The following is a 70,994-nucleotide window of genomic DNA, read 5'->3' on the forward strand; positions in this document are numbered from 1 at the left end:
ATACCTTGACATTTTAATTGCACATTATTTGGAATGTGTTAATTTAGTCAGTTAACCCATTCGAGCTTTTTTGGTTTATTTTTGTTTTTCAGAATAGCAAAGACTTGTATTAACCCTTGGGTTTTAGCAAGCAGTGGTTTGAACTAATTTAAACTAATTCACTGGTTAAAAAATTAACATGCAGGAAAAGTGACTTTATTCCTCAATATGCATTGAACAAAGACCTCAGTGACATTGCACATAGAATGTGTTTGAGGGCAAAGTGATGTCTTCTTTTGGTTTTTGATCGGGAATCATGCACCTATCTCAACTTCTTGGTTAAGAAATAATAAAATAGGGTTTCATGTTTGTGAATCTATGTGAATTTTAGAAATGTGAGCTGATTTTAAGGCTTACAGAGTTTAATTTGGGAGAAAACATTGGAGACTTGGATTTCATAAAGTAATTTAAAGAAAAGTATTCTCCATATTTTAAGTACCATGGAATTGGAGTCATGTGGCAAACAGTTAATGTTTAAGTTATGCACATTTTTTCATTTTTTGCTATTAACCTAAATTTCATTTTTAAATTCTTTTCATTTTAGCACAAAACATGAGATGAACCTTTGCTGTCATTTTGAATTGATTTTTGTTTCCACAGGCTCATCTTTAAATGAGCAGAACCCTGGGAAACAGAAAAGAAATCATATAAGAAATCTGTAAATTATGGAGAATGTATTCTGGCAACACCCTGCTGGGTACCAAAAATTACATATTTTTTAAACAAGCAGCATTCTAGATATAAGTAGATTCTATGCGTCATACATTTCAAGGGAAAGTCTTTTAAAGGTTTATAGTCACAATAATGGAAAAAGCAACACACAAGAAAATTTCTACGCATCATCTATTGCTACTACCTATTTTGTGTAAGTAAAATAAGTCGCAAATTATTTCAAAGGTAAATAACCATTTTCAATGCTTAAATTAAGTTATTTGGTAAAGTGAACAAGTTTAAGCGCTAACTAGTATTTTGCATACATACCATAAGATACAAAATAGCACGTGCTTTCTATTTATGTTGGTTACCAATCTTGATATTCAAGGGAAGAGTGTATAAAGTTAACAAGCAATTATTATTTGGCAAATTAGTACTCAACAACCCCGAGTAAATAGGAAGTTTGAAACCTATCTGTTATACAGCTACTTTAATTTGCATAGCACACTGGTGTGTTTGCTTTGCAAATACTTTGCAATGAATCATCATTTGTACTATACAGTCCAAAGAAAAGCAATCAAAATTCACAGCAAGACAATGAAATTAATTATAACTGTTGAATTCTGTGGTGGTAATTCCTCCTCATGCAGGAAGATTAATTGCATTGCACTTTCCTTGCACTCCACTAAATGATCTGATGAATGTATAATCATTTACAGATTTCTCAAATGCTGAAAATTGATTACCTTTGATTAGCTCTGATCTGCACAAAGAGCTCTGACAGAGTACCAGTGAAACATTACAACATTACAGACAAAGTAACAAATGATTTAATTACCAGTGTGCTTATTAATGTTAGATTCCCTGCAGTGATCCTGGCAAATCAGGGGCCTGTAATAGACCTGTGGGTTTCACTGAATTCCATTAGGGTTTAAATAATATTTCTCACTATTTCTCAAATCCTTCTTTTCATGGCTCCGTAATAACTCTAATTAATTTTAATTTGCACAAAAAAATCCATGGCATCTTTAGAAACTTTTAATTAGCCATAAAATAAAACTCTTCTCCTCCCAAGAAGACATATATGATCGGCTTTGGGGGGAGATTCACAAATAAGTTTTCATTAATGGTAGTTAGCTCTCCATAATATTATTAAATGAAAATCTAAAACAAATGTTGAATTGTGTATGTGGCCCAACTCTCCTCTTCTAGTGGCAAACAAAATGAGATTTTTAAAACACGAACCAAGTGAAAAAACAGTCTGGTAAAATGTTTAGATAGTAGTGTGGTAAGTAAGCATCATCATAATACCCTTTCTTTTTTGTTGCAAATGCATACTTTCAACCATTTTGTTAACTAAAGTATAGAAAACACACTGATTAAGAAGCTTCAGTGTATGTTGAAAGAGGATTTGAAAATGCAAGAGCAAGAGAACACTGGCCCAGTTAGACACAGAATGTGATGAATAATGTTGGCACAAACAAATCAAGCTTATCTAGGCTTGTACGCGGGAACATTCTGAGATCACTTTGGATTGGCAGCTTTTAGGGCTTTCCTCAATTTGATGCCATTATATATGACATTAAATTATTGTGAAGCAATGACAATGAAAACCCAGATGATCAGAGGAGTCAAACAGAGCAGCTTAAATTAAAATATGTGGCTGCAAGTGTTTCCAGGCAAAGAAAAATTAGAGGGTAGGCAATTAAAAGGTTGTTTAGCACAGAAATGCTGATATACAGACAACTTTATAATAATATTTTTTCACAGTGGCTTTGCAGTTCTGCAGAGGCAAGGCACTGCTGCAGGTGTTTCTGGGTGGCATTTCAAAGCCACTAGCTGGAAAACTCAAGACATGGGGATATGCAGCCCCCAATGCTAATGAAAACATTTATTATGTTCCATGCTGTCAGCAGCTGAAAAGCTATCCATCACAGGGAAACAGCACAGAGTCAGGAGTCTCTTTTTGTGGAGAAATATTGAAGTCAGATTGTTGATGTCAAAAGTCAAAGTCTAGTTCAGCTATCTGTTTTATGAATCTGACTGAGACACATTGTGCCTGTGCGCAAACTGATATCTAGCAGAGCTCATTTTAGCAAATGTGTGATTTAGAAGTCAAAAAAACATTCGTACAACCAAACTCATAGCAGGCAGAGGCTGTGGCACGCATGCATAGTTTTTACATTTTAATATGACACCGTTTGGTAGTGTTTATCATCTGAAATCCAAACCATATCAACTCTCTAGCTACGATATTTAAGATCTGTGTACTTTCAAAAAAAATATTCACACAGAATAAGAGAATACATTAAAACACCGCCACAATAGCAGAGTGATTGGCCTTGTTGGGCTTGGTTTTGTTTTCATTTTCTTCTGCAAATCAAACCACAAATAAATAGTGAATTCACTGTATTCCCAATTAAAAATAGACATGCAAGGTCAAAATGAGATGAGTATTTAATGACCATTAAATTACAGACACTACTCAAAGTCCTTTTTGGACATATGCACATCATTACACTCCTGGAACATCTATTATAATATTATTTCTAATGTCTGAGTATATATGTTATACAATACATGGCCTTATGTACCAAACATCTCCGATATCCAAATGTCACGGCATTTGTAGGAAACAGAAGTAAAATTAAAAAAAAAAAAAAAAAGGAGCAGACTCACTATGCTCAGGACTTCTTTCTGGCTTCCTCTGATCCTCAGCTCACCTTGTTTGAAAAGATATCCACCTTCTTTCTTTTTTTCACTGGAAAAAAAAAATCAGTTTGATTTACAATAAAAGTAAATGAAGTGAAATTGGTTTGGGTACTTCATATTCAATCCTGTTTAATCAAAATTTTAAACTGACTTCAAAATAGCTTGAAAACTACAGTTTTCTTTTAACAAATCCTGGGGATCAAAGTGTACATTTCGTGTGTATTTCTTTAAGCAAGGGCTTTGTGCCTCCGAGGGAGCATATGCTCAGAATGCTATTACACTTGCCAGCCTTCCCGCAAATTTGTGGTGTTTAACAAAAAACAAGCACATTTTTCAATTCAAGTCAGGAAGACTCTTTTATTTTTGCTGATTTCGCCTTCTTTTCTCTTTTCTAGCACAACCCTCAGGGCGCATGATGTAATGGTCAACGCTTGTACATGGGAGCAAGAAAGCCTTTCATGAACTGCAAACTTTATTCAATAAAAATGATTGTGTTCCAGCCCTTTTTCCTCCTAAAGAGGAGAAAACATACAAATATCATGTAGAAAGCTCTAGGAATCCTCAAGACTTCAGTAGGTCTCAAAAACATCAACTGTTTTTTCGTGGGGGGTTTTTTGTTTGTTTGCATTTTTGTTTTGTTTTGTTTTTAAGCAAGGAAAAGAAGCAACACACATACAAAAACAATAGCGAAGATTATTCTTACCCTAACTTAGTTCAATGACACCAGATGTAGAATAGGGAGCTCTGGTTTGAAGGGTCACGAGTTTGAGTCAAAACTCAACTTCAAGTTAATTGGTTGGCATTGGGGGCCGCACAAAGTGAAGAGAGACATATTTGTTTCTAATGGGAGATGAGTAGGTCACTGTTCCAGAGCCTCTGTACCTCTTGGCTATCTGGCCAAGAACTCGCTCTCATAAGTAAAATATCTTAAAAGCAGGCACCTTTCATCTTGACTAATAATAAATAAATAAATAGAGCGATCATGATATCTCCTGTTAGAAAGTGAAAGAAAGAAAAAAACAAAGCAAGACAAAACCAAAATAAAGGTGGGACTTTATTCCTTCCAGATGCGTATTTGAAAGCAATGTTTGTTTGCTAACTCTGGGGTTTGCCTGGATTATCCAGCAAATCTGCTGACACCCATATGCATTTAAGTAAAACCTAACATCATATCCTAATTTTAATACTTTGTAATGTTTAAAGGCAAACCCTATATTTAAGTGGTCAGATTTTCTTATGTGTTGTTGTTGTTTTGTTTTCTTCTATCAATTTTTTAAATCAACTGAAAACTTCTTTGGAATACTGGGCAGGATTATTTTCTTTTAAAACTCCTTCCAGGTAAATGTCAGCAACTATTTGGAATACTGCTATTGGAAAACCACTATATGTCTGTCAGAGAAAAAAAAGAAATCCACAAAAAAGAAAAAAAAAAAGCCACCATATGGAATTCACTAGACACTAAATCTCTTGTCCACCCAAATTACACCAGTCCTCACATAATAAGAAGACATTGCAGAGGCTGTGCTGTATGCCTTCCAGGCAGAGCTCCATAGCCAGCAATTAGTCTATATAGTCAGAGGCCAAAAAACCTTATTGTCTTACTTGCTGTATAATTATCTGTTATGATGAACTGTGATTCTAAGGACCATTGTCTTTATGCTTGGATCTGTGTGTGGAGTGGTTGTCTGGCTGAGACCCAAGAATGGACCTTCCTTTTAGTATCTCTGCCTGAGTGATTTCTCTGGTCTCTTCCTGGCTGGGTAAAACAGAGACTGTTTCTGCATGATTTCTTGGGTTGATGAGAAGCAATTATGCCTTAAATGAAGTCATTCATGTCTGCCATTTTGTTTGCATATTTTCCAGTGTTCACCTGTTATTAAACCTGTCTTTAAACTGTAAGCTAGTTTCAAGTAGACTTTTGTGTCTAACACAGTTTGGTAATCAGAGGAAAACAAAATAGATAAAATGTTTTCTGCACAAATCACTCAAGCAAGAAATCTAATAAAGTGATTAAAATCTAAAATAGCTTTTAAGAATTTCCTGGGCATTTTTATTTCTTTGAATATTCCCTCCATTCACTGAGAGATGGCAATTGTCTTAGAGTCTTACTTTGAAACTTACAGCAACTTTGTCATCTGTTGGGAGAGAAAGACAGGGCAGGAGAAAGAGAGTGTTAATACATCGTCTTCTCATTATCAAAATAGTGATGTAATTCATCATAATATAAAAGTGGTATGTCGGCATATATAATAAAAGGATATTGTAAGGATACTTATTTAAAATTGGTTACATCTTATAGATAAGGAGTCCATCAGAAAATATGGATTAAATATTGAAAGATTCTATATTATAGCTAGACATAGCTATAACCTAATAAACTTTAGAAACTAAAAGAATATTTTACATGGATTCTTATAAGACAAACATTCCATTTTACACCTTCTGGTCTAAGAATATCTGAAAAATAAACGCCCACGGTAGCCTATACTGCAACATTAGATAAGCTATAAGAAGTTAGAATAGTTACAAAACAAAAATTAAAATTATTGTCCATTTATCTAAACTAATGCATCTTTCATTAAATGGAGCCTTATTGAATAACTTTTTCCCCCTCTTTGGAAGTTTTTACATCTAGTCAGTTATTTATTAGCTCTTCTTTGTTAGTGAATATACTTTATAAATACAATTAGTTTTAAAATAAGGCTCAGTGGCTGAGCCAGAACAATTTACTGGATATTTTTCTAATAGTAAATACAACATGGAATTCTGTTAAGCATGTTGCAACTATAATTGATGCTATGATTATTTAAATTATTTCATATCCTCATTCATTTTAGAAAATAATCTTTTTTAAAAAAAGGATCTAGGTTTGAAAGCAATTTAATTTTACAATAATTCCATTTTGTCTAACTTTTAAAAAATCCAACTAAGCATGTGTGTTTGATTTTTAAGCTTCAATGAAATAAGAGAAGACTTGCTGATGGTTTAAAAGTACTTAATTTATCACCACTGAACAGAAAGCATTTCCCCCCTAAAGAGGTTTGTACTAAGGTGACCTCTGCTGTTTAAAAAAAAGGCTTGCAAAAACCAGTTCCTTTCCTAAAATACTCAGTAATCCTAAATTACAAGGATAGAAGTAGATACTGCTGTGCCTCAAAGTATTTACTAAATTCATTACTGTTTCGATTATATATGTGATTTTCAAGCCTTTTTCCTTGAGAGCTGGGAAATTTCCTCTGTCGTTTACTTCCTTGCATTTTGCGTATAAATTCTGACTGACTGGGATCCCTGCCATTGGATTTTCTTCTCACTGAAGGGTTTTCTCTACTCCTGGTGGGGCAAAGTCATGACCCAGAAAAAAATTGATTCATGAATTCTCAGGGTATAAGTAAAGAAGAGAGGAAATATGCCTTGGCTGAGCTCCGACTAGTGACAATTTAAAACCTATAATTAGTCTGAATTCAAGCTGCAAAAGGAATCTGAATTTAAAATTCATTAATTCGAACTGCTATATTAACTTTAACAAACTAGATCCCTTATTTAAAGAATCATTTTCACAAGCTGTTGAGTTCACTGCTGGAACCCAAATTTTGCTAATTTTAAAATTATTTAAAGATTGTGGAAAGACCACCACCAGATCGTATTGCATTGTGAGTTTGTTCTCCCTTGGTAAACCTAATTTTTACTGGATCTGCTGAGTATTAACACCCTCGTCCTGGGTTTTAATTCCACCTTAGTCCTCAGTTTCATGTTTGTAAATCCCCATTGTCCTGGGGAGCACGTGTTCTTTAGCTATTGCCCCCTGATGTTTCCAAGACCCCAAGTCCCCTCTAGCTAACTCCCTGACATTTCCATGAACCACACTGCTGAAATGTTATACAGTAATTAATGTTGATCCTAGTACACACTCAGCCTCCAGTACAAATTAGGATGGAAAAGGTTATCATAATATTTTGCTAGTCTATTTGGTAGATTTGAATTGCTCCCAGTCGGGGACAAACAAAAAAGAAAGGTGTTTTAAAGTTAGGCTCCAGAAGGAAAAGCCTTCCAGGTAGTAACGAGTCCTTGGCAATCACACACATTTTAAACTTTTCATCCAAAAACAATTAATCACCATGTGTCAGCGTATTGATGATGAAGTTATAACCCCCTCAGGATCAATGTGCAAGACTAGCGAGTGGACTGGTAGGTACTGTCAATGGATGGGCTCTGGAATTCAGAGTGAAACTGTTATCATTGGGTGGAGTTCAAATCCAGGTACAGCCGGCAGCTGGAGCCTCTCCAACTGTCAGTCGTGTCTGAAAAACACTAAGAGACTAAATAATTTAGATTACACTATATTGACCTGTATAATTGTTTAAATGAGTAATGCAGCCACCAACTGAAAGAGGTCAACCATCTGTAGAGGAAACACAGAATTCAGTTTCATTTCCAAACAAACTTTTGAAGAGCAAATTGTTTTTTCTGTGGGAGGTAGGGGAAAGTCTGAAGACAGATTAATGGCTTCTCCCACTAAATAAAGGTTAAAGCTTCTGTCACTTATAGAATGCAACTTCAATAGAAAAGAAGTCATAAGGCAGCTGGCCCAACCGCCACGTAACCAGTGTAAATGGCTATTGTTTCGAGTAGATTAAAAAGTAAGTGGCTTTGAGAACACCATATTATTTTATGATATGCCATCATCATTCATTACATATATGTGTGAGTACATGTGTATATAAAGGGGAAAGACTTTGGAAAGACTAGATCCTTAAGTTAGAATAACCACGTTTTTACAGATAATGGCAAAGTGTTTGTTTTAAATACAACTCTACCTAAATTCTTATCTCTGAAGTTTGCTATAAATCAGGATTTGAGATGCATACATTATGCATCCGGTTTATTTTGAGAAAAAAAAAAGTGCCTATTTTAACTAGATTAACACATACTGATCAAACTCCTGGCGTTCAGGCAGCTCACATCAAATGAAAGGCTGCAACAACCAAGTGCCCCTACCAACTCATTGTCCAGAGCCACTACTTTCCAATGGGTCCCTTGCCAGGCAGAGTGGTTTAATTACTGGATTTCTTCCCTGATCTTCTGTACTCCTGCCATTGTACTTTAACAGGCTTCTCCAACCTCTTCATGGTATACAAATTACAAAAGAAGAGAATGACAGAGAAGAAAGAGATTAAGTTCTGTGTGCCTATGAGCTAACTGAATTTTATGCCATAAATTTAAAAATAACAAAAATTTTTGCCATTGGCCTTGACTTCCTACACATGTGCGCACACACACGTACACATTAGTTTCCTCTTAAATTTCTTGAGCTGTACCTAGGTAAACATTTAGTAAATTCTTTCCTCAAACGCCTTTGGGCACTTTGCCCATCCATTTAACAAGAATATCTTCAGTATTCACCTTTGCATCGTTAGTCATCTGTTCCAAGGTGATAAAACTTTTTATCACAATAATTCAGTACATCAAGAAGATACTTGCATTGCATATGTGAAATGTTGGGCTTTTAAATCACTATTCATAGTAACAAATCTTTGCAAATTTGGGCAATATCCACATATTGTTACCGAAATGTAATTTTGGTAGCCACTGTTTGGTAACAAATGCTAATTGGGAATCTATCATTTTTAAATATCATTTACTGGGAGCTTGGTGCTATGAAGAATACCGAAATAAATGAAATACAGATACTATTCATAATTTGCTTTTAATGTAATAAAATTGAAAAAATCACCCACTTATAACAGGCCCAGTCTGAGAACGATGCCCAGAACCCATTGCCATAATGATACCAGTCCCTGTACCATATTCTCATGCTCTAACTTTCGTGAGTAAGCACTTTTTCCTCTTTCTCTGTCTCTCACTCTTTCTCCCCTCGTCCCTTTCTCTCCCTCTCTTTCACCCCTCCTCCCCTACTCTCTCTCCACCTTCTCTCTTTCTTTCCCTCTCATGTACATACTTACAGAGCTTTACGTACTTCTCACCTGAGCCAAGTTAAATAAAAAAGAGGCGAAGAAACAGGACTTCACACGGTTTTTGTATTTGTTTGTGAGTCCTGCATGCCACCAATATTTCCTATTCCTTCCTCATTCATATCCCAAAAGTGAAACCTACAAAGGGTAGTGATTAGTAAAATATGTCCCAACTGATGGATATATTTCAACTAGAAACCAACATATTGGATATTTCTATTGCATCAAAGTAATATTAAGGAAAATGAAAAACTCAGTAGTGGCTAAGAAAAAAAATTCAAATACATTTTTTACTTTTCTGACATGGTATACCAGTTACATTGGCATAATCTTGATACTTTGATGTCAACTTATTTCTCTTTTGGTCCAAATATTTCTATATTATCTATTACAATATTCACCAGAGAAATAGGAAATAGAAAAAATATATAGTTCCAGAACACAATTCCTGAAATGCTGTGCTATACTTCTAAACATTTTCTGGTGTTAAAACAAATTCATATTTTGTTTGAAAACTGCTACTATAGTCATTCTTTATTTTGGCAAATCTGAGGTCCTTACCTCATGCCAGCCACTGGACTGAATGCTGGGGATATAGAAGTAAATAAAAATACAGTCCCTGCTCTAAGGGAACTTACATGCTAGCTATAAATTATGGAAATTATTAAGCCTCTTTAAGTAAAGAAAAGCCCAATTTTTAAAGAAAAATAGTTCAGAGATATATATCATCAGCATAGTCCAGGGTGGTAGCAATTAGCTACATGTGGAAATACGAGCCTACTGCAGGTTCTCAGTGAACACGATCTGACAATTTTCAAAGACCACTGTAGCTTTTTTGATGAGAACAGAACAATCTTGGTTTATGCCAATTGTGTTATGATGTTATTAATAATGCTCTCTCTCATTCTCAAAGATCATTGTTTGGTTAACAATTAGGTCATCCTATAGAATGAGGCTATGGAGGTAACCCAGAAGGACATTGATCCAGGTCGTTTTGGTAAAGATGATAGCAGTGAAATAATGCATATTATGCATAGGAAATTGATTTATTACATAATCCTATGTTTCTTTCTATTCCTTCTTTTTATTTTTAATCAGGGCAAGATGTACATAACAAAATTTGCCATTTGGACCATTTTTAGGTTGTGCAGTTTCAGTGGCATTAAGTACATTCACAGTGTTGTATAACCATCATTACCAGTCATCTCCTGGTCTTTTTTCATTTCATAAAACTGAAACGATGTACCCGTTAAATAATAGCTCCCCCTTTTGCTCACCCCAGACCTTGGCACCCACCATTCTATTTCCTGTCTCTATTAATTTGACGACCTTAGTTGCCTCATATAAATAGAATCCTTTGGTAATTATCTTTTTGTGACTAGCTTATTTCACTTAGATACTGTCCTCAAGGTTTGTCCATGTTGTAGAATGTGTCAGAGTTTTCTTCCTTTTTAAGTTTGAATAATATTCCATTGTATGCATATACCACATTTTGTTTATCTAATCATCCACTGACTGACAAACACTTGGGTTGTTTCGACCTTTCAGCTGTTGTAAATAGCACTGCCATGAACACTAGTGCATGAACATCTCTTCAAGACTTTACTTTAAATTTTTTTGGGTAGGGGCGCCTGGGTGGCTCAGGCAGTTAAGTATCTGCCTTCAGCTCAGGTCATGATCCCAAGGTCCTGGGATTGAGCCCCATATCGGGCTCCCTGCTCAGAAGGAGAGCCTGTTTTTCCCTCTCCCTCTGGCCCTCCCCTCCCTGCTCGTCCTCTCTCTCACTCTGTTTTCTCTCTCAAAAATAAATAAATTAATTAATTAATTAAATGTTTAAAAATAAATAAATAAAATTCTTTTGAGTATGTACTCAGGAGTGGAATTGCTGGATCATATGGTAATTCTATTTTTAATATTTTGAGGAACGACCATACTGTTTTCCACACAGTTTGTACCATTTTACATTCCCACCAACAGCGCACAAGAGTTCCAAGTTCTTCACACCATTGCCAATACTTGTTATTTTGTTTGTTTTTGGTATTTTTTTGTAGCCATCTTAATGGATGTGAGGTAAAATCCTGTGTTTCTTAAACTCAATTAGCATATCCAGATTCAACATGGTACATCTTCCTAGAATGTCAAGTTATTGCCAAGTGTTGGGTAAAGCCTATTTTTGTGCTAAAACAGATTTTTTGTGAAATTGAATATATTTTGCATAAGAATTTCTCATATATATTTGTAAGATAAAAGTTTCAGCAAGATACTTCAGTCCAAGCATGGTCCTTCCCTATGTCTCCATGAGATGCCAATTCACTCCTCTCTTGTTTGAGGTATTTGGGTGGAAGAGTTTGTAAAGCTGTAGAAAATCTGTTTCGACTAATACTCATACTAGTTAATATTAACCAATATTTGAGTCTATGGTTGACCAAATATCTGAGATACCTGATGCAACTTTTAAATATTTGACTTTTTTTTTTTTTTTACTGGAGATAAGAAATGGCTGTCATACTAATTGCTAATAACCATAAAGGTCCACAAATAATCTCAGAACTACACTTTGGCAAATTTTTCCAACCTAATCCCTCCCCTATTTTTTCATAAAAGTAACTAATTACTATTAATGTGTCCTAGTTTCCTTATTTTTATGAAGAAGCAGCATTGAAAAGTAGTTAAAAGAATGGCCTCTGAAACCACATCACTTAATTTCAGCTCAACTACTTGCTAGTTGGGTGGTCTGGGTGACCTCAGGCTACTTATTTATCCTTTCTGTTACTTTAGTCACTTCACCTTTAAGATGTCAATACATGTGAAGTATTTTGGGTAGGACTTCAACTATTGTTCATTATGTTTATGATTATTTTAATTCAAATTGTATTTAAATATATATTTCAACCGAAAGACTAAATGTATATTTTCTGATTAGTCAAAATTAATACTCACTATGGTCATGAAAATCTATTATTTCCTCTAATGCATCACTGTATAGATAAACAAAGATAAACATAAAAGACATCCACATTGAAAAATCTCCAGATTTGTCAATCAAAAGCTTTGACTCCATGGAAGCATAGATGAGAAAATGATTTCAATCGGTTTGGGTTGGCTTTACTAGAAATCATTCAGATTGAGAGAACATTTCATTTGACTCATCATCTCTAAGACAACTTACCACTGACACAAATCAACTAAGTGCTTATTTCATCCAGAAATGTGGTATTGTATAGATGTTTTATATGGCTGTATTACACATAAATCTACAACTACAGTGTATAAATGCCTATGCCAATACACTAATATCTGACTTAGAAAAGGGTATGGCAACTCCAAGACATCATAATACATTCTCATGCATACAACCAGGAAAGCCACTGACATTGAGTAAATAAATGGCCACAGTCATTAAGTGACTTATCACAAAAATTTACAATAACTAAATTATTCGGCTCCCTCTTGATATAACATATTCACAGCTACCCACCCATTGCTACAAAAGGACAGCATGTCACTATGAATCAAAATATGAACTTAACCCATCATAATGACTACATCTGAATTTGACTAAGAGTTTATTAATAAGATGAATATTGTTTTATATGAAGATATTCTTTTTTTTTTTTTTTTTTTGGTCATTCAACCTGGGAATAATTTGGCTAGTAAAAATGGTAGTTCAAAAAAGAAATCATTCTCCCCAAATTTAAAGATAAAAATACAAGTTTTAAAGCTTGTTTAAAAACCAACAAAATATTAATGTCAATACAGTTTTCTCAAAATTTTATCATACCAATTTCTAATGAAACTGATAAAGCTTGTTTAAAAACCGACAAAACATTAAGGTCAATACAGTTTTCTCAAAATTTTATCATATCAATTTCTAATGAAACTAGGTACAGTAATATATTTAGTCCAGCACATAATAGCCAGAGGTAGTATACAATGGCATGTGTAAGTAACTATGATTCAAGGAATGGTATATATCATTGATGTCTAGCTGTCAGAAAACAGATTTAATATGGAAGGGAAGATCCAGTCATAGGCTAGGGGAAGACTTTCAGTTGATTCAATTCATTAATCCACTCATTCACTCATTAAATTAACATATAATTCACATATCATAAAATTCACTTTTTAAAACTGTACAATTCAATAGTTATCAGTATATCTATAAAGTTGTACAGCAATCATCATTATCTATTTTCAGAACAATTTTTTGTCATTTAAAAAGGATTTCTTTGGGACATCTGAGTGGCTCAGTGATCATCTGCCTTCAGCTCAGGGCATGATACCAGGATCCTGGAATCGAGTCCCATATCAGGCTCCCTGTGGGGAGCCTGCTTCTCCCTCTGCCTGTCTCTGCCTCTCTCTGTGTCTCTCATGAATAAAGAAAATCTTTTTTAAAAAAACTTTTTAAAAAAAAGAAATTATTTACCTATTAGTAGTCACTTCCCACTCTCCCATCTCCCTACCTCTTGCAATAGGATTTGCCAGTTTTCAACAATTTTTATAAACGAAATTATATAATATGTGTGACCTTTTATGTCAGCCTTCTTTCACTAGCATAATATCTTCAAGGTTCATCCATGTTATACCATGTATTCTAATTTTATTCTTTTTTATGATTGAATAATGTCACATTGAATGAATTTTAGGATCAGCTTTCAATTCCTGCAAAAGGCAGCTGTGATTTTGACAGGGATTGAAATTAATCTGTAGAACAATTAAGGAAGAATTGCCATCAAAATAATGTTGACTTTAAATCCATGAACACAGGATGTCTTCCCACTTATTAAATTCTTTATTTCTTTCAACAGTGGTTTCCATTTTTCAGTGCACTTCTCTCTTTAAATTATTCCTAAGCCTTTTTTCTTTTGATACTATGTAATTGAAATTGTTTTCTTAATTTCATTTTGGAATATTTATTGTAAGTGTATAAAAATACAATTATTTTTTATATATTGTCTTTGCATCTGGTAACTTTGCTGAACTTTAATAATTTTGTGTGTGACTTCCTTAGGATTTTTTTTTTTAGATTTTATTTCTTTATTTGTGAGAGACACAGAGAGAGGCAGAGACACAGGCAGAGGGAGGAGCAGGCTCCCCACAGGGAGCCTGATGTGGGACTCGATCCCAGGACCCTGAAATCACACCCTGAGCCAAAGACAGATGCCCCACCACTGAGCCACCAAAGCATCCCTCCTAGGATTTTCTGTATACCAGATCGTGTCATCTGCAAATAGAGATAGTTTTATTTTATGATTTTCAATCTGCATGTAATGAGTGGATTTTAATCTTGTTCCTGATCCTAGGGACAAAAGATTCAGTCTTTGAACATTAAGTATTATGTTAGCTGTAGCTTTTGACAAACATCCTTTCTATTAGTGCTTTTTTTTTTTTGTAGTTGAGAAATTTTCTTTCTGCTCCTAGTTTATTAAATGTTTTTATCATGAAAGGATGCTTGATTTTTGCCAAATGCTTTTTCTACATCTATTAAAGTGGTCACGTGGTTTTTGTCTTTTATTCTATTAATATGGAATATTACATTAATTGATTATTGAATGTTGAACCAACTTTGCATCCCTGACGTAAATCCCACTTGGTCATGATGTAAAATCCTTTTTATATGTTGCCAAGTTAGGTTTGCTAGTGTTTTGTTAAGAATTTTTGTATCTATGTTCATAAAGAATATTGGTCTGTAGTTCTTTCCTGTGATTGCTTTTGGTATCATGTTAATCCTGGACTCAGAATGAAGTAGAAACTTCTTTCCTCTTCTATTTTTTGAAAGGCTTTGTAAAGAATTGGCATTAATTCATCTTTAAATATTTGACTGAATTCATGGTAAGCCATTTGGGCCTGGACTTTCCTTTGCAGGAAGTTAAGTAGTAGTAGTAGTAGCAACAGTAGTTGTAGTAGTAGTAGTGGTGGTAATTCAATATGCTTATTATAGACCTATTCAAATTTTCTTTCTCTCTTACTTAGAGTAATATCTTCTCTCTTATTCTTTATTTTAGTAATTTGAACCTTCTCTCTTTTTTTTTAAAGATTATTTATTCATGAGAGACACAGAGTGAGGCAGAGACAGGCAGAGGAAGAAGCAGGCTCCATGCAGGGACCCCGATGCAGAACTCGATCCAGGATTTATTGAAAATTTAGTCAATCCTGGAGAAGATTTCATGTACACTAGAATTAATGTGTGCTCTGCCATTACTGGGTGAAGTGTTATATAAATGTCTGTTAAGTCTATTTGTCTTTTTTGTTTTTTTGTTTTTTTTAAGATTTCATTCATTTATTCATGAGAGACAGAGAAAGAGGCAGAGACACAGGCAGAGGGAGAAGAAGACTCCTCACAGGGATCAGTCCCCCGATGCGGGACTCAATCCCCCAGACCCTGGGATCATGTCCTGAGTTAAAGGCAGACAGTCAACTGCTAAGCCACCCAGGTGTCCCAAGTCTATTTGTTTTATAGTATTTTAAAAGTCTTCTAATCCTTTGTTGATTTTCTGTCTAGATATTCTATGCATTATTGATTTGGGGGTATTGAAGTCTCCAACTATTATTGATGAATTGCCTATTTATCCCTTCAATTCTGTCAGTTTTTGCTTTAGGTATTTTGGGCTTCTGTCATCGGGTGAATATATGTTTATAATTCTTGTGTTTTCTTGATGCATGGATCCTTTCATTATTATAAAATGTCCTTCAATGTCTCTGGCAACAAAATATTTTCTAAATGTCTATTTTGTCTGATATTAGTATAGTCACTCCCGCTCTAATTCAGTTAATGTTTCATAGTATATTCTAAACTTTTAATCTATTGCATCTTTGGTTCTGAAATATGTCTCCTATAGACAGCATATAGCTGGATTGTGTTTTTTAATTCATTCTGCCAATCTCTGTCTTTGGATTAGAGTATTTAATCCATTTATATTTAATGTAATTATTGATAAGACATGATTACATATGACAATTTATTATTGTTTTCTATATGTCTTATGCCTCTTTTCATTCTTTTATTCATCCCTAATAGGCTTCTTGTATGTTAAACAAATATTTTCTAGTTTTTTAATTTAATATCACTTCTTTTAGTATATATTTTTGAGTTATTTTCCTTAGTGGCTGTTCTGGTCTTTTCAATTAATATTTTAATTTATAATATTCTAGTTCAGATTAATACCAAATTAACTTCAATAGTATAGAAAAACTCTGCTTCTATACAGTTCCATTTACCCCATTCTAATACATTTTTAAGTTCTTTAGTTATAATTTCCTTTGTTCTTTGAACATATTTGAAATTGCTCATCTAAAGTCCCTGTATAGTAAGTGCAACATCTGGACTTCCTTAAAGGCAGTTCCTATTGGTTGCTTTTGGGTCATATTTTCTTGTTTTTTTAAGTGTCTCAAAATTTTTGTTAAAAACTAGACATTTTAAATTAACAGAACGTGACAACTCTGGAAATCAGATTGTCTACTCCAGGGTTCATTGTTGCTGCTGTTGCTGCTGCTGCTACCATTTGTTCACTTGCTGAACTAATTGTTATTCTGAGACAGCTGTATTCTGTGAAGGCTACATTCTTATTGTGTGTGGTTACTGAAGTCACTACTCAGCTCAATAGTTAGCTTATGATTGGGCAGTTATTTCCTTAAATCTCTTGAAAGCAATACATTTTTCAGCCTTTGCTGAGGTTCTATCTGTACATTTGGGGCATCCTTTCAATGCTAAATCTCTGCATTAGCATTTATTGCCTCCCCTCACAGATACTCAAGGTCAACCAGAAGTGAGAACTTACACCTTCTCAGACCTTTCCTAGGCATTCACACAGTACTGGGCATGTGCACAGCTTTGTTCATGCATGGCCTTCTACCTTCCCTAAAATATGTAGGAGCTTTTCAAAGTCCCCTGTGGACATTTCATTCCCTAGTATGTCTTAGTTCAGCTTCTTGTTTGCTCCAACTGTCACTGCTGCCTTAGAAGTGATGTTAAACAATTTCAACTGATAGTTTTCTCCCAGGAAAAAAAGTTGTTTTCTCCACTGAGAGATCTGAGTTGAGTCAAGTAAATCCAAACCCTAAGAACTACCAGGCAGGTCAACTGATGACAATTTTCTGAGAATAGAGCTTTAAAAAGCTTCAACTCATCATGACCTTTCCAGTGGCTGCTAAGTTGATTATTTTGATTGTGGTTGTGGGGCCACTGGTTTGCAAGACTACTGCAGAGTTAGGGAGTAGGGGGTAGAATTAGAACAAATTTAAAAAGCCATAAACCTTGTTGTTCCTATGAAGATTCAATGATTTTTTTCTTAAATAAATGTTCCTTGAATTGCTGCAGGCCTTTGAGTAATTTCTTGAGTTCTGAAAAAGCTATTTTGACCATTTTGCAAATATTCTCATTCCTTTATGTAGGAGTGGATTTTTGAAGTTCCTTACTCTGCCATTCCTGTTGACATCCAGCCAAAGCCCTTGATATTTAAACACCAAGCTATTTATCACTTTTAAAGAAGATTTAAATAGATGATTTGGAATGTTTACTTCTTTAATTCCTCTCAATCCAATTCAACTAATAGTTATTGAAAGCCCTTTGGGTCCTAGCACCTGAAAATAACTTTCCAATATGCTCCAGGTCTAGTGCATGAACTCAGATTAAAGATACATAAAACACTGCAATTACTAATAGCTCAGGCTTAATAAAGAGGCATCTTTGATCCAGAGAAGTAATGGTTTTTTTTCTTATTAATAACTCAGCATAGGTCACCATAGGTGTCACAGCTGATGACTGTAGAAAGATTACATCAGTAAATTAAAAATATACCAGAGACAGCTCTTCTTAATTAACGTGCCCCAGAGTTTGGGGGTCAATTCAGTCCAGTCAAATCAGTCCAATTCAGTCCAATAAGGAAGAGAAAGACTTGTTGAGTCACTGGAGTTCCCCCAGGGGACATGCTAGAAAATTTGCAGAATATGCTATTTTCAACAGTATTTCATATATTCTCTCCTAAGCCATGTCTACAATAAGACTCATTCTTATATTATGAAATGTTTTAAGTAGCCCTACTGAGATGTCATAGTATAGGCTAAATTACCCTTTGCCTGTCTTTTCAAATCTTCACATTTTACAGGTTTTTGCCCTGTTATTATTAACTTGTATTATTTCTGATATCAATTCTAGTGAACCAAAATTGATGTTGGCAATATTCAACAATCTAGTCTGGTACAACAATTATTTAATTTTATACAAATGGACTTAACCACTAACTTTTGCTAGTTTAGCTGGTGATTTTGGTAGACTCAAAGTCAAACATTTCAAAGGTATAAAACCATATCTGAGGTGAAGGCCTATTTTTAAAGTTTCAGGGCAAGATTATTTTTGCCATATACTTCTCAAATACATCTTCAGATGTGGAATATGCATACAATGGAATATTACTCAGCCATTAGAAATGACAAATACCCACCATTTGCTTCGACATGGATGGAACTGGAGGGTATTATGCTGAGTCAAATAAGTCAATCGGAAAAGGACAAACATTATATGGTCTCATTCATTTGGGGAATATAAAAATTAGTGAAAGGAAATAAAGGGAAAGGAGAGAAAATGAGTGAAAATATCAGTGAGGGTGACAAAACATGAGAGACACCTAACTCTGGGAAATGAACAAGGGGTAGTGGTAGGGGAGGTGGGTAGGGGGGGTGGGGTGACTGGGTGATGGGCACTGAGGGGGGCACTTGGCGGGATGAACACTGGGTGTTATGCTAAATGTTGGCATATTGAACTCCAATAAAAAATATTTTTAAAAAATACATCTTCAGGAATTTCAGTAGCTCTAAAGCTGCTCTTTAGAGGAAAAGATTAGCCCTGAAGGTCAGCATCTTTCAACTCACCTCTGTGCAGGAGGGCACTCTTCTCTATAAACAGAATCCAATCTGACTTCCTGAGGTTCATAACAACATGTGAAACAGTCACTTGTCTGAGACAATAAGAGTGTTCAATTAGATGTCACATATGTATTTAATCCTTGCCTAATCCCTCTCTATTATTAATCCCATTTTATAGAAGATACTAAAGCCCTGAGGTCCTGTCACTAAGAGAGAGTAAATTTTGCATTTAAACCTTAGCATTTTGTTTCTACAATCGGACTTTATATTACTACTCTAAACCCCTGAGAGCTAAACATACTTATTCCTGATATAGAACCTGTATTCGAAATGTATTTTATTAGTGATATAATTCTCAGTAATTTTTATAATTTCCCCAATCTAGTTTCCAGTCAAAAACTCAAAGTACTACATATCCAAAGAGAATAGTTAGAGGAGCATGTATGGATCATTTGTCTAGTAGATTGAAAATTCCTCATAGCAAGGTAAATCAGAAAGCAGTAAACTTGGACCATATTATCTAAGTTTTCTCACCACAGTCATAAATTTGCTAAATAATTTATAACTTATTTACCAAAAAATGATTATAAGTAATTTGCAAATTGTTAAAATTTTGATGTGATGCCCTAGATTTTTATCAAGAATCTATATAGGAAAAAATCATATAAAACTATATTTGTAAATACCCTCTATATATTTTGTTCAATGTCTCTTATATATTTTGAAAATAAATGGTAACAAAAAAGGTTTCCTTTGAAGAAGGAAGCTAAATGTTTTCCAAGATAACAAGAGATATGACATCCATCCTTGTTATCAGCTGCCAGGAATCTCTAAGAAGTATAGGATTTGGTCACAGTTAATGTATTTGCTCCTGTAAAAAAAAAAAAAAAGTATTTGCTCCTGTGAGAGTATTTTCTACCTATTTTTAAAAACCTGTCTTTCTTTATTCTAATAGCATTTTTGTATACACATATTTTAATAAGCTACTCTAAAACCATTCTAGAAGCAAGCAGGTGATTTTTTACATTTTCTTTCTCAAAATCAAAGTTAAAAAAAAAAAAACCCTGTTGTAGTCGTTTCCCTGTGACCTAATACTGAAGCTCTGTAAAAACCACAAACACTAATCCAAAGAATATCTTTAGTGATAATTTTTACATCTCATGTACTCTCATCACATTAACTAAACAGAGAAAAAGGGACTAATGAACTCTACCTCCACAAACTACCTCCTTCAACCACACAATAGAAGAAGTAGTATGATCTACTCTTCATATTAATATCTTACACTGGACCTCCAGTAATAGTCTACCACACAGTTTGAGAGTTGAGTGGTCCACAGGCTGGAGAGACCTGATGACAGAACTGTACTAGAAATGCCTCACCACTCTACTTCCTGGTATAGAGATTGTTCCTATCCTGTGAATTAAGTTAAAAAAATTTTAGGCCATGGCTTATCTCAAAAAATGGTGATTTATATTTCCCTTTGTGTATTTATGTGGGTGTATTAAAGGACAGGGATCAACATGTAGACAAACCAGCTTGTCTCTTGTCTTTTGGAAAATAAATGAGAATTAACTTATTTTCTTGTACTTTGTGTCATACTTCTTGTTTTAAGAAAATAGCTGTGTCAAATAGGCATGTTATCTCAATTTCTACACCAGATCCTCAATATTTATTTCTTTATTTCTCTCCTCACTCCTTTTACCCACTTTATATTGGAATTTTCATGATTATCTCTATTCTATCATGATATTTTACTTGTGTCTCTATTTGGGAACACATCTACCTTCTCATGTAGGTTTCTAGATTTGAAGACAAAGATCATGTATTTTTGTATGCTTCTAGAATATGGCTTTAATCCTTATACACAGCAGTTCTTAACAAATACAGATAGATTTCACTGTGTTAGGACTACTACAGAAGGATTTTGTTGAGTGCATTATTCAATATAATTTTCCCTACTTGATATAAATGATGAGGCTGGCCTAATTTTTAAATTAGGAAATAAAGTACTTGCAGTAGTGTGCTATAGCAGTTAACAGCATCAACTCTAGAGCTAGACTGTCTGGGTCTATAATCCTGGTAAATTATTTCCTTCTTCTCAATATCTTAATCTGTAAAAGGGAATAATAATTGGACATACCTCATAGGGTGTCAAGACTATCAGTTAATACATTACAGAGTACTTAGTGCTTGCACAAATTAAATTTTAGCAATGAGAATAGATAGGAGACAGAAATTCTGACTAGGGAATCGAAAAAGTCATGATTTAAAAGGTAACTTGTAGAGGTAGAATCTCATTAATAATTTATAGATCTGTAGCTATAAATCTATAGGCATTGGGATACATCAACATGGATATGACTTTTCAGAACAATTTTGTTATACATTATACAGACATTACAAATATTGAAAAAAATCTTGCCTAATAGTTTCACCAGAAGAAATTCTTATTTTACTAATTACACATTTTTGGAAAGCATTGTATTATAACTAATTTAGAAAAAAATAACTTTGCATGAGTTTTGTCTTTTTAGTGAGATTTACCCTAGAACACTTACTTTGAGGAAAACTTCATTCTCATAATCTGGGCAGCAACTTGGATTCTGGGGTAATCAACTATCTTAACAGATCACTTAGCCTCTAGAGTCTAGGATTGGATAACAGATTTTTTAAAAGATTTCATTTATTTAGGGACGCCTGCGTGGCTCAGCAGCTGGGCGCCTGCCTTTGGTCCAGGGCGTGATCCTGGAGTCCCTGGATCGAGTCCCACATCAGGCTCCCTGCATGGAGCCTGCTTCTCCCTCTGCCTATGTCTCTGCCTCTCTCTGTGTGTCTCTCATGAATAAATAAAGAAAATATTTAAAGAAAAAAAAAGATTTCATTTATTTATTCATGAGAGACACACAGAGACACAGGCAGAAGGAGAAGCAGGCTCTGAACGAGGAGCATGCGGTGGGACTTGATCCCAGGACCCCAGGATCATGACCTGAGCTGAAGGCAGATGCTCAACCACTGAGCCACCCAGGCACCCTGGGTTAAATAACAGATTAATCTCTCTTTTGTAAACCAAGTGAAATATGCATTTACAAAATGATCCTAATAATAAGTCTTTGTACACACAACAATCATCCATTTACATATCTACTACATGTTGCGATAATGCCCCAAAAGGAAAAAGCAACATATGTTAGAAACTGTAATCAATAGTTTTACTCTACCTCAAGATCAGTCAGTTATAACTTATAAATTCAAGCAGTTAACTCTTTATCTTCATGCCTGTATTTGGATCCCTGTTTTTTCAAACTTAAAGTAACTCTAGTTTCTGTTATAGATATTCTCATAGGAATTGCCCAAGGTAAATAAAGAAAATCTAAGAAATTTAAAAACTTAATCTAAATCAATGTTTTAAAAATGTATAATGAATAAGCATTTATTTCCAAAATTCCTTCTAAATATCCCTTTGATTCTTTTTTATAAACTCTGCACTTTATCAAAATAACCCAAGATTGTCTTGTTTTTAATTTTTAAAAATATTTTATTTATTTATTTGAGAGAGAGACAGAGAGAGAGAGATCGAGAGAGGGGAGGAGAGCATAGGGGAAGAGAGGGGACAAGCAGACTCCTAGTTGAGCATGGAGCCTGATGCAGAACTTGATCCCATAATCAGAGATCATGACCTGAGTCAAAACTGAGTAGCTCACTCAACCAATTGAGGCATCCAAGGCGCTCTGCACTCAAACTTTTCCAGTTACCTAAATATTAGTCATGTTTGTGTTTTAGATGTTTTTAATATAGCCTTTGTAAAGTAAAAATAATTGTCATTAACATTCCAAAAGAATTTCTAAATTTACTTTTTACCATTCCTACACATTCTGAGAATTAAATATGTCAATATAGATCTTGGTAGGGGAAACACAAGTTATTTCTTTATAATTACTTATACTTTTGTGTTTCTTAAAAACATTCATAATTTAAAAGTTTTTTTAACTTTTGAGGGGAAAAGAATTTGGTACTATAAGAAATTTTTTAAACTGTAGTAAGCCTATTGTATACATTAATTCCCACACAAAGATTATGATTTTTTCTTTAGCATATATCATTATCATTTGCTTTAGTTTATGTTTGTTAACTGAACATGAAAATGATCGGAAAAGGAAATAACTTGATAACAATTTAAAACTCATATCCATGAGAGTTTTTTTTAATGTTTTACTTCATGCCAAGGAATTTAAGCCTTGGCATTCACAATGTTCTACCTTATGTGCCTTTGACAGAGGAATCTTCAGTTTGATTTTATAATATTTAATATAGGAGTTTGAGTCATTGTCCCAACAGCCAAAAATGCATCTGAAATTTAGGCTGTACATTACACATCGGCAGTAGATGTTCCCATATTTTAAAAGAATAATAATATTGTGATTTATTTTCTTTTAGTGACTGAGGAGCAAACTTGTGAGTTGGTATGAAATTAATGTCATAATGATATCTTAATGTGCATTTTTTATAAAAAGATTGCAAAGGACTAAAGATTGTCAGATATCAAGGGAAATTAAGGGACTGATTTTGAAAGTCATTTAAATTAACAACAAACAAAGTTTTCTTTTAAAATCTTTTTAATAGCTGAGTGCTGCTGGATAAAAAATATCAAATACAAAAGGAAGTTTATTTTTCATATTAATAGTATTCGAGATTGAAAAACATGATATAGAGTTCTAAAATAGCATGCTAATTTATCTCTATAAAATGTGAAGTGGACAGGCTTGATTAGCGAATTGATTAGTTAATTTCTTTAAATCTTTAGTTCTTTCTCACAAATATGTTAAAATCTAGAAGAAGGCTGGAGACAATAAGCTAGACATATTTGAAGAGATTGACAATTTAAATGTGAATAGGGCCCTATCACTTAATAACAAGGCAAATGACAGTAATAAATACAACCAAAAATGCCATGATTTGAGATAATATCTTAAAAATATACCATAAAGATATGTTTGTTTATGAACATAGACACTTGTGAAAATATGTTTCATACATGTTTTTGTTCAAAACATTTTTAGGGTATATAAAATACCTACATGTCAAATTGTGAAAGTTTAAAAGAAAATATTAAACATTTAAATATTTCATCAATAATGAAAAAAGTAAGACCATATATTCTACTTTTTCTAGCACACTTGCACATTAAAATAGAGCTTTCATTTCCACAGGTAAATTTAAAAATCATGAAACAGAATGTGTTGAGATATGTGTGCTTATATATACAGTCACTCAATATTCTATATATAGTATATAATATGTATAATAAATTAGTCAATATACCTAATGTGGTAACAGTCTATAAAAAAATAATTCTTGTACAATAAGAAATGCTACCTATTTCCCCAAATTGTGGGTAAATAGCAACAGCCTGTGGTCATTTCTGATGTTGCAGTTTTCATAACTACTCAGTTACTCTAAGTATAAACACAATATTTACTTTAAGCAATTTCTTCAAGTATTACTAACAGTATTACAGTATTCATTTACAGAAAGTTCCTTTAGTACTCATCCTAACAGGCGTGAAATGTTCTCTCTCCTTCTTCCGGCTTTCAGGAAATAAAGTCTGGAAAACTATAAGATTTGATTAGCTAGTCCTTGGCTATGGTGAAGAGGGGTTGCTACCTTCCACCTAAAAACCTTGCAAACATTGACATACTCTGTGGCTCAGTTTACATCCTGAGTTGATACTAAGGATGATTCAAATCTCATAGGTCTTGGAAAGGAGTTAGATTGTAAAGTCAGGGCAATGAGAAGTCATTAGAAAGCATTAAGCAAAAAAAACTAAAATGAAAGAAAGAAAGAAAGCATTAAGCAGGAGAATGAGATGGCATTTTTAAAACCCTCTGTCAGATTTCTATGTGGATTACTGCAGAGGGATAAGGGTGAGAGTGGTCAGTGAGGAATCCGTTGTAGTAGTTCAGATGGGAGATGAGAGTGGCTTCACCAAGTGGGTAGCAGCAAAAATGGAGCAAAATTAACAGATTCAGGATATGTTGGAAATAGTGCCAAAGGGACTTTCTGATGGATTAAAAACTTGGCTAGGGAATCAAGGACAAATACTAAGTTTTTCACTTTAGTAACCATGCCATGAGATGAGGAAGGTGGAAGGACAAAGAGGTTGGAATCATCAAGAACTGTGCTTCAGACATAATAAATTGGAGATCCCTTTAACCCTGCCTGTGGATACATGGGAGGTGATCAGAATCACGTTATCTGGAGTTTCAAGCTGGAAAAATCCAGCAGGAGGTTTTCCTTTGAAAGTTATCAACATGTAGATGATACTTTAGCCTAGAGTCATTCATTCATTTATGAAACAAATATTTATTAAGAACCTAATATGAACCAGGTACTGTTCTAAGTGTTAGGAATACAACATTGAAAAAAATTCAGGTGGAATTCCTTGCTGTTATGGGGCTCACATTGTGTGAAGAGATACCCTAGAAAGAAAATCTAGATGGCAAGAAGAGAACCCAGGATGAATCTCCAGGACATTCCCACCCTGATTGAATGACAGGACAAAGAATCCACAAAGAGTAAAAAAGCTGCCAAGGAGTTAAGACACAGACCAGAAAATTACAGTGTCACAGAAGCCAAGAGTAGAAGGGATACACCCCTTCAAATCTTTTTTCAACAACTGTTCAACTGTGCAAATACCTGCTGAGGTATATAGAAAGATTGGAAATATTAAATGATATTTTAATTAGGTGATAAGAAGATAGTGTCCTTCAAACTCAGTGAAATGGAGACAGAATCTGTATTCGAATGGTTTGAGCCAAAAGTTGGGAAAGGGTAATAAAATGGAGGCCATAAGAATGGACTCTTGGTAAGCATTAGTGTCAAGGGACGCTGAGAAGTAGACAAGTAGCTGGAAAACAGAAGGGTAGATTTATGTCCGACATCTGAAGGCCCTTACCAGAGCATGTGGTACAAACTCAACATTCAATAAATATTATACATTATCATTGATGATAAGTGACTTTTAAATGTAATGATTTGGATTGAAAAAATAATGTACTGACAATAGGTTGTCACTGAGCCTGAGAGTTATGATTTTTTCTACTGGAAATCTTAAATTTAGTTTATTAGATTATATAAATATTGAATTCACAAATGAATAAATACAAGTTAACAATAAAGATACGTGTGTGGCTTTTCCATCTGAACTGGCAATTTTTATTTTTTTAATAATAAATTTATTTTTTATTGGTGTTCAATTTGCCAACATACAGAATAACACCCAGTGCTCATCCCGTCAAGTGCCCACCTCAGTGCCCGGCACCCAGTCACCGTCACCCCCCACCCACCTCCCCTTCCACCACCCCTAGTTCATTTCCCAGAGTTAGGAGTCTTTCGTGTTCTGTCTCCCTTTCTGATATTTCCCACTTATTTTTAAAGGTAAAATACTCAATATTGGTGACAGTGCAAGGAAATAAATCTTAAACTGAGTTTGTAGAAATATAACCTTTCTGAAAAGTAAATTCATATGTATTAAAAGCCTTAAAAGTGTGCTTACTTTTAGTTTTGTTTGTTAATTTTTTTCTGTGAATGTCATTATAGTATATTTAATGGAAGAGAAATTCTAAAGTTAGAAAAACACAAACCTCTGACATTTTAAAAAAGAAACTAGAAATATATACATTCTGTAAGAAGCATCTGATGTGGAACTGTTCATATAAAATTGGTGACATACCCATCCATTCAGACTTCTGTTACCCCCGGACTAACTATTGTAAAGCTGTATAGTTAATGCTAATCTTCAAGACCATCCAGAGTTTTCTGCAGATGGAAATGCAGCCATTCACCTTCTTAGTGGGATGAGCTTCTAGGAGCACAAACACCAAAGTGCAAGCCTCTGGATTGATTTTGGTTGTTTTCCTTATTTCCTGAAACTGCTAGGCTGGCCATATTCCTCTAAGTATTTAATGGTTAGGAACTTATTTCCCCCAACAGCTCCTTGCTCTCTTTTAGCTTCTTTGTTTCAGAGCATTCTGGTTTGAATCTGGTCTGCTTATGTGGAGTTCAAAGAACCATGCCACCACCACACCAAATCATTTTGATTTATTTAAATTTGGTGACCCAAGGATATAGCCCCCAAGCTGGCGTATTAAGTGAAAGGAGGAAGTCCTTGAACAACCACAAAACCAGTTCAGTGTCTTTGAATAAGATGCTCTGACATGAAGGATATTGCTGCTGATTCCATAAAACTGGAATGTGCAGACTTTTACTGGCTAAAGACAGGACTCGTTTCACAAAGCAGTGCTATAATATCTTTTATATTTAGCACTTTACAAGATTTGAAGTGTTTTATTGTTTCATCTGAGCTTTAGAGTAATCTCCCCATTTAATATATTGAGACACTCAAATTCAGGGCACTGTCCCCTATGTAATGAGACTTTGCTTCATAAGATTCCCTTAACCTCTCTGAGCCTAATCCTAAAATGAGGCATAATACATGGCAGAGAGGCTACAGAGTGTGAGCGGGTACAAGGGTGTTGCATCAATTTACCTCTGCCCTTTAAAGGCCGTAGGGAATACACCGACAAGGCTATCTTTGCACTAGCTGCTTCTTACATATGGCCCAGAGCATGCTTCCGGCACCAGTGTCTTTGGAAGAGGTGTGAAAAAACTTCTCTCTGAGTCCAGGAGAGTGGGCTGTTCAAATCCTCCTGGAGACAAAAGAAAGAATTGGTTCCAGTGCCTTTTTCAATCCTAACAGCTTTCAGATGACACATTGGGAGTCATTTATACAGACTTGAATATACCCAAAAGCATTTCTCGCCAAGCCTTCCCACAGTCTACACGAGCCAATGCAGATCACTTTATTTAAAAAGGTTATATGTTATGTAAAACCCACACAACTAGCTGTCTTAGATTTTTCTCTTCCCCTACTTGGACTTCTGTGGGGTTTCCTCCATATTTTCCATCTCTAACTATAGACTAACTGATTTATTGTCACCCATAAAGCAATGCTCATTTTAGTAAGCCACCTTCCCAAGGTACCGGCCATCAGATGTTCTGCTCTGTTCATCAGTAAATCCTTACTGCTTAGGAGTCACTACTCCTGTCAGTTGAGAAGCAAATTAAATTCAAAAGGCTACACTCCTGGCAATTTTTTTATTGACTAGTAAATCAATCCAATATACTATGCAGCTTATGCCCAAAACGTTACTTTTTTCTAATAGGAAATTCTTGGGGTCATTTTTTAAATCTTTTCCTTGACCTATGGGTTAACTGTACTTAACCTCCTGCTTCAGGTGGACGCTTCAGTAGAATGTGTTTTCCTAGAAGTTCATACCAGCAGCTGGAAAGTCTACCTAATAAATTTCAAAAGTAAAATTCTATTCAGTGTGGTGTAGAAACAAAAGATACAATAAACTTCTCTGGTGACACTGAAGTAGAGTGCTGGCCTTGTCTAGACCAAATGTCCTATCCCCATGCAAAACCCCTGAAAGGTACTCTTGCCTCCTCTCTACACATTGGAGAATAAGGGTTTATTCTCAATTATCTGTTACTATATCTACTATTTTAATTTTGCATGATTTTAATTTTTCATTCTGTCGTGGTAACAAATCGCTTATTTTATATCTTTTGTTCATATTTACAACTAGCCAATTAGGTGCATAGTTTTAAATGAGATTTACATGGATAATATTTTTTAAGTTTTTATTCAAATACTAGTTAACATATAGTGCAATATTGCCTTCAGGTGTGTAATTTAGTGATTCAACACTTAACACACAACACCTGGTGCTCATTACAAGCATATTCCTTAATCTCCCTCACCTATTTTACCCATTCCCCCACCTACCTCCCCTCTGGTTACCATCAGTTTGTTCTCTATACAATTTGTTTGCTCTTGGTTTTCCTCTTCCTTTCCCCCACCCCATGATCATTTGTTTTGTTTCTTAAAATCCACCTATGAATGAAATCATATGGTATTTCTCTTCCTCTGACTTATTTTGCTTAGCATAATACTCTCTAGCTCAATCCAATCATTACAAATGGCAAGAGTTCATTCTTTTTCATGGCTGGCTGAGTAACACCCATTGTGTGTATATATATATATATTGTATACATACATACATACATACATATATATATTGTATATCCAATTGTATATATACATATATATATCCAATTGTATATATATATATCACATTTTTAAAAATTTAACTTTATTTAGTTACATTCAATTAATACAATATATCGTATTATTAATTACACCAAAAACCATAAGATATCTAGGAATAAACCTAACCAAAGAAGCAAAGGATCTGTACTTGGAAAACTATAGAACACTCACGAAAGAAAGTGAGGAAGACACAAAGAAATGGAAAAATGTTCCATTGCTCATGGATTGGAAGAATAAATATTGTTAAAATATCTATCTATGCTTCCCAGAACTACCTATACATTTGATATAATCCCTATCAAAATACCACCACCATTTTTCACAGAGCTGGAACAAATAATCCCAAAATTTGTATGGCACCAGAAAAGACCCTGAATAGCCAAAGGAAAAGTTGAAAAAGAAAACTGAATCTGGTGGCATTACAATTCCGGACTTAAAGCTATATTACAAAGCTGTAATAATCATCAAGACAGTATGGTACTGGCACAAAAACAGACACATAGATCAATGGAACAGAATGGAGAACCCAGAAATAGAACCTCAACTCTATGGTCAACTGATCTTCAACAAAGCAGGAAAGAGTATCCAGAAGATAAAAGTCTCTTCAACAAATGGTGTTGGGAAAAGTAGTCATACGCACAAGAATGAAACTAGACCATTTCCTTACACCATACACAAATATATATGCCACATCTTCTTTATCCATTCATCAGTCAGTGAACATTTGGGCTCTTTTCATAATCGGGCTATTGTTGACAATGCTGCTATGAACATCCGGGTGCATATGTTCCTTCAAAATTATATTTTGTATCCTTTAGGTAAACACCTGGTAGTGCAATTGCTGGGTCCTAGGGTATTTCTATTTTTAACTTTTTCAGGAAACTTCACACTTTTCCAGAGTGGCTATACTACTTTGCCTTCCCATCAATAGTGCAAGAGGGTTCCCCTTTCTCTACATCCTCACCAACACCTGTTGTTTCTTGTGTTGTTAATGTTAGCCATTGTGACAGGTGTGAGGTGATATCTTATTGTAATTTTGATTTGTATTTCCCTGATGATGAGTGATGTTGAGCATCTTTTCATGTATTCCTTGGCCATCTGTATTCTTCTTTGGAGAAATGTCTATTCATGTCTTCTGCCCATTTTTTTAACTAGATTATTTGTTTTTTGGGTGATGAGCTTTATAAATTCTTTATATATGTAGGGATATTAAACCTTTATTAGATGCCATTTGAAAATATCTTTTCCCATTCCATTCCATATATCATCTTTTAGGTTTGGTGATTGTTTCCTTCATTGTATGGAAGCTTTTTATTTTGATGAAATCCCAATAGTTTATTTTTGCTTTTGTTTCCCTTGCCTAGGGAGACATATCTAGAGAGAAGTTGCTATAGTGGATGTCAACGAAGTTATTGCCTGTGTTCTTCTCCAGGATTTTTATGGTTTCAGGTCTCACACTTCAGCCTTTCATCCATTTTGAATTTAGTTTTGTTTGTGCTATAAGAAAGTGGCCCTGTTTCATTCTTCTGCGTCTTGCTGTCCAGTTTTCTCAATACCATTTGTTGAAGAGACTTTTTTCCATTGGATATTTTTATCTGCTTTGTCAAAGATTAATTGACCATTTCTGGGTTTTCAACTCTGTTCGATTGATCTACATGTCTATTTTTGTGCCAGTGCCATACTGTCTTGATCACTACAGCCTTGTAATTTAACTTGACGTCCAGAATTGTGATGCCTCCAGCTTTTTTTTTTCAAGGCTCTTTTGGCTATTCAGGATTACATGGATAATATTTTAGAGATGAGAGATAATTCACTACCAGGCTATATAGCCCTGACCCATTTTATGAACATATCTCAGTGAAATAGCAACAAGGGAAATTGTGAACAAAACATTTGCTGATGGACATTGGTCACTCATTATCTTTAGCTTCTTTTATTTTCTCTGCTTTATAATATCATTTTTCTTCTTCCTTGATTGAGCCTATATGATTTTTGTTAACATAAATTATTTGGTTCAAAAAATTCCAAGTACAATTACTGCCATCTAATTTAGGCTCAGCTTTCTGGTTGACCTGCAACTCCATGTTTCAAATATGCAAATATACTTAAAATGCAATTCATCCATCTTGAGAACATATAGCAGAGCTAGGTCTTTATAAATATACGTATTTTAAACCATTAAAGAGAAATATACACATATGTTTATAATTTTTAATTATAACAGGAGTATAAATTTCTATTTTAAAGAGTATGATTTAAGTTTTATAAGTGTAAATAAAATTTAATTTATAAATTGAGAGTAAAAGTTCATGTATATTGTGTATGTATATTTTTTCTAGATTTTTTCCAATGGACACTTAATAAAATATGTATATATACTCAACTTCTAGATTTCATGAATGAGTCTGCTATTAAGTGCAATGAGTAATTTTTTCAAATCAGTTTTTTATTATTTATTTGCTAGAAATGAAAACAACATGAAATTATACTTTAATAGTGGATTGCCAATGCAATTATAAGTATTTTCTCCAACCATCTCTATTTTTGGTAGATGATTAGTGCCCCATGGGATCCAGAGACTTCTCTGATCGAGAGCTGTTTGTTTTCTGCATGCTGCAATTATATATTACACATACACCAATGATGAGTAGCCTCATGTGTTGGGATAAATATGTTATTATAAGTTCAAATGCTTAGATACTTTCTCGATGTTTATTTGAGCTGAGCAAAACATAGTGGTTTGAGTTCACAGGGGGCTTACATAAACCTTTTGGGGAAGAATTTCAGCTCACAGGGGTTTGTAAGCAGATGGCATATGCAAGCAATCGCACTTTTCTTTGGTGGGAGGAATGGCATTCTCGGGGTAACAAAATAAGAGAGGGAGGTGCCATGACAAGTCTGTTCTCAGAGTCTCCACCTGGGCTTTCCCCACAAGGCAGAGATACTAAGCATAAGTTAGAAAGATAACATGGAATCAGAACACAGTGAAGTGATTCTCTCAATACTCCCATTCTCCCACTGGAAGCCTTGGAAACAAGTTGAATCATCCCACTGAACTGAGTTGAAACTTTGTAGAAATTTGATAAGATTATGTTCAGGAATGTTAGAACCTAGCACTAAAAAAAAAAAAAAAGAACCTAGCACTATCCATTACTTGCCCTCACAGTGTGCCACAGGTAGAACTACAAGCAAGAAACAATTTCAAAATAAGAATCAGCTTTTATAATAGTAGTAGGATCAACACCCAGTTCTCAAATGTACAGAACTCTGGAAAATCTGGGTTGGGATACATGTAAGAAAAGCCTTCTATCTCCAACCAGTTCCACCTATTCTCCATCTAAATCCTGGAAGGATCATTCAGCCCAATGTGATATGAGCACAAAACAGAGATTCATAAACTAAAGTGAAAAGAAAGAGGTATAATCTGGCCCTAAGGAAAGCCTTAAACCAGTACAGCAAATGCACATAGTTGGGGTGAGTAGGGAGTAGAACAGAAAGAAGAGAAAGGAAAAAAGAAAGAAAGGGAAAGAAAGAGTAGTTGTGTCTTAATCCTTGTGACACTACTTGCTAGCAAATATGTGTCAATCAAAATCCTACAATCTGGCAGAAACCATAGCAATGCTTTCCCCTCTGAAAGGGGAAATGAGGAAAGAAATGGACACTGAAAAAAAAAAGAAAAAAAGAAATGGACACTGAGTTGGCCAAAGAAGATATGATTTTCCTCTCCTCCCCACCAAATCATTGTGTTTTAAAATAACCAGAGAAATCTAACCAGACCTCAGGTCATCCTCTCTAAAAAATACTACAACTGCAATAGATGTTTGCGGGCTAGAACATTGCACTCACATATGCTGTAGGATAGATCTTGACCATTGAAACCACAGAAACACATAAAATTGACTCCTGTCATTTTGGTTAAACTGGAAATAAACTTGTTTTAAAGATTTCACATCTTTACTTATCTAGCACGTCGACTCACAATAAATGTATATTTTAAAGGAATTCTTTTCCATCTAGATCAACATGGATCTCCGCAGGATTACACAGAAGCCATATTGTGGCAGAGGAAAAAACAAAGGGCACTGTTATGTTCAAAGAATTTTTTGTCTAGACTCACTTCATATACACTGAAAGAATACTGAAATGTAATACCCAAATAGAAAGATCATTTACATTTCCTTATGTCATACCATTTTCCTAGTGGCTGTTACTCCAAAACTGTGATCTTTACCTTATTCTAGCCTTTCACATCCAATTCCTTCTAAGAAAGCCACAAGTGTAACAAATGGCCATGGTGTTCATAGTTGAAGTTTTGCTATTTCACTGGAATCCAGTTTACCCAATGATAAAAAAGATGGTAAATATGTGAAAATTATACTATAAGTGAAAAAAATGTTAAATTCTGCAAATGTGAGAGATACCCTTATTAAACCAATGGGCTATTTCTTAAAAGCTGTTAAAAGAAAAACTAAGTTAACACCAACTCTACCAATTGTCTATACTTATGTCTACTACTTCCAATTTATGACTAATTACCACACTGTTTAATAATGAGTATGGATACCTTTAATTTTTTAACTTATTTATTCACGAGAGACACAGAGAGAGAGAGAGAGGCAGAGACACAGGCAGAGGGAGAAGCAGGTTCCATGCAGGGAGCCCAATGCGGGACTTGATCCCAGGAATCCAGGATCACACCCGGGCTGCACTGAAGGTGCTAAACTGCTGTGCCACCGGGGCTGCCCTGGATACATTTAAATGTAAAGACTGTATCTAATTAGAATACAAAACAATACTCAGATATACACAAACTTACAGTGGGTCGTTCACATCGCAGAACCATACTAAGTTTAAAAAGGAAGAATTTTAGCCTAAGATCACAACCAAATGAAAAGAGAAGGATGAATAAATCCAAAGATGTCACAAAGAATAAAGATTTGTGATCTGAAAAATGGGTAAGTAGAAAGAAGAAGATCTCAAAGGTGTGTTGAAGCTCTGAAAATCATTCATTACTCAATATTTAAGCCATTTATTTATTCCAGTAATTTTTTATTTTTATATATTATATATATCATAATTCCATTATTCTTTATTTATTCCATTAATATAACAGTTGTTTTACTCTTCATAGACACCAGCAGGAACAAGACATTCACAAGGAACAGTTTTTGTAATGCTTTTCCTTCAAAGTAGGGGCAGATGACTTGGTTTCTACAATAGGAAGTAAACCAGAAACTAAGAAAATATTGTGGAAATCTTGGCTCATGTTTTAGGTAACAAGGGAGCAGTCAGAGAAGTCATGATGAGGTGGCTCAATGAGAGAAGATGTGACAATTAGGTAAATGTTCAAAATTTAAACTGCCCTTAAGATTAAAGAAATATTTGGGGGGGGGGGTGGAAATCTGATTTTTTTTAAAAAACTGGATTTCCTACCAGTAAATATGCATGGATTGTTGGGCATTGCAGCAAAGCATATTGTCCATACTTATCTATTCCATGTAGAACATTTGGATCAAAAAAAAGGGCTTTAGAGAAAAACTAAAGAAATCTGATGGAGTTTAGTTAATGATAACAATACTAATAATAAATTGTGGAGTTTGGTTAATAGTGATATACCAAAGTTAGTTCATTAGTTGTAGTAAACATATAAGATGTTAACAATAGAGGAAAACAGGTGTGGGGTATTTGGGAATTTGTTATACTATTTTTGCAACTTTTCTGTAAATCTAAAACTATTCTAAAATAGAATGTTTGCAGAACACCTGGGTGGCTCAAGTGGTTGAGTGTCTGCCTTTGGCTCAGGGCGTGATCCCGATCTTGGGATCGAGTCCCACATTGGGTTCCCTGTGAGGAGCCTGCTTCTCCCTCTGTTTGTGTCTCTGCCTCTCTCTTTCTGTGTCTCTCATGAATAAATAAATAAACTCTCAAAAAATAAAAAATAAAATAAAATGTTTGCTTAAACCAAAAAAATAAAAAACTAAAAAGCACTTGCTAATATATGCAAATATTATAACTGGCCTATGAGCTATCAATTCTTAGTGCATACAATAAATGCTGAATACATGATAAACACTATTATTATGAGTAAATGCACAGTGTACAAAAATTTAAGAATTTAAGTAAAACTTCTACATGATAAAAATAAAGTTTTAGAAATATTGACTTAGATAGTGACTGGTAGCTGGTTTGGATAAAGACAGTAGAGGCTATAGATTCTGGGAGACCACTTAGAAAACTTCATCTTTCTGTACCTTGTTTTTTATATCCATACAATGTTACAACTAAGTTCACCTACCTTGTAGGGTTTTGTGAGGAGTTTGTGAGTTGTAAAATGTAAAGTGCTTAGAAAAGTGCTTGACATATAGAAAGAATTCAATAAGTATAACTTATTATCATCATTTTTATTATCATTGCATTACATTGAGGTTCACTGAAGGAAAGAATAAGAATAATATTGACAAAATGAGGTGGAGGAACAGAGAAAAACAGTGATTTTAGAGGAGAAAATTATCAGCTAAGAAAGGTTCACTCATGACCTGAAACAAATAGTTCAAAATACTGTGATAGAGGGAGAACCCAAAGAAGAATGGTTTTATTCACCATGCATATTATTTTTGACTATCTTCTATTCCATAAATGTAAGATGTTCTAGGGCAAGGATTTTTATCCAATTTGTTCATTGATATGTGCTACTGCCTGGTACATGGTAGGCATTCAAAAATATTGGTGAATTGGATGCCTAGGTGGCTCACTCAGTTAAGCATCCCACTCTTGGTATCGGCTCAGGTCATGATCTCAGGGTTGTAGACTAAGCTTCATGTTGGGCTCTATGCTCAAAGGGAAGTCTGTTAGAAGATTCTCTCCTTCTGTCTCTCCCTCCACTCATGTGGGCTCAAGTACTCTCCCTCTTTCTCTCAAATAAATAGATACATCTTTAAATATATATATGGTGAATTAAGAAGTAAAATAATTCTTGTAAAATTATAAAAACATCCTATGTTGTAATGCAAATGATGGACTACAAAAAAGTGGCTGTTGTCAAAAATTATTCTTTTCTTTTTTAAACAGAATTTTTCTACTAAATCTTTAATTAGCCAGAAAATACCATAACTAAGGTAATTCAGCACCTGTTGTTATTTTTTTAATTTGCTTTATTAGGTCATAGAATACTTTACACCTGTTCCTGCTGAAACCTATATGACAATCTCTGATTTAGACTTACAAAAATAAATCTCTATAACTTTCACAAATGGCATTAATTTTTAAAAGATAAAGAACAAACCAATATTAAGCATGATGTCTTTCTCTTTTTTGTTTGCTTACTGCTGTACTTCAAATACTCAGAACAATACTTGGCACATAGTAGGTGCTCATTTTTCCTTTTTTCTTTTTTAAATGGAATATTACTCAGCCATCAAAAAGAATGAAATCTTGCCATTTGCAATGAATGACATGGATAGAGCTAGACAGTATTATGCTAAATAAGTCAGTCAGAGAAAGGCAAATACCTTTATGATGTCATTCATATGTAGAATTTAAGGAACAAAACAAATGAGTGAAGGAGTAGGAGAAAACAGAGGGGGTGGCAACCAAGAAACAGCCTCTTAACTATAGAGAACACATTGATGGTAACCAGAGGGGAGGTAGGTAGGAAGACGGGTTAAATAGGTGATGGGGATGAAGGAGGGCACTTGGTATTCTATGGAAGTGTTGAATCACTATATTGCACACCTGAAACTAATATTACACTGCATGTTAACTAAATGGAATTTAAATAAAACCTTTAGAAAAATAATTCTAAAGTACTAGTATTCATTAAGAAAAAATGGACCTAAGACTACATAATTCCAAAATTGCAACATCTTTTTTCCCAGAAAAATATCAAATAATAAATATCACCAATGAAGTTCAGCATTAATTACATTTAACTTTTTATCAAGGAGAATGGCTATCTTTTGTAGCACATCCAAAGCTACATATATACTACACATTTTTCTCACCTTTGCTATTCATTGTAGATTAAACTTTAAAATTTAGAAGTGAAGTTTCAAATTTAAAAAAATTGGACTCTTAAGGTGATGAAGGATAAAAATATGCCAAAATCAAATTTTGTTTGAAGATTAGGATATAAATATCCTTTCTGAAAATAATGAAACATAAAGTCAAATATTTTCTATAAATAAGGGACAAAAGAAATAGGATGTAAAACTTCCAAGCCACTAAGAGATTTTTTTAAATGAGGAAAGTCAACATGATCATTACACAGATGTCAAAATTAAATAAATGCAAATAACAGGAAGAAAAGAAAGTGAGAAATAAGATGTTTAAAATAACATATATCAGAGTTCATAATTAAATGAATGGACTAAAAATCATCTTTAAAAGGCCACACATTCAGTTTGAATAAACAAAAAGGAAAATCTATAAATGCTGATTTTTAGAGACATAGTTAAAAATAAAATGATACAAAAGAATTGCAAATAAACAGAAATGTAAAAATATTTCAGAAATAAAAATAAAGCAAACTTGAAAATAATACATGAGTAAGTGTCCTGGCAGAAAGTTTTTAGCGCATTCAATTTGGATAACTTGAAGAGAGTTTAATAAAATAAACCATCTATCAGGACGGGTAGGTTTTATGAAAACCACCACCAGTTATAGCAGGAAATTATTACCACCCTTAGGTCTCAGTGGGTAAAGGGAGAAAGCTTTTTACCAGAAGCCAGAGGCTGGGGAATCCTCCGGCGGCTCAGCGGTTTGGCTTCTGCCTTTGGCTTAGGGTGTAATCCTGGAGCCCCGAGATCGAGTCCCACGTCGGCTTCCTACATGGAACCTACTTCTCCCTCTGCCTATGTCTCTGCCTCTCTTTCTCTGTGTCTTTCATGAATAAATAAATAAAGTCTTTCAAGAAGAAAAAGAAGAAGCCAGAGGCTGACAGCAGCTGTAGTTTTGTTCAAAACCTATAGTTATATGGCAATTCACACGAAGAAAGCATGGAATAGGTATCCCAAATTCATTCTGCTCCTTTCCTGCTTGTCCGGCCAGTGATACTGCCAGCCTAACCCAACTAGAAGTGAAGGGGAAAGGGCATCTCTTGATGTGTGTGGTCCATACAAATCAGCATCTAGAGGCACAGAACACTAAGGAGTAGAGGATGGATCTGGGAGGAAAGCATAAGATTTCCAGCATGAATAGTCATAAAAGATAAATAGAATTCAACTTAAAATGATTAAATGAAGAAAAGTGGGGGTGGATGTTTTGTAAGATTAAAAATTCAAAGATACATAGGAAGGAGTTTTCATGTACCAATAAGTGTATCATTATGATATATAAAGTAAAAAAAAAATCAACAATATAAGAATAATTTGATCAAACCCTGGCTGTGGAATGACATAGCTTAAAATGTGACATAACCAGAACTGACGGAATGATTGACAAATATTCTTGGTAAACATATACAGAGAGATTTGCACTTAACTGAGAAACATATTTTTTCTAAAGACTCAGAAAAATTAGTCATCCACTAAGAAACAAAATAAGTCTCAGTTATTTCCAAAAGAGAACATTTATAGAATACATTCTCTGACCACAATTTGATAACCAGAATTTACTAAGCACTAATTTTATATTCTAATATAATTCACATATGACTATAAGGGATATGTTATTATTCACTTCACTTCAGAAATGATGAAATTCTAAAACTCAAGGAAAAATATACTGATTTTAAACTGCTGCAGAGGTAGTAAATAAAACCAAATATCAGCTATATATATTCTTACAACAGAATGAAGTGATAAAGATAATGAGGGGGTAAAGACGGATAGCACCAGAAGATAGGATGCATAATATATATTATAGCTACGGATTATATATGTATATATGTATGTGTGTATATATATATGCATATGTGTGGAGATTATATATATATGTATATACATATATATATATAGAAAAATGAAACCGAAGGAAAAATCAAATAAAAAAAGGAATTTCTCTAAAGACTCAATTATTCAGATTGAAAGAGTACCAGGCAAAATGAAAGGAGAAACATGACTAAACATATCTTGTAAAAATTTTCTATTTCAAAAGTTGTTAACCTTATTTACCACAAGTCTGAAGCTATAAAAACCTAGTAATAATCATAAATATAGCTAATATTTAAAGAGGTAGGAAAGATCTCAACTGGAAAAAATACTTAAAATACTACCTTCTACCCATCTGCTGAGTACTTTATCTTCTGGGCAAACCCACCCATACACTAAAATCATGGCTTTCTTGAGATTCCCTGTCAGTTGCTTTCAAGCATCAATGTCAAGGGCTATAAACAAAATCACTTGAAGTCAATTACAATATCTCTCAAAATCACTTGAGGTCAATTAGGTATCTTTCAAAATACATTGATATAGCAATTGATGGCCTAGATCCTTCTGAAATTTTATGTTTAGAAATAAATTACAGGACAATGATCCAGTTTGCATTGAAAGAAAAAAACCTATGCCTATGTGTGTGTGTGTGTGTGTGTGTGTGTGTGTGTAAATAAATAGAATGAAACTGGAGGGACACAAGCATACATTTAAGAGTGGTTACCAGAAGGATATTCCAAACTTCATGAGGGTCCAACTATTGAGCTGAAGAATATTCCCAGCCTCATCGAGGAAAACAGGCACAGATCCCATGTTCAGCAGTCAACCAACATAATTATGCGTAAGTGAAAAAAATCCAAATGTACAAGCAACTGCCAGGGTAACTTCATCTGAGGCCATTTCGCTGCATAGATGAATTAAAAGACTACCACATTCACCAGACATATTTATTTTATTTTTATGTATTTGGGAGAGTGGGGAAGCAAGCAGAGGAGCAGGGGGAGAGGGATAAGCAGACTCCAAACTGCATGTAGAGCCCCAGGTGGGACTCAGTCGCACAACCCTGAGATCACCACATGGGCCGAAATCAAGAGTCAGACACTTAACCAAAAAGCCACCTTGCCCCTTCAGACATGTTTCTTGGCTTAAGTTCACTATAATAGCTTCAGCAATACATAAATATGTCTTTAAAATTTCAAAAATTTTGTTGCAACACTTTTGCCATGTCCATACATTTGTGGTTCAATCAGCAGTAGCAATTGTTCTGATTCCCTGTGGTTCCTTAAGATAGCCCACTGAGTTGAGAGAGTTGTTATTTCTGAGTTCCTGCAGTTCACACTGCTATCTGGAAAGTGATACATGTAAACAATCACATCTTATTCACTTTGAACCCATTCATAAAAACAGCATTTGCCTGTTATATAGCCTACTTTTACAAGTTTGTGTTTTAGTTGTGCTATCAATGCATTTGCTATAATTGAATGTCTTACTCATTGTTCCATAAATTCCTTGAGGATAAAGATCAAATTTTATTAATTGCTCCATCCTTAGTACAGCAGATCTTCCTACCTATGGCTAGAAAAATAGAATAATATAGAATAACAATAGAATCATAGAATAAATATTTTATGGATACATAGAATGATGGATGGATGGATGAATGGATGGATGGATGGATGGATGGATGGATGGATGGATGGCTATATTCAGGTACAACTCTCAGCTTTATTTCATCAGAAGAGCTTTGTATATAGGAGAGGTATAAAGCCTTTGTTAGCCATTAGGCGTTATCTGGACTTCCCTGTGTTGATATGTTATAATAAACAGTTTTTAAATCTCCCCGCTTATACCCCCCAAAAAAGTTAATCCAATTGATTAACAAGTAACCTCACTTATGAAAAAGTGTATTTCCATCTTTCTGGTCAACCATTTTCATTGGTTCTTACAATTCCTCTTTTCTTAGTTCTCCGAAGGATTATTTCTCAATCTTTTCTAACAAGGATAATCAAATAATACTAAGATTTTATTTCAAAATGTGCTCTAAGATACATTTTAAACTCCTCTAACCAGCATTTCTATTAAGAGTTAGTGCCTGGCATAATGTGTGTTTATTTGACCAATTCAAGATTGACAGTCTCCACAAAGTGATGGAGAAAATCCTCCTCCAAAGCCTATCACTCTTAAGAAGCCTTTACCAAAAACTTAAAATGATTTTTACTTTATCTCTGTATCACCAGCCCAGCTGCAGGTTAATCATCCTATGACAGCTATTGCTCACTGAATTAAAACAAAATGACATTAGTGAACAAAATTGAGCAAGCAAACCAGATAAATCCTAGAATGGAACAGATTATTTTCATTGTGTTCTCAATCTTAGAAGAGATGATAGAGGAGCAGTTACATTAAAATTTTCACAGTAAAAAAAAAATGCACTTCTGGCCACTCTCTTGTTTTCTCTTGGTCAAACGGTTTTAAACTGCCATTAAAAATCACTAAAAGAATAATAAGAAGAAAAATCTCAATCTAAACTCATATCTGTGAAATTAGGCTCACTCTCTATTGAAAATACCCTACACCTGTTACATTTTGCCACTGGAACGGGATAAGCATTGTAACTAAATGGATTACACTGCATTTTACTAGAAACAAATTACCCAATACTACCATTTATGAGTTAAGACTTCCTGTAAGAAAATAGTGCAGGAAAAAAGAGGGATTATTTCATATCTTTGAAGGGTGTTTTATCACACTGTGCAATTGCATGCAATTTAACACCTAAACTGCTTAAAGTGCAAATGATATCAACTAGTCCACCCTAAGGGCTTGGTAATAGTCCTGCGTTTGTGCTGCTAGAGCTGGTTTTGTCAGCACTTCCATTATAAGCCTGGTCTTTCAGGACTTTTTTCCACTCAACCATGAAAATTTGCTGTAGTTTACAACTTAGCATAGCAGGTTTTAGCTTAACAGCTCCTATTTTTCTTCCAGCTATTTTGTCCCAAAAGAAGTCAGCTGGCCATCTTTTTGTGAAGAAAAGAAGAAAAAGAATTTGTGCTATAAATTATAGAAAGCAAATTTCAAATTAATAGTTTGTTACAAGTATTATCTAACCTCATTAGTGCTAAGGTAGTTCTGCCCCTATGTTCCCATCTCCACAGGAGGCTCCTAAAATATTTGGGGAACAAGAATCATTCTCTTCCAAAGTAACTTCTGGCCTGGCAAGTTTTCCTCAGTCCATAAATACTGGGACTACAGCAGAGAAATAAGAATATGTTTCGGGCCACCTGGGTGGCTCAGTGATTGAGCATCTGCCTTTGGCTCAGGTCGTGATCCTGGGGTCCAGGGATCTAGTCCCCCCTGGGGCTCCACACAGGGAGTCTGATTCTCCCTCAGCCTATGTCTGCCTCACTCTGTGTTTCTCATGATTAAATAAATAAAATCTTTAAAAAAAAAAAAAAGAATATGGTTCAAAAATGACCAGAAAAATCTCAAGAAAGTTCATCAGGAGAGGAGCAGAGACATTATAATTACACTGAGTTAGCCACTTTCTGGAAACACATGCATCTTCAGCAGCACGTGTTGTTAGCCTTAGGCCATTGAAAGCCAGGTGTCCCTGTGTTGATGGTCCAAATTTTCAGATTTCTCTCACTTCTCCTGCAGATAAAGGGCATTTCTCAAGTGGCTTTTAGGAAAAATTCTCCCCACTAATTTTTCATCCACAATCTCTAGTTCCCATAATGAAAACTACATACTCAGCTCTTTTTTTGTCTTCTTGACAATCTGAAACATAAGTACAGATGCAGTAGCTCAGCACTCCATCTGCAGATGAGGAGCTCTGGTTTCTTTGGTGTGACCATCTCCACTAGAGCATTGTGTCACTTTCCCTTTTATCTCCTCAGGGACTTCCCTGCTTTCCCTACTCTCTTACATGCCTATATTCCAACGTTTCTTTTTTTTCTCTTCCTTCCTATAAATTTGCAAAACTCCATCTTTTTTTAAATTTTTATTTATTTATGATAGTCACACAGAGAGAGAGAGAAAGGCAGAGACACAGGCAGAGGGAGAAGCAGGCTCCATGCACCGGGAGCCCGACGTGGGATTCGATCCCGGGTCTCCAGGATCACGACCTGGGCCAAAGGCAGGCGCTAAACCGCTGGGCAACCCAGGGATCCCACAAAACTCCATCTTGAAAAACATTTAAATCTCCCTTCAATCCTCTGAAAAATGTTATATTTATTCCAAATACTATACACAAGTATATTTACACATTTAATCCATCATGAATTTTTATTTAAATATGCAGTGAGGCAGGGATCTACATTCATTTTCTTCCAAATGGTTGCTAATTCTTCCCCAGATATTTATTGAAAAAGCCTTACTTTCCCTATCAATTTGAAATCCTACATACCTGTACATTTATTTAGCCAAACTATATGTCTTTCAGTAAAGTTTCCAAGTCACACACATACATATTATGTAGATGTATACATTGAAATATATATCATTCCTACAAAATTTATTCCTATACATTTTATAGCTTTTGATGCAAAGACGATTAGAATCTTTGCTTGCATTTTATTTTCTAACTAGTTTTCATTGCTATGAATAAGAAAGCTATTTTCTGTATTTTATATCCTTCAACTTTAAAAACTGTCTTTTGTAGAGTCTATCACACATTATAACTATATTCCATCTTTTATATCAACTAAAAAATTAGTATGCTTCATTTTCTCTTGATAAATTATTTCACTTTTTGAGGGCAGCTAATGTTATTCCATTAGCTGAAACCCCAGGAATGGTAAATAATAGTGAATATCTTGATAAAGACTTAAAAACAAAAGTATTCCATATTTTACCATTTAATCTGATTTCAGAAGTTTGGTGTATCTGATAAATATTTTATAACATTTAGGGTATACCTATGATTCCCATTTTGCCTATAAGGAATTTATCAGAAATGACTGAATTTTGTCACATAGTTTCAGTGATCATTTTATATAATTCTATGAAGGGTTTTTTTTTTTTTTTTTGCCATCATTTTACTACTACTACTACTACTACTACCAGCTAATGCTTATGAAGTTCTCACTATGTGCCAGGCATAATCAAACATTTTATATTGATGAATCTACTGAGTTAAGTAATATCATTATCCCCAACTTCAAAATCAGGAAGCTGATACATAAAGATATCAAACAGATTTGAGTGAAATAAGCAGGATTTACACCTAGCAGTTTAGATGCAGAGCCCACACTCATTAACGACTATAAATTATTCCTCTCCTATGTTGATTTATTTCCTAGAATTTAGCAATCCTTGGAGTCCTGGCATCAACCTTATGTTTTTAAGGTTTTATTTATTTATCTTAGAGACAGCTAGAGCCAGCCAGAGAGAGAGTATGAGTGGGGAAAGAGACAGAGGGAGAGGGAGAAGCAGACTCCCCACTGAGCAAGAAGCCTAATGTGGGAAAACATCCCGGGAACCCAGGACCATGACCTGAGCCAAAGGCAGACAACTAACTGACTGAGCCACCTCGGTATCCCTGGAATCAACCTTATTTTGTCATTATGTATTACTAATAAAATAAATAATTTGTAATATAGTACAGAATACAATTGTATAGCTTACATTATTAATTCTACACGAGCAAATGGGATTAGTCTATAAAGTTTCGTATGAAAGTAAATGTATGACATTTTACTATTAGTGGTATCTTTTTCAAAAATGAATTGGGAAGATCTTTATCTTTTTCTATTCTCAGAGATAGTTTAAACAACAGAGATGTACCGGTTCCTTGGAAGTTAAATATAATGTACATATAAAATTATTTTGACCCACAGCTTTATCTACTGGCTGAACATTGACTACATTTTAAATTTCCTCCAGTTAGAGATCCCTGGGTGGCGCAGTGGTTTAGCGCCTGCCTTTGGCCCAGGGCGCGATCCTGGAGACCCGAGATCAAATCCCACGTCGGGCTCCCGGTGCATGGAGCCTGCTTCTGTCTCTGCCTTTCTCTCTCTCTGTGACTATCATAAGTTAAAAAAATTAAATTTCTTCCAGTTAGTCTTCTCTTTTAAAGATTTTATTTATTTATCAGAGAGACAGAGAGAGAGAGAGAGAGAGAGAGGCAGAGACACAGGCAGAGGGAGAAGCAGGCTCCATGCAGGGAGCCCGACATGGGACTCGATCCCGAGACTCCAGGATCACGCCCTGGGCTGAAGGCGGCGCTAAACCGCCCGGGCTGCCCTCCAGTTAGTCTTCTGCTCTAATTTATTGCCATGTATTTATAAATATTTTTGTATAATACTGGTAATATATTTATAATAATAATATAAGTTTTAAATATAAAATATTGTAAATTTTCTTGTTCTCTCTCATTCATGTCAGGGATTTATACATTTTAGTCAAGAGTTTCAGGTGAAAACTTTTGGTTTTACTCATCATTTCTACTTTTTTTTCCTATTTTACTGTTCAGTCATTTTTCTTTATTGTGGTAAAAACACTTAACAACCCTTCTGGTAAATTTATAAGTGAACCACACACTATTGCTAACCTTGGGTGCAATGATGAAGAGCGGGTCTCTAGAATTGATTTGTCTTTATCTACACTGATGTGCCTTTTATTTTGTTCTTTTCATCTGTTTCTATTATTTTCAATGTTTATTTAATAATAAACCACACAAGGCCCAGATTTTTTTTTTTTTTTTTTTTTTTTTTTAAGGCCCGGATCTTAAACACAGCCTGCATCATGGTCTTGAGTTTTGATATATTCATGTCTATTTTATTCAATTGCAAATCATTTATTTTAATTATGATGGGCCGTTTAGTATCTGCGCTATTTGGGATAGCTTTTTTCTCAAATACCTAATTATTTTGTATCTTTCTATCCTTAGTTTCTTGTTTTAGTTATGTTTAGCAAATATTCTGTAAAAGGTACGTTATGAAGTATAATTTAACTTCATTTGTAACCTTTTGAGTGAAAGTTTCTCTTCTCACAAATGTTTTGTGAAAATAAAACATCTGTATCCTACAGAGAACACATATCCTGCCTTCCTTCCCTTGCTCTCTCTCTCTTTTTGTCTTTTTCTCTGGGTGTGTGTGTATTGGGGGGTATAATTGAGATTTTTTTAATTTGTGTTAATCAAATATTTTTATCATTTTTATAATATTTATCATATTTCATCTAGTTCACCTGTTAAATACTAAGATAATATACTAAAATTTTCCACTATGATTATGGGTATTTATCAACTCCCTATTTCTAAGGAATTATGAATATTCTACTGCTGGATTGTTTGTAAGATGAACATTAATGTTATTATATCCTTCATTTAGTTTAATTCTATCCACACACAGATAAGTTAGATAGATAGATACATAGATAGATAACAAGGGCTAAAATGTATTTGTTAAAAATAATGAAGGCAAATCTTAAAAAAAAAAAAAAAGGAGGGGGCACTTGAGTGGCTCAGTCGGTTAAGCATCTTTGGCTCAGGTCATGATCTCAGGATCCTGGGATGGAGCCCCATCTTAGGTTCTCTGCTCTGCAGAGAGTCTGCTTCTCCTTTTCCTTCTGTGCTCCTACTCTCTCTCTCTCTCTCTCTCAAATAAATAAATGAAATCTTTTTTAAAAAATAAAGGTAACTACTAGAAAAATAGATTGCACAGCACAACGAAGAATTCAGAAGCCATTGCTATCAATTGGGCAAAAGCAAAATGGGACAAGAGGAAAGTAGAAAGTGATACTGAAAGGGTAGCAAAGAATCATCATACAGTTGTAACAAAACAGATCACGAGAACATAAGATGAAAGGAATGAAAATTTCAATTATCCAGAATAATATTAGTTGATTAAATTCTCATATATGAAAACAAATGTTGATGAATTAATTTAAGAAACAAAATGGAGGGCAGCCCGGGTGGCTCAGAGGTTTAGCGACACCTTCAGCCCAGGGCGTGATCCTGGAGACCCAGGATCGAGTCCCACGTCGGGCTCCCTGCATGGAGCCTGCTTCTCTCTCTGCCTCTCTCTCTCTATCTCTCTAATAAATAAATAAATAAAATCTTTAAAAAAAATGGAGTTGTGCCTGGTTGGCTCAGGGGTTAAGCATCCAACTCTTTTTTTTTTTAATTTTATTTATTTATTCATAAGAGACACACAGAGAGAGAGAGAGAGAGAGAGAGGCAGAGATACAGGCAGACGAGAAGCAGGCTCCATGCAGGGAGCCCGATGCGGGACTCGATCTCAGAACTCCGGGATCATGCCCTGAGCCAAAGGCAGATGCTCAACCACTGAGCCATCCAGGCATCCCTAGCATCCAATTCTTGATTTCAACTCAGGTCTTAATCCCAGGGTCATGAGTTTAAGTCCCTCATTGGGCTCCACACTGAGTGTGGAGCCTACTTTTTTTAAAAAAAGAGAGATTTTTCTGAATGTAAGAGTCACATCTAGAACAAAATGGCAAAAAAGATTCCAAGTTACATTACTTATCTCCCTTTACATTTGCATCAACCACCCCATTTAGTCTGATTTTATTACAGTAGTCTTTCTCCTTCTGATTTTGACTATAAAAGAGCTATTTAAGTGGATGCCATGCCTGCAAATTTGCTACCTCCAGTTCCTCTACATCATAGCTTGAATAATCTTTCTGAAATGCTCTCTTTGTCTCCATGTCTCTGACTGTGTTTCTCCCTGTCTCCAGCTTCATTGCCCAATGTTGCCTTGTGAATCTTTTCCTGTAGCTACAGTAAACTACAGTTCTTAAAGTTTTCAACTAACCTGTACTATAGCATGTCTCTCAGTATTATTACTCTGTAAAAGCTCCAAGAAAGCGGAGATTGTGTCTGCACAGGCTCTCTTTAAATATTTGTTCAGTGAATTAATGTGTGAGTAAATAAATGAAAAAGGAATAAGGGAATTGGTAAATGGATGAATAAATTAACTTCCCTTTCTTTGGACTTCTATTCCCATCAACCTGTCCAATGCCTACACTCATTTCTCAAGGCCTCTCTGAGAAGCTTATGACAGTGTATGATATAATAGTTTCTCTTATAAACAGTTCTATATAAATTGGAAGTAACGCTTGATGTATTACCTAAAAATAACATCCTTTTATCAAGCGACCCGGAATTATGTTCATTTCTCTCTCTGCTTTTATTCTCTTCCTATTATTTATCCAATGATCCCAATACTTTCCTTTTTTTTTTTTTTTTTTTGGTCTTGTTTTGTTTCACTCAATTCAGGATTTTTCTTTTTCTCAGTGGTAAGTGTTCCTCTTGTCTTCTAATAAAAAGTCAAGAGTTCAGCGTTCCAAGGCTCTGGAGAATGAGTTATAGTTCCAGGAGATGACTCACAAAGAGAAATGAGATCAGCCCACACAACTTCACCCACACTTTCTCTGAGCTAACTCAAGTCTAGAAGAGAGTGGCACAGTAGAGAGGAAGGGCGGGGACAAACTTTCTTGACCTCAGTTTCTTTTCCTGTAAAATGAGTATCTCAGATCTGATAATCCTGACAATAACTAATGTAAGACCCAGTAGACAAATATTTTGTACCAACTAATTCTAGTTCTATGCTAAACTAGTTTATATACCTAAAACACTGAGAGTTCTTGCCTTTGCATGATTTTTTTCCAAACCCTCCTACTACATCGCAAGAAGTGAGGGGAGTGGCTAATTTTAAATGAAACTGACTACGGGAATTAGGGTAATGAAGAAAACCCTCAGCCTCTCTGGGGCCTACTGTGATTAGACAAAGAAAGCAGACCTAAGGCAGGCCAAAACCCACTCTCTTCTCTGTCTCTCAGATTAAAGGGCTCTAAGCTGGAGTCAAAAACTTGACCAGTTTCCATATATATTAATTTGTTCTTCTCAATCTTCAAATAGCTCAAAATTGTGGTATGCCTTGATTAATTGTGAGGTGTGCCTCAAGTAATTTGTTGGTAATAATAAACAACCAAATTTTGACTTTTTACATAAATCACAGCAGACTCAAAGTTACTCCTGTCTACAATATCATTCTCACCAACTTGTAGTCCAGTCTTTCCTGGAATAACAAAGATGAAACTTGAGCAGGAACATGTAGAAAAATAAGCATGGGTTCTGCATGTAGACATTATTCCTTACATCTGTTATAGGAAATATACTATTTAGGACTAATGTATTAAATAACTGATTCAATCAACAAATAATCATTGATAATGAGAACATGTATATGGTAAATAGAAGAGGATGATCTAGGTGGGGAGGTGGGGATAAGAAAGAAGTACATATTAATACCACCTAGGAAAACCTTTTAAAAGACATCCATGCCTGGGCCTCCATTTTAAGATATCCAGTTTCAACTGACTTCCCATTAATTGAGTGGTTCTCAAAGGTCAGTGTGCTTCAAAATCATCTAGCTAGCTTGCGAAAACAGAAATTTATAGGGTCCACCTCTGGGGATTTTCAGTGGTCTGACTTGAAGCCTGAGAATTAATAAGTTTTGCTGGTCCATGAGCCACATTTTAAGAAACATTATATCCAATCATGCCACAAAAAGTAGCAGAGGATCATAACACCTTGGAAATCTATTAAAAAACACAGCTTCCCAGACTAGTCTTGTAGGAGAGTCTGCCTTGTGTGAATGGAGGTTTCAGTTCTTGGATTCCCCACAAGTAAAGAAAACCAGAGGGAGGGTAACAAACACAAAGCAGTTGATTAAGGACAATACACTCTCAAGAAGGAAGAGTATGTAGGCCCAGAGGTGGCAACTGCACCAGGATTTTCTCTATTTGCATAAGCTATGGGTCATAGCTAGGGAAGCCTCTGACTGAGGATTGTTCCAATCATCTGAAGGACTCCTTCTACCAGCTGGGAGGGAGAGTTTTTGGCTCTGCAAAGTACTTGCTGAAACTGTCACGGCCATCGTGGTGGGGGAAGGGGGGGCATGTCAAAATCATAATGTAAATTTATTATAATGAGGCTACAGGCTACTCTAGGGGGCAGAGGTTGAAGAGGAGATCACATGTTCTGCACCTGTAGTGCTTGGTCTGTCAGCCCCTGGTCTTGAAAGCCATATGGTCAGGACGTTAAAAGCCACAAAATCAGGATGTTGTGCCCTCCAGCTTCTGATGCATCACTTATTTATCACCACCCTGACTCCAGCTGGTGTCTAACTAACTGCCTACTCTATCATCCTCATGAAGATTTTGATCAAAATGTTGATATGGAATCAGGGAATTTTAACAGTTGCCCTCAGTGACTCTTCTCACCAGTCTAGGTTGGTGATCCCTACCAATAAGAGACCTCTGGCAGAAAATGGAGACGGGCAGTGGGGACGGTGTCTCAGGTTTTTATATAGTGCTGCTTCATGGATTGACGCCATGTGGCAAGTTGCCATGTGTTATCAGTGTGTTTCCATAGGGCAAGTGTCAGAACAGATCTTGTTCTACCATAATCTGCTTTCTCTGGCCTCTCCTTCCATGGCTTTCTAACCACACTGGCTTCGCATCATGCCTAGGTCTTCCTATCTTGACCCAGCCTGCCGAACTCAGCTGATTTCTCTAGCACCTGCCCTATTTTTCTTTTTTTTCTTCCACCACATTTCTCTAATAGATGTTTTATATCACTACAACCACTAGTTTCTCACCCTAGACTTTCCTGAGATGAAAGGAATCTAGCTTTCACCGACACTACTTTATGAAATAAACTTTAGGACAGCTTTTCTTATATTTGAGATATTTACTTTTTGAAACAGAATTCTTTTTTAACCTATTGACAGTGTTAAATTATTTGTTACTTAAATATGCATAAATATAAATTTAACTTAAACTCTGTATAAATGTTATCAATTATAATGATGTAACCATGAAAGTATAAGTTCATGTAAACTGGAAAACCAATAAATTATAAATTAATAGTACAAATGTCAATAGATTAGGGATCCTTGGGTGGCTCAGCAATTGAGTGTCTGCCTTTAGCTCAGGGCATGATCCGGTGTCCCAGGATCGAGTCCCACATCAGGCTCCTTGTATGGAGCCTGCTTCTCCCTCTGCCTGTGTCTCTGCCTCTCATTCTCTCTGTGTTTCTCATGAATAAATAAATAAAATCTTTTTTTTTTTTATAAAATCTTTTTAAAAAAACCAAATATAATAGGTTAAATAATATATTTCAGAAAAAAATTAGTTGCATTTACTGACCAATATATGTAGCATAATATATACTTCTATATGTAATCTGCTTCTCTATTTTTGTATCAATAACATTTAGGCCTAGTTAAATAACCCAGTTTTATAAAATATGTGAATAATAATAAATTCTGGTTCATGATAATCAGACCTTATATTTAAACCTAAACTCTTTGAGGAGCAATCTTAAAATGTCAATTTTAGCTCTCTTTCTGCCACCATTTTGGTTCCGCGTTCCCTGCACAAAATGCCTGGTGAAGCCACAGAAACTGTCCCTGCTACAGAGCAGGAGTTGCCACAGCCCCAGGCTGAAACAGGGTCTGGAACAGAATCTGACAGTGATGAATCAGTACCAGGGCTTGAGGAACAGGATTCCACACAAGCAACCACACAAGCCCAGCTGGCAGCAGCAGCTGAAATCGATGAAGAACCAGTCAGTAAAGCAAAAAAGAGCCAGAGTGAAAAGAAGGCATAGAAGGCTGTGTCCAAACTGGGTCTTTGACAGGTTACAAGGGTTACAAGAGTCACTATCCAGAAATCTAAGAATATCCTGTTTGTCATCACAAAACCAGATATCTATAAGAGCCCAGCTTCAGATACCTACAATTTTGGCGAAGCCAAGATTGAGGACTTATCTCAGCAAGCACAACTAGCAGTTACTGACAAATTCAAAGTTCAAGGTAAAGCTGTCTCAAACATTCAAGAAAACACACAGACTCCAACCGCACAAGAGGAGAGTGAAAAGGAAAGGGTTGATGAAATGGGTGTAGAGGTTACGGACATAGACTTGGTCATGTCACAAGCAAATGTGTCAAGAGCAAAGGCAGTCCGAGCCCTAAAGAACAAAAGAAATGATATTCTAAGTGCTATTATGGAATTAACAATGTAACCATGTGAAAGCGAGGACTTTTTCTTTTTCTTTTTCTTTTTTTTTTTTTTTTTTGGTGTTTCAAAAGAATAACTGCAGCTTGGTTTGAAATTTGTACTGTTTCTATCAATAATAAAGTTATGGCTTCTTGTTGGGAAAAAATATCAATTTTAATTAGATGTCCCAAGAACTCTCTAAATTTATCTGCTTTGTTTAAAGATAAATTTAGTTCCACTATATTGTTGTAATCTATGTTAAATGCCTATGTAATCCAATTAGTGCCACAAGAAGAAACAGAAATTTTCTTCATTAAGGTATATAGATTTAGTATTACTGTTAATGATTGATGTGGACACAGATGGAATCCACACAATACAGCTCATAAAGGGAATATGAGATGTCCTATTACAGCCCTGCTTCCTTTGAGCTCAGGTCCCTATATAGTAAGTTTCAAGTTCATGTCATACCATAACTCTCCCCGACACTTCTCCGTTAGGACTGTGAAACCATCATCAGTACAGCATATACTAATGGAGAGGCATTTGTCCTTCATTTCCTAAAAACATCTACATTTAGAGGCAAATACAAGCACTGGCCATGTAGCAAGTGCATATTCAATAATGGGATTTACGTTTATAATATTTTTTAGATTTTCAACTAAAATGAAATCACAGAATTTAAATTTCTTTCATAGTCAACTCAGAGACCTCAAGGCTATATCTATGAATTCCAGGACTGCCCAGAAGGGAGTTTGAGAAAACTACTTTGGAATAGTGGTTCTCATTTCGGTGGAGGAGTTACTTGACTTCTTCAGGCACTGGATCTGCATAACTTGAAATATCTAAAGGTACCCACGTCCTACTATGATATTCTGATTCAAGATACTGCTTTTGATATTTTTCAGCCCTGACAATGCATTGCTGCTGATGGGAGTGGGTATATATTTTATGTTACAAAGAGAAAGGGAAGTTTAAGAATCAATATGTTCAAAAACCAACAAAGATATCTTTTAATATCAAAGCCAGATGACTTTCTTCAGTTAGAATCCTTATATCTCAGAGCCAGGTGATGCCTACTATCTCTTTCTTTAACTCTATCATATGATTCTTAAACATTTATTTTATTGCCTATACGTCTATTTACATGACTGTGCCTAATCTTTCTTTTTCATGGATTCCTCTTCCCTCTTCTTTGTTCCTTTTTTAAAGATTTATTTGTTTATTTTAGAAAGGGAGAGAAAAAGAGAGAGAGAGAATCTTCAAGCTAACTCCCTGCTGAGAACAGAGCTCAGTGTGGGGGGTCGATCCTAGGACCCTGAGATCATAACCTGAGCTAAAATCAAGAATTGGCCACTTAACAGACTGAGCCACCGGGCACCCCTCTTTTTTGTTCTTCAATATATGTATCCTGAAAAGTCATTTTCTCTGTCTACACTTTCATTCTTAGCAATCATTCCCACTTCCATAAAATACTCAGAAGACTGCTTTTAATCTTCATATTATTAGGCATAAGAATAAAAAGTTTTGAGGATTAAGTAAATGAATGTGTCAAATATAGATTTAAATTAATCTCATTTATCATCAATTACAAAAATAAGTCAATACTTTCAAGAAGTAGCCAAACATTGGAAAAACAAATTCAAATTATAACCAGAAATTTCAGCACAATATAAAGTTTTATTAAGGGCAAGCAAGTGGCATAAAAAAATGTCCTTTATAGAATACAGTACCTGATTAATTCAATTTAGAACTTAAAGTACTTTAAATTCACTTCTTTTTTTTTTTAAGGTTAACCAACTGCTAGTCAGAGAAAAGTTTCAAGAAAAGGACTTCTGGTTTCAAATATGTTCTTAATGAATAGGATTTGATATCTGGCCCATAGTTTAAAACACAAACATAATGTTATTTGAATTTAAATGAAGGCAAGAATAGATAAACAAGAAGGTCTTTTCCAGAAGACTATCCAGCCTGATTGGGGAACTTTATATTGAACATATAGATGGAAGGAAGGGGAAAAATGATTTAAAAAAGTAACTTGAGATGTCAGTTTCACTGTAGGAATTTGGGAACATATATTAGGTATATTTATATTGAGGAACTGAAGAAGTATTCTGTGACTCATAAAACACTTGAAAATGATCCAATGCCTCTATATTCATTTAATATTTGCATTCTAGTTTTGGCTGTTACACAAACTGACTCTTTGGATTTTAGTTTCCTTGTTAATAAAATGAAGTGTTTGGGTTGGATCAGATTATTAATTATGCTGCAGTGATAATGTAGTTCCTAAATGGTGGCCTAACATAACAAATGTTAGATCCTACACATGTCCACACTGGCCTGCAAGGAATCTGCTCCATTTAGTCACTCAATAATACAAATGATGGAGACCTTGGGATATTGAGACCTCACCATCTCAGGACCAGGTTTCATGGGGTACTCTGGTAGGGGAAGATATTGATGAAGGGGATGTATAGCATTTACCGATCTCAGCCGAAAAGTGACATACATTATTCCCACGAAAGCCAGTTGATCAGAACTACTCTCATGGTCCAAACTAAGCACCAACGTGTCTGAGAAATATGAAGAAGTACATGAAAATTGTGTGATCATTTCTGCCAATATCTCAAATTCCTCAAATCTATGGTTCTCTAATTATAAAGTCTGATATTACATGGACTATCTTCTACGTATCAGGCAATTTACGTATATTAAAATACACTACCTACAATATGAAAATATAATACCTACAACAGTAAAAACCTATAATCCACTAAGGTAGGCAATATTATCCCAATATTAGAGATGAAAAACAGATATAGAAAAAAACAATTCCTACTCAGTATTAGAGTTGAGTTCTAAATTCAGAACTATTTCATTCAAATAAATAGACTGTTTCCCCATGTCTCACTATCCTCCCTGAGTATGGAGTAATGAAAATGGCTTCTGAAATCTTGTGCTCTGGCAGAAATAAGAAAACAAATCTGAAATTTGTTCTAATTATGATAAAATGCCTAAAGGAAATTGTATGTTTATTTGTAATAAGACTACAGGTTATCTAAAATGCCACATTTCTTTCTGTTTTTTTAAGATGTATGTATTTATTTGAGAAAGAGAGCGCGTGAGAGCAGGAGGATCAGAAGGAGAGGGGGAGAGAATCTCAACCAGACTCCCCACTGAGAATGGAGCCCAGCAGGGGACTTAATCTCAAAACACTGAGATTGGGACCTGAGCCAAAACCAAGAGTTGATGGTACAACCTCCTGCACCACCCAGGTACCCCTAAAATGGCACATTTCTTTAGTTTTTCTTGAAATTATACCATAGCAAGGATTATATAATTCTTATTAAATACTCTTAGAGTATCATTACAGATCTTTGACGAATAAAAAGCAAATACCACAAATATTGGATCAATTGGACAAAGGTTGAATCCTCCATGATATAGATTGGATGTTAGTGGGTTAGACTAGATGATCATGAAGAGATTTATAGCTCTAGCATTCCTAGATCATATTACATACATTGTTGCTCCAATATCTGCAACTCCTTTGTTCTTGCCAATTGAATATATACTTATCATCACATTAGCTCTCCTGATGTTTTGTTTATATGGCACCAACTCTGCAGTTATTTGGAAACCCCAGGTGATTGAATGAAGTTTTCCCTTTGTATTTGAAGTTTGACATCAATTAATGCAACAAGAAAGTCATTAATTTAATTAATAATCACTGAAAATTCTCCCTTGCTCTGCCACTTCTAAATTTATCCTCAATTACAGGGATGCTTTCATGTATTCATTTAGTTATATTCATTGAGTACCTACTGTATTCTCAGCACCGTGCCGGGCTCGGATTATAAAGATGAATATGACAAAGGACTTGCTCTTAAAGAACTCAACGTATTATGAGTAAAAATATCTTAACATATGATTCAGTTTATTTTTTCCCCTTAAGTGGGCTTTAGCACACTCTCTTTCTAGCAATTTACTCTACCTATTTCCTAATGAAACTAAGCTTTTCATTATTTTATTAAGGCATTTATGCTTGTATTGTCTAAATGGCACCTGTTTTCAAAATACTTAGGAATATTAATTAGCTTGTTTTTCAGCACAAAAGATAAAATCATGTTTTAAAAATGTAATTACCTTTTATCAGTTGTAGTAATAACATTTATTTTACATATTTGTCTCATAATAGTATACAAACAAATGCTAGAAACAAAATATGTGTGATTTTTTTAAGCTAATAAAACATTTTTCAGATCTCAGTATTTTGGAGAAATGAGTCACTCACATCAAACACTTGAAAGTATATACTACATTTCATCTGACAGAAACACCTGAAAAAGAACAAACTTCCTAGAGCAGAATTAATATAAAATAAAAACTTTAGAGACTTTCTTTTTCTCCCTTTAAATTTTTACTAATTAATGATTCTTAGTTTGCTTTTGGGAATTGGAAATGCTTTCAGTGTTTTCCAATATAGAAAAATGTACTGAGTTAATCCATAAATGCCCTCTTGTGACAGTCTCCAAAAATGCAACTGCCTTTTCCCCTACTTGTTTTGCTTTGTTTCTCCTAAAATGTCCAAACTGTAACAGATTCAATAAAAAAAATCAGTTTTATATTTTATCTAATAAAATTAACATCTCGTTTTTAATAAGCCATGTGGTGTTTTGAAATTTAGGCAGAAAACCTTGTGACAATACTATTTCCCTGTGTAGGGTAATTATCGAAAAACCTAGGAAAGATTCTAGTTCTATCTTTACCTTATTCCACTTTGACGTGTGTGGCAAGGGAATTCTAGATGTTGTGAAGAGATCCTTTTTCAAGAACTTCTAGGTTCGCACACATTTCTCAATGTGATAGATAAAAGATAATTAATACTTTGACTTAGTTTGAACCATTCTTTCACAAATTATTGGTGATTGGGGCACCTGGGTGGCTCCGTCAGTTAAGTATCCAACTCTCAGTTTCAGCTCAGGTCATGCTCTCAGGGACCAGGGATCAGAGCCCTGCATCAGGTTTTGCACTCAGTGGGGAGTCTGATTGAGGATTCTCTCCCTCTTCTTCTGCTCCTCCCCCTGCACTCTCTCTTTCTTTTTCTCTCTTTAAAATAAAATAAAACAGGGATGCCTGGGTAACTCAGTGGTTAAGTGTCTGCCTTTGGCTCAGCGCGTAATCCTGGAGTCCCGGGTTTGAGTCCCTCGTCAGGCTCCCTACACAGAGCCTGCTTCTCCCTCTGCCTGTGTCCCTGCCTCCCTTTCTCTGTGTCTCTTGTGAATAAATAAATATATAAAATCTTTTTTAAAAATAAAATAAAATAAGTACCTCTTAAATAAATAAATTATTGATTACTTTAACCAATATCTCATTTATGTTCATTGGTCTTGTTGGAATTGCTAGAAGTGAATGTTACTATTCACATTTTAAAATGAAACAATTCATTACTAAAGCAGTTAAATGACATGCCCAGGATAAAAGTAAGTGTAGGACTAAATGACCTGTGGGCCAACATGTGGCTTTGACATATTACCGATAAAGCCTTTGGCTTTATACATACCTGTATTCAAAAGTCAGATGTTGACAAAAGCTTTTCAAAAAGCAAGTCACATGTATTTCTTAAAATTTATTTCTAAAAAAAAAATTATTTCTAAAACTTTATTTTAGGCTAAAAATACCTAACTTCAGTTCAAAGCACAAAAAGAATATTGAAGTGTTTCCTTTCTAAGATTTAACCTAGAACTTTCAATAAAGATACAAATTATGAAATTTCTTAAGAAGATGATATACACTGAATTTTAAAATGAGCCAGACTGTTTGAAAAAATTACTTGATTTTTAAAAAATATATCAGTTTCTCCCTCTGAAAAAATGGAAATACTAATAACGTATCTCATAGGATTTTAGTGAGATTTACATGAGATCATGTATCCATATATTTCCTTGCCTTTAATAAAGGCTTAAAAATTATAGCCATTATTATCAGACAAAAGGCTTAAATTTGTGTTGTGTATTCAAAAACTTTATTTTGTCACTAGGTTGGCCACATATTAATAACTGCTAATTTCTTATCCTTCACACTTAAAAATAGTGTAATTACACAGTTGACTCTCGAACAACACAGTTTGAACTGTGAGGATCCACTTACATGCAAATTTTTGACAAATAGAGTACTATAAATGTATTTTGTTTTCCTTATGATTTTGTTAATAAAATTTTCTTTTCTCTTGCTTACTTTATTGTAAGAATATAGTCTATAATACAAATAACATACAAAATATGTGTTAATCAACTGTTCATTTTATTACTAAGGCTTCTGGTTAACAGTAGACTATTTTTTTTTAATTTTTTTATTTATTTATGATAGTCACACAGAGAGAGAGAGAGAGAGAGAGAGAGAGAGAGAGGCAGAGACACAGGCAGAGGGAGAAGCAGGCTCCATGCACCGGGAGCCCGACGTGGGATTCGATCCTGGGTCTCCAGGATCGCGCCCTGGGCCAAAGGCAGGCGCTAAACCGCTCTGCCACCCAGGGTTCCCACAGTAGACTATTAATAATCAAAAGTTACACATAGATTTCCTCCTGCTTGGGGGACTGGCCTCCCCAACCCCCATGTTGTTTAAGGGTAAACTGTATATGGCACACTTAATGTGCATAGCAGATGAGAATGATTAAAATAATTCAATAATATGAGTCCTACTTATGTTTTCATTGTTAACTTAGATAATTTGTTTAAATTAAATTCTCTTGATGATAAAACCTGATAAGTAGCAGGAACGACAGTTTCTTCCTAAAGTCAATATGATCTTGAACTTACAAAGTCTTACCATCACCAACTGGGGGTGAGAGGCAAGTACAGAATATAGGTCAGTGATCTATGATGGGATTCAGAGACATTGTGGACAAAGGAATAGCAGAGGAGAAAGGAGAGAACAAGAATGCCTGCCCTTCTTACCTCCAGGAGGGAAACCTTTGGAGCATAGAACGCTGAATTTTGCACTACTTTGGAAATAGACAACATATTTGCAGAGCTACCAATGCAATGCAATTTTCTGTTTGGGAATCCCTTGCAAATAATCATGTCCTTAATTAAATGATCATGTATGAATTTCAAACCAAAATGTAGGATGATGTGAAAAAATTCATGTATGAATTTCAAACCAAAATGTAGGATGATGTTACAGTACTTGAAAAGGTGTCCCATCCCAAGAGTAGCTTTGACATCCTCATTTTCTTTGATTCCCATTCTCAGTGTATTGGCATTCTTGTAGATTCTACTTCCTAAATATATCTTGAATCTTCCCACTCCTCTCCACCTTTCCCATACCTCTTTAGTTGAAGGTATCATCATCTTTCATCTGTTACTATAATAGCCTTCAAATAATGATTTCTGAATCCATTCTATTTCCATATTACCACTCCGCCTCCCCTCACCTTAAACATACACTCTAAATTCTGTTTACAAATCACACAATCAAGGTGATCTTTTGAAAGCACAAATATGATGAAATAACACATTAGTTTGGAACGTTTGACCACTTTCTGTGAATTACAGAAAAAGTTCCCAATCCTAATGTTACTTAAAGCCTCTGCCTGACCTTCCTTATCTACTCCTCCAATCTTGTGTCTAACTACTCCTCGCAGCAAATTCTTGAATATACTGGCCTTTGTCTAGTCCCACAAACACATGAAATGGTTTCCTATTTTAGGGTTCTTCTGCAACACTTTTTTTCTATCACTCTGCCTAATTCCTTTCCACTCAGGACAAACATCAGAGCTCAAACATCTCAGCTCAAATATCACTTCCATAGAGAAGATTTGCTACCCATAGGACAAATATAGCACACGTGTTATAAAACAGCACACTCTTAGGGCACCTGGCTGGCTCAGTGAGTGGAGCAAGCAACTCTTAATCTCAGGGTTGTGAGTTTCAGCCCCATGTTGGGTGCAGAGTCTCCTTAGAAAGTAAATAAATAAAAATTAACCAACACACGCGGGACGCCTGGGTAGCTCAGCGGTTTAGCACCTGCCTTTGGCTCAGGGCGTCATCTGGAGTCCCAGGGTCAGTCCCACATCGGGCTCCCTGCAGGGAGTTTGCTTCTCCCTCTGCCTATGTCTCTGCTTCTCTCTGTCTCTCTCTCTCTCTCTCTCTCTGGGTCTCTCATGAATAAATAAATAAAATCTTTGAAAAAAAATTAACCAACACACACACAAAAATAATAATAATAAATAAACTAATACACTTCTGTCCTGATTCATTTCCTCCAAACAACTTATGACAGTTTATACTTCAATGTTTATTTAATGGTGTATTCGTAAGTACTGGCTATCAGCCTCATTAGACTATAAACTCCAAAAGGCTATGTCTATTAGCTCACTATGATAGTTCTAGGGCCTATAAATGGCACATGGCGCTTAGTTGGTGCTCAATTATCTGTTGAGTAAATTTAATTGCTTATTTTACTCTCTACTAGAGAAATCATTCTGTGTTTAAACTTTCTTCAAGACAGATAGGTGTCTCATGCAATATTTCCAGTCTTTTCTTCCTAACTCCAAACTGACCAGGTATACTTGCCAAACAACTAAACTGTGTCAAACCATTGGTGCCACCTGTTGGCTCTTCTGTGCCTCACGCCCTCTTTCTCTCTATCTCCCTCCTTTGAAGGGAACTCAGCCCTGATGCATTCTCCTTGCCCCTTCATCCTTCTCTCAAATTTTAAACACATAACCAAACTTAGTCCAACTTTAGTCAATCTCTTTCTCACAAATACACACGTCTTCTAAATTTCCAGTCTTCTTCTCTTTCAACCTTTGTTCATTCATTCAAATTTCAGTGTGTCCTTCCCCACTCCCTCTTCTTTTCTTCCATCCTTCCTCCTTTCTCTCTTCTTTTCTCCCATTCTCTCCTTTCTTGCTTCTCATCCTCTCTCAGCTTCCTCCTCTTCCTTCTTCTTCGTTACAATATTATATGTGCAGAAAAGTATAATAGATTTCAAAGTTTCAGAAATCTACTTTCCAAATTTTAGCTTGTAATTATTTGTGAACTGGAACTTTCCAAATACCTGTGGCTTACGATAGCAAGATGGTATATATTTGTCCCACTAGCACCTTGACAAAGCCCCAAATTCTAGAATCTTTATGGTAATATTGTTTTCTGCATCTGCTTTAGGATAAACTTAGAATAATCTCAATGAATTACTCTGTTATTAAGTAATAATCAACTTCAAATATGGTATTAATTCAGTAAAATAATTTATTGTGGGCTTAATAACCAGAAAATAAACATTTAAAAGGTGAGAAGAAATGTTTACAATTTTCATATAGATTTATTTGTTATTATTTACTTCCTCACTCCAACCATATTGTACTTAATATTGCAAGTTTCTGATTACACTTTTGTAAAATTAGCTATATCTAGAAATAATCTAAACAGGCAGAAAACTTTGAATTCTGAGTAGAATTTAAATTATAATCTTGACTAAATAATTTAATCTTTATGGGATTACATATAAAATTCAACAAGCTTGATGCTCAGTTGAATAGAAACTTCCCTATGTAGTTAGGTATTTTATAAGTACATTGAGGGACACTGAGAATAAAAATATATATAAAAGATTTCTTATGTGTCAAAGTAAACTTTTGAAAATTATTTTGTATGAGTATTGACTACTTGCCTATTCTAGAATGAGTCACGGCATTTTGTATTTCTTCAAATCTCAAATACACAGTCAATTTGATATTATTTAAAATTTTACATAGGCTGGGGGTACCTGGCTGGCCCAGTTGGTGGGGCATGTGACTCTTGATCTCAGGGGAGTTCATGCCCCATGCTGAGCGTGGAGTCTACTTAAAAAAACAATTGCAGGGATCCCTGGGTGGCGCAGCGGTTTGGCGCCTGCCTTTGGCCCAGGGCGCGATCCTGGAGACCCGGGATCGAATCCCACGTCGGGCTCCCGGTTCATGGAGCCTGCTTCTCCCTCTGCCTGTGTCTCTGCCTCTCTCTCTCTCTCTCTGTGACTATCATAAATAAATAAAAATTAAAAAAAAAAAAAAAAACAATTGCATAGACTGACAATTCACTAAAGCAATTATAGCTAAAATTGCTTATACGTTTAGTATGTGAAAACCAAGAAAGGAAATAATATTTTTTCCAAGCTTACCTTATAAAGTTAGTTATTTCTATAAATTTAATAAATATTTTAACACAAGCTACAATATCATCTTTATAAATAAGGACAAACTCACCTATCATACGGTTTCAATTCAAGTCATCAAACATTTAGTGAACAATGAGTTACTACTATAAAAAATACACAAGTGAAGAAGACAAATTCCTACTCAGTATGAGTAAACTGAACAGAGAAACTGGAGATCTATTTTCAAACAAACAGAAAATGAAGAAAAAAAAGTTGGTGATTTTATACATATTAATTTTGCACAAATCAGAGAGCCCACCTTACAAAAGCTTATTTTGAACTCTTTATGAGGCCACAGGCTGAGCATTCCTTGTATGCCACATCTGAAATAATTCTTTATTGCTTTGAGTGGTACCATTATATTCTTTTTAAAGTTTTTTTTAGCATAAATGCTAAAGTGGATTTTTTTTTTTAATTTACACTACCCTTTATTGTCAAACAAATGAGAAATTATTATCATGGTAAAAGTTTTGCAAGTAGCATTTCCATATTAATGTCTGATTATGATGTATCTTAGTATATACTTTTGGTTTATGAAATATCCAATTTTATCAAAATAGAGTGTAGTTTATAGGGATATGGATTTTTAGGAAAGGCTTTTTAGGGGCGCCTGGGTGGCTCAGTTGGTTGGGAGTCTGCCTTTGGCTTAGATCATAGTCCCAGGGTCCTGAGATCAAGTTCCACGTCAGGCTCCCTGCTCTGCCGGGAGAAGCATTCTCCCTCTCCTCCCCACTCATCTCTGTCTCTATCTCTGTCTCTCTCTCAAGTAAATAAATAAAATATTATTTTAAAAAGGTGTTTTTATACACACCCAAATTTTATTTTCCATAGAAAAATTCAAATTCGATGTGTACTTTTCTTCAGTACACTTCTTTTCCCCACAAGAGTCTTTTTAAGGGATAAGTTTCTTTCTCTGTATTTAAGAGGAAAAAGCAAAACAAACAAAAGGAAAACTCTGTTGTACTGGCTAGCACATAAATTCCTACAAATAAAAAGTCCAGTCTTCAGATATCATTAACGGCTTCATATCATTAACGGCTTCATATTATACTGCTAGGAAGCTGAGCTGCTTACCAATTTGACCAAAAGTTAAAAAGGAGACAAAACTGAAGAAAATGCATGCTGTATGTTTGAATAATCTTAGCATAAAGTTAGGAGAATTTCTATCTCCAACATGTTCTCTTTAAGTCAACTTGAGATATATGAGAAACTACTACCCAGTGCTCCACTATTTCTAAATAAAGCTTTTTTATATACTAATTATGTCATAAAAGTATGAGTCAAATGTCCTGTAATATGTTCTCCTATACCATAGTAGTTAAGCCTAGAAAATAATGTCCCAGAACTAGATACTTTAGTGTACCCTGATCATTGGAATAGTTGGAAATAAGTTAACGGCCAACAATTGTTTGTGAATTTCTTAATGGAGAAATAAAAACTAATATCGCATAATCTTTTAAAATAGTATAGCATGTATTTTATATCTTCCTCACTTACTTAGGAAGTATTATATATATAGTAGATAATAAATAAGAAAAACTTAAAAAAGAGATCCGAATTTTTCCAGAAAAGAACACAGCCCAAATCACGTCATTATCCTTACACTGACACATTTCTCTCTATCCCCCTAATGCATTAGACCAATTTTTTTCTGTATTCAACTATTTAAGGTTTATTATTTGGATCACATTACATATTTTGTGTTAAATGAATTATGACAATAACAAATTACATCTCAATTTAAAATATCTTTTGATAATTACTAAAATCTGCATTCTTATTGTACAACTATTTTAGCATAATTTTATGGTAAGGGATTTGAGAGCTTATTTAATTCTGCCCCTCCTTTTCCACCAGTCAGCAAATTTACATTGAATTCAACTGGACTAAAACATTACTTCATAAAAGAGGAACTCCAAATGCTAAGCCTGATTAACTACTGCTAAATTTTAAATCCTTACCTTTAGCACTCTTATAATCAAAATGTGCCACCATTAGGATTGTGAATATCATAAACTCAGTGAGTATGAGACTAGAAAGTTGGTATGAATGCAAGTATACTTATAAATTTTATGTTCATTCAGTTACTCAACAAGTATTTATGAACTATTTGTTAATTGATGTGTGCCATTTAAAAATATTTTAATATTGTTCTTTTAATATATTTACTCTATATCCCTTTATAGTTTTTAAATAAAGCTCAAAAATATCTACCTCTACTTGATATATATTGATTACATTTCATGTACATTCTTAAACAGTGATTATAATATTATTTATAAAGAATATTTTATAACATTGTCAATAAACAGTTGTGAAGCAACATAATAATTTAATTTATCAGAGTTGAACTCCTTAGGCTCAAATATGTTAACAAATGCATACATAAAGCTGACCTCGAACGTAAGTTGGCCTTCATGACTGTCATTCTTGATTCCATTCATATTCCTGAATGGAAATGAAACAAACAATTGATGATATCAGTGAGGAAAGGATAATTAACCTGATCACAGGACATTAGAAATCATTTTTCTCTGGGAATTTTTATTTCATCCTTTTTTCATTGTTGTGTAGGTACAACAATTGTTTTCTTTGCTCTTGATGTTAAATGCAGATTTTGGAAATCATCATGAGAAAATGGTAAGAAGTTTCACTAGGGTAATATTAGATATAAAATATGTGGTTTTATTTATCAAGAAAAAAATGTAAAAATATATTAAATAGCATAAAAGTAAATGTGTGAATATATATTCCCATATAAATTTATATATGTATGTTTTCCAGTTTACAATCCTATTTTCCATCCTCACATTGATTAATGCATTAATTAATGGGGAGGATGAATAACAATAAACTGTTAAAACCAAAAAGATTTAAAATTTGAGGTGTTATATACTACGAGATAATTTTTTTATTTAACCAAAGTCATAGTAATATGTATGATATTATTATAGTAAGTCTAATCAGTGAAATTTATTATAAAGCTACCCATAATTTAGTGTACTTAAAGCATAAATATGATGCCATTTAACTGCTGACAAACCAGTTTTATTGATAGAAATAGCTCCAGTTGAAAGAAGGATCTTGAAAAGTTTACAGCTTATTTTTTCAAGCACCACAAACTAATAAGTAAAAACATATGAATTAGATAAAATACTTCATTAACTTACTTTTATTGGGTGAGTCAATGTGATATGATTACATTTCAGAGACATTTAATTTCCTATCATATAAAATCACATTGATGTTTGGTTATATTTTCTCTTCTGGTGATGTAGCCATTCAAAGTATTTTACCCATATCAAAGCAGAGATATTATGAAGTTAAAACTAAAGTCATTTTCATCAAAGCTAATCATAAATTTTATTTTCTTAAGTGTTTCCCAAGGTAATCGTGTTGCAGTTCTATAAAGAAGGCTCTCAAAAGTACTCTTGGGTCTTGGGTTCTAATTAGAAGGAATCTCATCAAACTTGGGAGCACTGCAGTGAATATAGTCAGGAGAGCAAAAACAAAAACACCCACATTTGATTCATGAAGCTCCGGATGAACCCATTGAACACCGGCACTTTAGGAAGATATTTCTTAATGTTGAAAGTATAATTGGCAATTCATTACTTAGATGGCCAGCTCTGCAGTGCTTCGCACTCATTTGTATAACTTATGTCAATGTATAAATGCTTCCTTTGAAATGACATAAACCTTGAATCACTACATAAACTGGTAAATGATAGTTGCTCGCTATCTTGTACACAGGTCCCTTTTTATTGGTTAAAGAAGGTAGGTGAACATCACAGATGCAAAATGTTTGTTGTTAAGAATGTGTGTTTACAGGTGTGGAATACCCTAAGGAAGGGTAGAACTGATAGCCTGCTGCAGGTGCAGACTTTAATAGACAGGAACTTGTCTTTCCCCTAATCACTCCTCTCCTTTATCATGCTTTTGGATTATTTCAATTCACATTAAGTATCACTTGTGCATAAAGCATATACAGTGTTCTATATTTATTTAGATATACATGTGACTAGATTTTCTGTGAATAAAACCCCAAATGCATTCACATGAGAAAATGGAGTGGTTTAATTTAAATATTTTAGGAGTGCTAGAATACTAATAAACATCTGGAAGAACAGATAAAACTAGATAAATGTTTAGTCTTGTTATGAGTAACACACTAGCATACGATTAGGTTTATAATGGTTGTAATTTAACAAAACTGTTGTATGAAATATTTTGTTTAGCATTCATTAAAAACTGTTAATGCACTTGTGTCTTCCATGGACTAAATTTTTTGCAGCAGACGCACGTTATTAGTATAATACAAATATGCTAAAAAGCAAACAGTTTGGTGTTAAAATGTTTTAAGTAGGATTGTGAAGAGGAATTTTACACCAATCTTTATTTTTTTCATTTTTACAGGGAAAATTTTACCACAAATTCCATATTTTAATGATATTATACCAACTCTATTTTTTAAACTCATTTTGTCACTGTTTTGTAACAGAAACACTGTAAATATTATAGATGTGGTAAACTATTATACTTGTTTTCTTATAAATGAAATGATCTGTGCCAACACTGACAAAATGAATTAATGTGTTACTAAGGCAACAGCCACATTACATGCTTTCTCTTTCACAGTAGGCAGCAGAGCATATGGTTTTCTCTTAATGGAACGCTAGCTTCTCATTAACATACCAGTAGCAGTGTCAGAACTTACAAACCAGCATAACAGGGAGATGGAAAAACTTATAAATTAGACCCTTTCAGTACTATTGAGAAGGAAATGACTGATGTTCTAAGGTACAATATTTAGCTAATACTGTGCCCTTTTCTGCACCTTCTTTCCACAAAAAAAAAACTTTTTTCTTATAATAAATATAAATATAAATATTGAAGTGCAAGTAATTTTTACCCTGCTTCTAAAAGTGATTGGCACCCTGATTTTGATAACTCTTCTTTAAAAGATTTCGTTGCCTTTTTGCTCACAGTATGTTTTAAACAGCTGTATTTTCACCATCCTGTTTCAATACAGTAAAGCAGCTGAAATGTAAAGCTAATTGTCATGTCTTCCTAAAAGAGGAAATCCATCAGGTAAATTAAAAAAATAAAATAAAATAAAATAAAAAACCCGAGAATGAGAAGGAAACGTTTTCTGGAGGCGAAAGACGACCATTCCAGTCACAGAAGTGGAGCCGCCAAGAGGTTATGCTAGGTAGTGAAGGAAGAGAAGAATTAATTTTTAGTTCCCATTTTGCTGTGTTATTTAAACCACGTTTAGCTGTCTCATACTAATTATGGTGATTTAAATTTTTCATCCACTTTTTTTTTCTTTATTTCAAGATCCTTCTCACTGAGAATTCAGCTGTATTTGTAGATGGAATATATCAATGTCAAGTCTTGAGACACATTTTAAAATTTAAACCTATACATAGGGCACAGAAATTATACTTACATATGGATAATCATGACACGACCTCATATGCCAGGAATTTCATAAAATGAAGTTGGTTTTGTCATTTATATTTTTTTAATTTCATAATATTTACCTATGATTAGATGGTTGAGTGCTATTAAAAAGTGAAATATAAAGTCTTGGAAAAATAGCCTGAATATTCTGGGTCACTGTAGAGTAATTGTCAGGAAGAAAGCGGATGTATTAATCCTCTGATAACCAAACCTCTGGGGAGATAGCAAAGTGGATTGATGATTCTTTCCAAAGACTTTTAATGTCTATACTAGTTCAATTCACTGAATGGAAAATTTTATCCTAAGAGTCTAGCCTTTTCCTGCAATATTGTAGTAGATGTATTCCTTAAATCTGCAGATCATGATGAATGACAAGAATATCTTTTAAAATAGTAAGTCAGGGATATATAGATAATACCAATATTTTTTGACTCTTAACCATAAAGATACAAACAACCTTTCTAGCCCTTATTATTCTGAATAAGTAATCCATTGACATATGTAGCTTTTTGAAATTACTTTTTTCTCTTTGGTAAAATTCAAAATTTTACTGAAATTTGATAATTATCCAAAGTTAGAATATTTGTGACTTAGTTCAGTTTCTACAAATGCCTGAAGAATGGCCTATGGGCCAGGAATCGATAGTATAATTTCCATAATAAGAAGGTATCCAAGTAACATTGTTTCCAGACATAATCAGCCTGGTCTTATAGAGTGAATCCCAGCGTTTAACGTTTCCGAACTCATTTATTTTCCTTTTGCAAAGAGAAAGATACAATTTTATTCACAGAAAGACTTTTCTTTTTCTCATCCACCACAGGACATGACAATAAGTTTATTTCACAATAATTCTCTTTCTCCCCCAGCCTCAAAATTTGCTGTTACCCCCAACATGATTGCAAATGCTTTGGAAACTAAGTTAATAACTATTGCTGATTCAGGCCCAATATTATTAATGCAAACTATTAATTTAAGGGTGTTTCCATACTTTCTGAGGAGTGAGTAGCCAGATAACTATGGCCCATGCTGCAGATTTAATCTTCGCGTCAATCAGACCCAGATTTTTCCATTTGGTAAGCAAACTTATCATTTTCCGCTTTACCAGAATCCAAGAGGGCCACAGGGAATAACTGGCTGCTTGGCATATCCCTTTCCTACGTATAGATAATTTCTCTATAACCCTAACAAAGGTGTGTGAAAAGTCACTACTTCTCCGTGTGTTTTTCAACACCATTGAATCAGGAACATCTCCGCATACAGGTGTTAAAAGAAGCTTCCACCTCATGTCTGGCATTAAAACTTAAACTGATGGTTGTTATTCAGCTGAAGACAGTATCAGTGTAAAGTGTCACCGATCTGGTCACTATCTCTGGGAGGCTGCCAGAGCTTCTACATTGGCTTCATGGTATCGTCTGTGAAGGAAGCCAATTAAGATCACAAGATAGTGGCTGGTAATAATAAACTTCTAATGATGTTCCTGACTGAAAAGAGGTAATTAAAATGTGTATATGGATGACCCCAGCTTCTGCTAGCTCACTGTAGCTGTTACACTGACAATGTCCATGTTTTGTTTAGGGGGAAAAAAGAGTTAGTGTTGTCTAACAACAATAAAATAAGCGATTTAATCATATAGAAAGGATTGCTTGGAAATGCACACCAATCTCAATTCTGTTGCATCCCTGATAGAACTCAGTTGACCGCTCTCTCTTGCCTGGATATTTTGTCATTCTGGTTCCTGCCTCCGTAACACCTCCCTACTCCCCCTTCTCCATCCTTCCTGTCTGCAAGTTACACTCTCACCCCCCACCCCCACCCCCATTTGAGTTTTTGGTGGTTGTCGTACTATGACTAGGTCTTACCTTCTTCAGGTGCTTCTTGAAATCAAAGACCTTGTTTTGAAAAGAAAGACGATTAATTAGATAGCAAAGGAAGCCGGTCCTCTTATCACTCGATCTGGTCACGGACATAAGTGCTTCACACTTTTTCCATTCCCTCACCCTGCAGCGCCAAGCTTTCCTGTACACCTGCTCAGCTCAGCTCATCAATTTTCTGTGAGCCAGTTAAGTTCCTTTAAGCCTGTCCTCTGAGAGGTGGTGATAGGTCTCAGAGAAAAAGGAGAGAAAGAGAAACAGAATGCTGCTCCGGGCCTTTATCTTGATCACACTGTTTGTTTTCGAATTGATGTCTGTAATGAAACAAAGAGGATTTAATCGTGTTAAACAAAAGCCTGTTGGTACCCAGAGGAAACTCATTTAACTCCTTCTCCAAGTCTTAGAGTTTCAGGTTTCTTGTCTTCCTCTTTGCCGATCCACTAGGCTGAGTTTCTTACCTGGGGCTTAAAATTGTGAGGTGTGAAACTCTTCTTTTGTTTTGACAGGTGCTCTTTGCTAAACATCAGCCTAGCCTTGATGGTGATAATACACAGAAGGGGGAAAAAACTTCAGAGTCGCTAATGACTGCAGTTACCCAACTTCTGCCTTAAATGAGTTTTATTAGCTTCCCTTCTTGGAGTTCTTTAGGATAAAGTGGGAAAACAAATTGGCCTGATGGGAAGTGAGTTGTGAAAAGAGAGTCACTAAGGAGAAGACCCAGGAACCATCCCGTTTTAGAATTCCAAGAGGAAAATGAAGGTGATGAAGTAAGGCCTGGATTGCCCTTTCCTGAAGAAGGAGTTAGCTGGCAGATTTGACCTTAGCGTGTTGTCTGGTAGAAGAAACGGGCTCACAGGAGACATCATTAATTTGACATTTGGCTGAAGAGTCTCTAGACTGATTCTCAACATTAGAATGCTAGGATGGTGGACAAGAAGGTAGGAGACTTTGAGCTGATAGCACTCTGATACCCAGACAAAGGTCTCTCTGGGTGCAGAGAGAAGTCTTGAGGCCCTCTTCCCCGACTTGAAATAATCCCACTGTGCTCCTTTGCTGACCACTCACTCCTTCACTGTGATTCCAAGATGGATCCCAAGATCCCTTTAGGCATTTATTTAAAGCACTAGTTTCCTAGACTCAATTCTACCTGCTACTG

General features: G+C 34.8%; 1 long non-coding RNA gene and 1 pseudogene across 1 annotated transcript; both read left to right on the forward strand.

The window, feature by feature from the left end:
• Positions 1-36,960: 36,960 nt before the first annotated feature.
• LOC144320036 (uncharacterized) lies at positions 36,961-56,505 on the forward strand. Its single transcript, XR_013385628.1, has 3 exons — positions 36,961-37,052; positions 53,000-53,152; positions 55,396-56,505. It is a non-coding gene; the product is annotated as an uncharacterized LOC144320036 (long non-coding RNA).
• On the forward strand, positions 51,647-52,343 carry LOC144320035 (nascent polypeptide-associated complex subunit alpha pseudogene; annotated as a pseudogene).
• Positions 56,506-70,994: the final 14,489 nt, after the last annotated feature.

Source organism: Canis aureus, chromosome 9, assembly GCF_053574225.1.
Source record: "Canis aureus isolate CA01 chromosome 9, VMU_Caureus_v.1.0, whole genome shotgun sequence".
NCBI lineage: Eukaryota > Metazoa > Chordata > Mammalia > Carnivora > Canidae > Canis > Canis aureus.